The sequence below is a fragment of the Rhinoraja longicauda genome, chromosome 1 (genome assembly GCF_053455715.1).
Source record: "Rhinoraja longicauda isolate Sanriku21f chromosome 1, sRhiLon1.1, whole genome shotgun sequence".
Taxonomy (NCBI): Eukaryota; Metazoa; Chordata; class Chondrichthyes; order Rajiformes; family Arhynchobatidae; genus Rhinoraja; species Rhinoraja longicauda.
Window position 1 is genome coordinate 140,454,229 of NC_135953.1, and position 71,322 is coordinate 140,525,550.

General features: G+C 53.0%; 1 protein-coding gene across 1 annotated transcript; it reads right to left on the reverse strand.

Annotated features, from left to right (window-relative positions):
• Positions 1-25,296: 25,296 nt before the first annotated feature.
• btc (betacellulin, epidermal growth factor family member) lies at positions 25,297-54,025 on the reverse strand. Its single transcript, XM_078412904.1, has 6 exons — positions 53,935-54,025; positions 47,074-47,175; positions 38,223-38,346; positions 34,234-34,380; positions 33,566-33,680; positions 25,297-26,442 (listed from the first exon to the last, which is right to left on the reverse strand). Exons 1-5 carry the CDS (start codon positions 53,981-53,983, stop codon positions 33,566-33,568), a joined length of 537 nt encoding a protein of 178 aa, XP_078269030.1. The 5' UTR covers positions 53,984-54,025; the 3' UTR covers positions 25,297-26,442.
• Between the last annotated feature and the right edge of the window lie 17,297 nt (positions 54,026-71,322).

Consider the following 71,322-nt stretch of genomic DNA (forward strand, 5'->3'; position numbering starts at 1 on the left):
TTCTAAAAGACATTTGGACAGGCACATGAATAGGACAGGTTTAGAGGGATATGGGCCAACTGAGGGAAGGTGGGACCAGTGTAGATGGGGCATGTTGGCGGGGCTAGTGTAGATGGGGCATGTTGGTCGGTGTGGGCGGGTGGGGCTAGTGTAGATGGGGAATGTTGTTCGGTGTGGGCGGGTGGGGCTAGTGTAGATGGGGAATGTTGGTCGGTGTGGGCGGGTGGGGCTAGTGTAGATGGGGCATGTTGGTCGGTGTGGGCGGGTGGGACTAGTGTAGATGGGGCATGTTGGTCGGTGTGGGCAGGTGGGACCAGTGTAGATGGGGCATGTTGGTCAGTGTGGGCGGGTGGGACCAGTGTAGATGGGGCATGTTGGTCGGTGTAGGAAGGTGGGACTAGTCTAGATGGGGCATGTTGGTCGGTGTGGGCGGGTGGGACTAGTGAAGATGGGGCATGTTGGTCGGTGTGGGCACGGGTTATTGATTGTGGATGATCAGCCATGATCACAATGAATGGCGGTGCTGGCTCGAAGGGCCAAATGGCCTCCTCCTGCACCTATTTTCCATGTTTCTATGTTTCTAAAAGACATTTGGACAGGCACATGGATAGGACAGGTTTAGAGGGATATGGGCCAACTGCGGGCAGGTGGGACCAGTGTAGATGGGGCATGTTGGTCGGTGTGGGCAGGTGGGACCAGTGTAGATGGGGCATGTTGGTCGGTGTGGGCAGGTGGGACTAGTGTAGATGGGGCATGTTGGCGGGGCTAGTGTAGGTGGGGCATGTTGGTCGGTGTGGGCAGGTGGGACTAGTGTAGATGGGGCATGTTGGTCGGTGTGGGCAGGTGAGACTAGTGTAGATGGGGCATGTTGGTCGGTGTGGGCAGGTGGGACTAGTGTAGATGGGGCATGTTGGTCGGTGTGGGCAGGTGGGACTAGTGTAGATTGGGCATGTTGGTCGGCGTGGGCAGGTGGGACTAGTGTAGATGGGGCATGTTGGTCGGTGTGGGCAGGTGGGACTAGTGTAGATGGGGCATGTTGGTCGGCGTGGGCAGGTGGGGCTAGTGTAGATGGGGCATGTTTGTCGGTGTGGGCAGGTGGGACCAGTGTAGATGGGGCATGTTGGCGGGGCTAGTGTAGATGGGGCATGTTGGTCGGTGTGGGCAGGTGGGACTAGTGTAGATGGGGCATGTTGGTCGGTGTGGGCAGGTGGGACCAGTGTAGATGGCGCATGTTGGTCGGCATGGGCAGGTGGGGCTAGTGTAGATGGGGCATGTTGGTCGGTGTGGGCGGGTGGGACTAGTGAAGATCGGGCATGTTGGTCGGTGTAGGCACGGGTTATTGATTGTGGATGATCAGCCATGATCACAATGAATGTCGGTGCTGGCTCGAAGGGCCAAATGGCCTCCTCCTGCACCTATTTTCCATGTTTCTATGTTTCTAAAAGACATTTGGACAGGCACATGGATAGGACAGGTTTAGAGGGATATGGGCCAACTGCGGGCAGGTGGGACGAGTGTAGATGGGGCATGTTGGTCGGTGTGGGCAGGTGGGACTAGTGTAGATGGGGCATGTTGGTGGGGCTGGTGAAGATGGGGCATGTTGGTCGGTGTGGGCATGTGGGACTAGTGTAGATGGGGCATGTTGGTCGGTGTGGGCAGGTGGGACCAGTGTAGATGGGGCATGTTGGTTGGTGTGGGCAGGTGGGACTAGTCTAGATGGGGCATGTTGGTCGGTGTGGGCGGGTGGGACTAGTGTAGATGGGGCATGTTGGTCGGTGTGGGCAGGTGGGACTAGTGTAGATTGGGCATGTTGGTCGGCGTGGGCAGGTGGGGCTTGTCTAGATGGGGCATGTTGGTCGGCGTGGGCAGGTGGGACTAGTGTAGATGGGGCATGTTGGTCGGTGTGGGCAGGTGGGACTAGTGTAGATGGGGTATGTTGGTCGGTGTGGGCGGGTGGGACTAGTGAAGATGGGGCATGTTGGTCGGTGTAGGCACGGGTTATTGATTGTGGATGATCAGCCATGATCACAATGAATGGCGGTGCTGGCTCGAAGGGCTGAATGGCCTCCTCCTACACCTATTTTCCATGTTTCTATGTTTCTAAAAGACATTTGGACAGGCACATGAATAGGACAGGTTTAGAGGGATATGGGCCAACTGAGGGCAGGTGGGACCAGTGTAGATGGGGCATGTTGGTCGGTGTGGGTGGGTGGGGCTAGTGTAGATGGGGAATGTTGGTCGGTGTGGGCAGGTGGGACCAGTGTAGATGGGGCATGTTGGTCGGTGTGGGCAGGTGGGACTAGTGTAGATGGGGCATGTTTGCGGGGCTAGTGTAGATGGGGCATGTTGGTCGGTGTGGGCAGGTGGGACTAGTGTAGATGGGGCATGTTGGTCAGTGTGGGCAGGTGGGACTAGTGTAGATGGGGCATGTTGGTCGGCGTGGGAAGGTGGGGCAAGTGTAGATGGGGCATGTTGGTGGGTGTGGGCGGGTGGGACCAGTGTAGATGGGGCATGTTGGATGGTGTGGGCTGGTGGGACTAGTGTAGATGGGGCATGTTGGTCGGTGTGGGCGGGTGGGACTAGTGTAGATGGGGCATGTTGGTCGGTGTGGGCAGGTGGGACTAGTGTAGATGTGGCATGTTGGTCGGCGTGGGCAGGTGGGGCAAGTGTAGATGGGGCATGTTGGTCGGTGTGGGCAGGTGAGACTAGTGTAGATGGGGCATGTTGGTCGGTGTGGGCATGTGGCACTAGTGTAGATGGAGCATGTTGGTCGGTGTGGGCAGGTGGGACTAGTGTAGATGGGGCATGTTGGTCGGTGTTGGCAGGTGGGACTAGTGTAAATGGGGCATGTTGGTCGGAGTGGGCGGGTGGGACAAGTGAAGATGCGGCATGTTGGTCGGTGTGGGCGGGTGGGGCTAGTGTAGATGGGGAATGTTGGTCGGTGTGGGCGGGTGGGGCTAGTGTAGATGGGGCATGTTGGTCGGTGTGGGCACGGGTTATTGATTGTGGATGATCAGCCATGATAACAATGAATGGCGGTGCTGGCTCGAAGGGCCAAATGGCCTCCTCCTTCACCTATTTTCCACGTTTCAATGTTGCTAAAAGACATTTGGACAGGCACATGGATAGGACAGGTTTAGAGGGATATGGGCCAACTGCGGGCAGGTGGGACCAGTGTAGATGGGGCATGTTGGTCGGTGTGGGCAGGTGGGACCAGTGTAGATGGGGCATGTTGGTCGGTGTGGGCAGGTGGGACTAGTATAGATGGGGCATGTTGGCGGGGCTAGTGTAGATGGGGCATGTTGGTCGGTGTGGGCAGGAGGGACTAGTGTAGATGGGGCATGTTGGTTGGTGTGGGCAGGTGGGACTAGTGTAGATGGGGCATGTTGGTCGGCGTGGGCAGGTGGGGCAAGTGTAGATGGGGCATGTTGGTCGGTGTGGGCAGGTGAGACTAGTGTAGGATGGGGCATGTTGGTCGGTGTGGGCATGTGGGACTAGTGTAGATGGGGCATGTTGGTCGGTGTGGGCGGGTGGGACCTGGGTAGATGGGGCATGTTGGTTGGTGTGGGCAGGTGGGACTAGTGTAGATGGGGCATGTTGGTCGGTGTGGGCGGGTGGGACTAGTGTAGATGGGGCATGTTGGTCGGTGTGGGCAGGTGGGACTAGTGTAGATGGGGCATGTTGGTCGGCGTGGGCAGGTGGGGCTTGTCTAGATGGGGCATGTTGGTCGGCGTGGGCAGGTGGGACTAGTGTAGATGGGGCATGTTGGTCGGTGTGGGCAGGTGGGACTAGTGTAGATGGGGCATGTTGGTCGGTGTGGGCGGGTGGGACTAGTGAAGATGGGGCATGTTGGTCGGTGTAGGCACGGGTTATTGATTGTGGATGATCAGCCATGATCACAATGAATGGCGCTGCTGGCTCGAAGGGCTGAATGGCCTCCTCCTACACCTATTTTCCATGTTTCTATGTTTCTAAAAGACATTTGGACAGGCACATGAATAGGACAGGTTTAGAGGGATATGGGCCAACTGAGGGCAGGTGGGACCAGTGTAGATGGGGCATGTTGGCGGGGCTAGTGTAGAAGGGGCATGTTGGTCGGTGTGGGCGGGTGGGGCTAGTGTAGATGGAGAATGTTGGTCGGTGTGGGCAGGTGGGACCAGTGTAGATGGGGCATGTTGGTCGGTGTGGGCAGGTGGGACTAGTGTAGATGGGGCATGTTTGCGGGGCTAGTGTAGATGGGGCATGTTGGTCAGTGTGGGCAGGTGGGACTAGTGTAGATGGGGCATGTTGGTCGGTGTGGGCGGGTGGGACCAGTGTAGATGGGGCATGTTGGATGGTGTGGGCAGGTGGGACTAGTGTAGATGGGGCATGTTGGTCGGTGTGGGCGGGTGGGACTAGTGTAGATGGGGCATGTTGGTCGGTGTGGGCAGGTGGGACTAGTGTAGATGTGGCATGTTGGTCGGCGTGGGCAGGTGGGGCTTGTCTAGATGGGGCATGTTGTTCGGCGTGGGCAGGTGGGACTATTGTAGATGGGGCATGTTTGTCGGTGTGGGCAGGTGGGACTAGTGTAGATGGGGCATGTTGGCCGGTGTGGGCAGGTGGGACTAGTGAAGATGGGGCATGTTGGTCGGTGTAGGCACGGGTTATTGATTGTGGATGATCAGCCATGATCACAATGAATGGCGGTGCTGGCTCGAAGGGCTGAATGGCCTCCTACTACACCTATTTTCCATGTTTCTATGTTTCTAAAAGACATTTGGACAGGCACATGAATAGGACAGGTTTAGAGGGATATGGGCCAACTGAGCGCAGGTGGGACCAGTGTAGATGGGACATGTTGGTCGGTGTGGGCAGGTGGGACTAGTGTAGATGGGGCATGTTGGTCGGTGTGGTGCGGGTGGGACTAGTGTAGATGGGGCATGTTGGTCGGTGTGGGCAGGTGGGACCAGTGTAGATGGGGCATGTTGGTCGGTGTGGGTAGGTGGGGCTAGTGTAGATGGGGCATGTTGGTCGGTGTGGGCGGGTGGGACTAGTATAGATGGGGCATGTTGGTCGGTGTTGGCGGGTGGGGGACTAGTGTAGATTGGGCATGTTGGTCGGTGTGGGCAGGTGGGACTAGTGTAGATGGGGCATGTTGGTCGGTGTGGGCAGGTGGGATTTGTGTAGATGGGACATGTTGGTCGGTGTGGGCAGGTGGGACCAGTGTAGATGGGGCATGTTGGTCGGTGTGGGCAGGTGGGACTAGTGTAGATGGGGCATGTTTGCGGGGCTAGTGTAGATGGGGCATGTTGGTCAGTGTGGGCAGGGGGGACTAGTGTAGATGGGGCATGTTGGTCGGCGTGGGCAGGTGGGGCAAGTGTAGATGGTGCATGTTGGTCGGTGTGGGCGGGTGGGACCAGTGTAGATGGGGCATGTTGGATGGTGTGGGCAGGTGGGACTAGTGTAGATGGGGCATGTTGGTCGGTGTGGGCGGGTGGGACTAGTGTAGATGGGGCATGTTGGTCGGTGTGGGCAGGTGGGACTAGTGTAGATGTGGCATGTTGGTCGGCGTGGGCAGGTGGGGCTTGTCTAGATGGGGCATGTTGGTCGGCGTGGGCAGGTGGGACTAGTGTAGATGGGGCATGTTGGTCGGTGTGGGCAGGTGGGACTAGTGTAGATGGGGCATGTTGGTCGGTGTGGGCAGGTGGGACTTGTGTAGATGGGGCATGTTGGTCGGTGTGGGCGGGTGGGACTTGTGAAGATGGGGCATGTTGGTCGGTGTGGGCACGGGTTATTGATTGTGGATGATCAGCCATGATCACAATGAATGGCGGTGCTGGCTCGAAAGGCCAAATGGCCTCCTCCTGCGCCTATCTTCCATGTTTCTATGTTTCTAAAAGACATTTGGACAGGCACATGGATAGGACAGGTTTAGAGGGATATGGGCAAACTGCGGGCAGGTGGGACCAGAGTAGATGGGGCATGTTGGTCGGTGTGGGCAGGTGGGACCAGTGTAGATGGGGCATGTTGGTCGGTGTGGGCAGGTGGGACTAGTGTAGATGGGGCATGTTGGCGGGGCTAGTGTAGATGGGGCATGTTGGTCGGTGTGGGCAGATGGGACTAGTGTAGATGGGGCATGTTGGCCGGTGTGGGCAGGTGAGACTAGTGTAGATGGGGCATGTTGGTCGGTGTGGGCAGGTGGGACTAGTGTAGATTGGGCATGTTGGTCGGTGTGGGCAGGTGGGACTAATGTAGATGGGGCATGTTGGTCGGTGTGGGCAGGTGGGACTAATGTAGATGGGGCATGTTGGTCGGTGTGGGCAGGTGGGGCTAGTGTAGATGGGGCATGTTTGTCGGTGTGGGCAGGTGGGACCAGTGTAGATGGGGCATGTTGGCGGGGCTAGTGTAGATGGGGCATGTTGGTCGGTGTGGGCAGGTGGGACTAGTGTAGATGGGGCATGTTGGTCGGTGTGGGCAGGTGGGACTAGTGTAGATGGGGCATGTTGGTCGGTGTGGGCAGGTGGGACTAGTGTAGATGGGGCATGTTGGTCGGCGTGGGCAGGTGGGGCTAGTGTAGATGGGGCATGTTGGTCGGTGTGGGCGGGTGGGACTAGTGAAGAACGGGCATGTTGGTCAGTGTAGGCATGGGTTATTGATTGTGGATGATCAGCCATGATCACAATGAATGGCGGTGCTGGCTCGAAGGGCAAATGGCCTCCTCCTGCACCTATTTTCCATGTTTCTATGTTTCTAAAAGACATTTGGACAGGCACATGGATAGGACAGGTTTAGAGGGATATGGGCCAACTGCGGGCAGGTGGGACCAGTGTAGATGGGGCATGTTGGTCGGTGTGGGCAGGTGGGACCAGTGTAGATGGGGCATGTTGGTCGGTGTGGGCAGGTGGGACTAGTGTAGATGGGGCATGTTGGTTGGTGTGGGCAGGTGGGACTAGTGTAGATGGGGCATGTTGGTTGGTGTGGGCAGGTGGGACTAGTGTAGATGGGGCATGTTGGTCGGCGTGGGCAGGTGGGGCAAGTGTAGATGGGGCATGTTGGTCGGTGTGGGCAGGTGACACTAGTGTAGGATGGGGCATGTTGGTCGGTGTGGGCATGTGGGACTAGTGTAGATGGGGCATGTTGGTCGGTGTGGGCGGGTGGGACCTGTATAGATGGGGCATGTTGGCGGGGCTAGTGTAGATGGGGCATGTTGGTCGGTGTGGGCAGGTGGGACTAGTGTAGATGGGGCATGTTGGTCGGTGTGGGCAGGTGGGGCTAGTGTAGATGGGGCATGTTGGTCGGTGTGGGCGGATGGGACTAGTGAATATGGGGCATGTTGGTCAGTGTAGGCACGGGTTATTGATTGTGGATGATCAGCCATGATCACAATGAATGGCGGTGCTGGCTCGAAGGGCCAAATGGCCTCCTCCTGCACCTATTTTCCATGTTTCTATGTTTCTAAAAGACATTTGGACAGGCACATGGATAGGACAGGTTTAGAGGGTTATGGGCCAACTGCGGGCAGGTGGGACCAGTGTAGATGGGGCATGTTGGTTGGTGTGGGCAGGTGGGACTAGTGTAGATGGGGCATGTTGGCGGGGCTAGTGTAGATGGGGCATGTTGGTCGGTGTGGGCAGGTGGGACTAGTGTAGATGGGGCATGTTGGTCGGTGTGGGCAGGTGGGACCAGTGTAGATGGGGCATGTTGGTCGGTGTGTGCAGGTGGGGCTAGTGTAGTTGGGGCATGTTGGTCGGTGTGGGCGGGTGGGACTAGTGTAGATGGGGCATGTTGGTCGGTGTGGGCGGGTGGGACTAGTGTAGATGGGGCATGTTGGTCGGCGTGGGCAGGTGGGACTAGTGTAGATGGGGCATGTTGGTCGGTGTGGGCGGGTGGGACTAGTGTAGATGGGGCATGTTGGTCGGTGTGGGCAGGTGGGACTAGTGTAGATGTGGCATGTTGGTCGGCGTGGGCAGGTGGGGCTTGTCTAGATGGGGCATGTTGGTCGGCGTGGGCAGGTGGGACTAGTGTAGATGGGGCATGTTGGTCGGCGTAGGCAGGTGGGACTGGGGGTGGGGGGGGGGGGGACTTTTCTCTCCTTGCGGCTCGGCTGCGGGGCCTAACATCGCCCGGTGCGGCTCGGCCGCTGGACTTTACATCACCCGGTGCGGCTCGGCCGCTGGACTTTACATCACCCGGTGCGGCTTGGCCGCTGGACTTTACATCACCCGGTGCGGCTTGGCCGCTGGACTTTACATCCCGGTTTGGCTTGGCCGCTGGACTTTACATCCCGGTGCGGCTTGGCCGCTGGACTTAACAGTGCCCGGTGCAGCTCGGCCGCGGGGCTTAACATCGCCCGGTGCAGCTCGGCTGCGGGACTTTTCATCGCTGGTGCGGCTCGGCTGCGGACTTGACATCGCCCGGTGCAGCTCGACCACGGGACTTAGCTGCTCAAGGCTTGGTCGCGGGCCTTTCATCGCCCGGTTAGGCCGCAAGACGTTTCAGCGCCCGGTGCGGGGACTGTGTGGGTCGGTCGGGGACGAGCTGTCTGTCCGTGGGCGTGGGGAAGAGAGTGGAAGTTTTGTTGCCTCCATCACAGTGAGGGGGTGTTTGGAGTCACTGTGATGGACGTTTGTGTTGGGGTCATGTGTCTTGTGTTCTTTTTTGTGTGTGACTGCTATGTAGTTTCGTTCGGTACTTCGGTAGGGGCTAGTGTAGATGGGGCATGTTGGTCGGCGTGGGCAGGTGGGACTAGTGTAGATGGGGCATGTTGGTCGGTGTGGGCAGGTGGGACTAGTGTAGATGGGGCATGTTGGTCGGTGTGGGCGGGTGGGACTAGTGTAGATGGGGCATGTTGGTCGGTGTAGGCACGGGTTATTGATTGTGGATGATCAGCCATGATCACAATGAATGGCGGTGCTTGCTCGAATGGCTGAATGGCCTCCTCCTACACCTATTTTCCATGTTTCTATGTTTCTAAAAGACATTTGGACAGGCACATGGATAGGACAGGTTTAGAGGGATATGGGCCAACTGCGGGCAGGTGGGACCAGTGTAGATGGGGCATGTTGGTCGGTGTGGGCAGGTGGGACTAGTGTAGATGGGGCACGTTGGCGGGGCTAGTGTAGATGGGGCATGTTGGTCGGTGTGGGCAGGTGGGACTAGTGGAGATGGGGCATGTTGGTCGGTGTGGGCAGGTGGGACCAGTGTAGATGGGGCATGTTGGTCGGCGTGGGCAGGTGGGGCTAGTGTAGATGGGGCATGTTGGTCGGTGTGGGCGGGTGGGACTAGTGTAAATGGGGCATGTTGGTCGGTGTGGGCAGGTGGGGCTAGTGTAGATGGGGCATGTTGGTCGGCATGGGCAGGTGGGGCTAGTGTAGATGGGGCATGTTGGTCGATGTGGGCAGGTGGGACTAGTGTAGATGGGGCATGTTGGTCGGTGTGGGCAGGTGGGACTAGTGTAGATGGGGCATGTTGATCGGTGTGAGCGGGTGGGACTAGTGTAGATGGGGCATGTTGATCGGTGTGGGCGGGTGGGACTAGTGTAGATGGGGCATGTTGGTCGGCGTGGGCAGGTGGGACTAGTGTAGATGGGGCATGTTGGTGGGGCTAGTGTAGATGGGGCATGTTGGCCGGTGTGGGCAGGTGGGACTAGTGAAGATGGGGCATGTTGGTCGGTGTAGGCACGGGTTATTGATTGTGGATGATCAGCCATGATCACAATGAATGGCGGTGCTGGCTCGAAGGGCTGAATGGCCTCCTCCTACACCTATTTTCCATGTTTCTATGTTTCTAAAAGACATTTGGACAGGCACATGAATAGGACACGTTTAGAGGGATATGGGCCAACTGAGGGCAGGTGGGACCAGTGTAGATGGGGCATGTTGGCGGGGCAAGTGTAGATGGGGCATGTTGGTCGGTGTGGGCGGGTGGGGCTAGTGTAGATGGGGCATGTTGGTCGGTGTGGGCAGGAGGGGCTAGTGTAGATGGGGCATGTTGGTCGGTGTGGACGGGTGGGACTAGTGTAGATTGGGCATGTTGGTCGGTGTTGGCAGGTGGGGGACTAGTGTAGATGGGGCATGTTGGTCGGTGTGGGCAGGTGGGGCTAGTGTAGATGGGGCATGTTTGTCGGTGTGGGCAGGTGGGACCAGTGTAGATGGGGCATGTTGGCGGGGCTAGTGTAGATGGGGCATGTTGGTCGGTGTGGGCAGGTGGGACTAGTGTAGATGGGGCATGTTGGTCGGTGTGGGCAGGTGGGACTAGTGTAGATGGGGCATGTTGGTCGGTGTGGGCAGGTGGGACTAGTCTAGATGGGGCATGTTGGTCGGTGTGGGCAGGTGGGACTAGTGCAGATGGGGCATGTTGGTCGGTGTGGGCGGGTGGGACTAATGTAGATGGGGCATGTTGGTCGGTGTGGGCAGGTGGGACTAGTGTAGATGGGGCATTTAGGTCGGTGTGGGCAGGTGGGACTAGTGTAGATGGGGCATGTTGGTCGGTGTGGGCGGGTGGGACTAATGTAGATGGGGCATGTTGGTCGGTGTGGGCAGGTGGGACTAGTGTAGATGGGGCATGTTGGTCGGTGTGGGCGGGTGGGACTAGTGTAGATGGGGCATGTGGGCATGTGGGACTAGTGTAGATGGGGCATGTTGGTCGGCGTGGGCAGGTGGGACTAGTGTAGACGGGGCATGTTGGTCGGTGTGGGCGGGTGGGACTAATGTAGATGGGGCATTTTGGTCGGTGTGGGCAGGTGGGACTAGTGTAGATGGGGCATTTAGGTCGGTGTGGGCAGGTGGGACTAGTGTAGATGGGGCATGTCGGTCGGAGTGGGCGGGTGGGATTAGTGTAGATGGGGCATGTTGGTCGGTGTGGGCGGGTGGGACTAGTGTAGATGGGGCATGTTGGTCGGTGTGGGCACGGGTTATTGATTGTGGATGATCAGCCATGATCACAATGAATGGCGGTGCTGGCTCGAAGGGCTGAATGGCCTCCTCCTACACCTATTTTCCATGTTTCTATGTTTCTAAAAGACATTTGGACAGGCACATGGATAGGACAGTTTTAGAGGGATATGGGCCAACTGAGGGCAGTGGGACCAGTGTAGATGGGGCATGTTGGTCGGCATGGGCAGGTGGGGCATGTTGGTCGGTGTGGGCAGGTGGGGCTAGTGTAGATGGGGCATGTTTGTCGGTGTGGGCGGGTGGGGCTAGTGTAGATGGGGCATGTTGGTCGGTGTGGACGGGTGGGACTAGTGTAGATGGGGCATGTTGGTCGGTGTGGGCGGGTGGGACTAGTGTAAATGGGGCATGTTGGTCGGTGTGGGCGGGTGGGGCTAGTGTAGATGGGGCATGTTGGTCGGTGTGGGCTGGTGAGACTAGTGTAGATGGGGCATGTTGGTCGGTGTGGGCAGGTGGGACTAATGTAGATGGGGCATGTTGATCGGTGTGGGCGGGTGGGACTAGTGTAGATGGGGCATGTTGATCGGTGTGGGCAGGTGGGACTAGTGTAGATGGGGCATGTTGGTCGGCATGGGCAGGTGGGACTAGTGTAGATGGGGCATGTTGGTGGGGCTAGTGTAGATGGGGCATGTTGGCCGGTGTGGGCAGGTGAGACTAGTGTAGATGGGGCATGTTGGTCGGTGTGCGCAGGTGGGACTAGTGTAGATGGGGCATGTTGTTCGGCGTGGGCAGGTGGGACCAGTGTAGATAGGGCAGGTTGGTCGGTGTGGGCAGGTGGGGCTAGTGTAGATGGGGCATGTTTGTCGGCGTGGGCAGGTGGGACTAGTGTAGATGGGGCATGTTGGTTGGTGTGGGCGGGTGGGACTAGTGCAAATGGGGCATGTTGGTCGGTGTGGGCGGGTGGGGCTTGTGTAGATGGGGCATGTTGGTCGGTGTGGGCGGGTGGGGCTTGTGTAGATGGGGCATGTTGGTCGGTGTTGGCAGGTGGGACCAGTGTAGATAGGGCATGTTGGTCGGTGTGGGCAGGTGGGGCTAGTGTAGATGGGGCATGTTTGTCGGCGTGGGCAGGTGGGACTAGTGTAAATGGGGCATGTTGGTCGGTGTGGGCAGGTGGGGCTAGTGTAGATGGGGCATGTTGGTCGGCGTGGGCAGGTGGGACTAGTGTAGATGGGGCATGTTGGTCGGTGTGGGCAGGTGGGACTAGTGTAGATGGGGCATGTTGGTCGGTGTGGGCAGGTGGGGCTAGTGTAGATGGGGCATGTTGGTCGGTGTGGGCAGGCTTTGTCACTTTGTTTTTTGCTCAAGATTCCAGCGTTAACAGTCTCCTGTTTCACCTATATACTGTTTCACCGTCCAAACAGCTGACAACGGCCTGTTCCCTTTATCATCGTTACTTTTTTGCGTATCTTTCATTCATTGTTCTTTATCTCTCCACATCACTGTCTATATCCCTCGTTTCCCTTACCCCTGACCAGTCTGAAGATGGGTCTCGACCCGAAACGTCGCCCATTCCTTCTCTCCAGAGATGCTGCCTGACCCGCTGAGTTACTCCAGCTTTTTGTGTCTATCTCCTGTATACGAGTTCAGGTCAGTTTAGTTTATTGTCACGTGTACCGAGGTACAATGAAAAGCTTTTTGTTGCGTGCTAACCAGTCAGCGGAAAGACAATACACGATTACAGTCGAGCCGTTCACAGTGTACAGATACATCAAGTCATGTCAAGTGTATTTGTCACATACACTTCCACGATGTGCAGTGAAATGAAAGTGGCAATGCCTGCGGATTGTGCACAAAAAGAATTACAATTACAGCATATAAATAAAAATTAATACAGAAAAGAAAATGTAGTCCCTGGAGTTATAATAGTTGACAGTCCTGATGGCCTGTGGGAAGAAACTCCGTCTCATCCTCTCCGTTTTCACAGCGTGACAGCGGAGGCGTTTGCCTGACCGTAGCAGCTGGAACAGTCCGTTACTGGGGTGGCAGGGGTCCCTCATAATCTTGCTTGCTCTCGATCTGCACCTCCTGATGTATAGGTCCTGCAGGGGGGCGAGTGTAGTTCCCATGGTGCGTTCTGCCGAACGCACTACTCTCTGCAGAGCCATCCTGTCCTGGGCAGAGCTGTTCCCAAACCAGACTGTGATGTTGCCGGACAGGATGCTCTCTACAGCCCCAGAGTAGAAGCAATGAAGGATCCTCAGAGACACTCTGAATTTCCTCAGTTGTCTGAGGTGGTAAAGGCGCTGCCTTGCCTGACCCACCAGTGCGGCAATGTGTGTTGTCCATGTCAGATCCTCTGTGATGTGGACTCCCAGGTATTTAATGATAAGGGAATAACGTTCAATGCAAGGGAAAGCCAGTAATGTCTGATCAAAGATAGCCCGAGGGTCCCTGGCGAGGTAGATAGATAGTAGTTCAGGAATGCTCTGTAGTTGTGGTAGGATGATTCAGTTGCCTGGTAACAGCTGGGAAGTAACTGGGCAAGTTGGGCCGAAGGGCCTGTTTCCATGCTGTGTTTACTCTATGGCCTGTGATTGCAGTGTCTACCTGCGGGGGCAGTATACGGAGACTCCAGTGGCCCAGACCTTCCAACCGCGCTGCAGCACTGCCCCCTGGTGTCCTTCATCTGCACAAACCGCCGGGCTCAGTTTAGTGTAAGAAAATAACTGCAGATGCTGGTACAAATCGAAGGTATTTATTCACAAAATGCTGGAGTAACTCAGCAGGTCAGGCAGCATCTCAGGAGAGAAGGAATGGGTGACGTTTCGGGTCGAGACCCTTCTTCAGACTGATGTCAGGGGGGCGGGACAAAGGAAGGATATAGGTGGAGACAGGAAGATAGAGGGAGAACTGGGAAGGGGGAGGGGAAGAGAGGGGACAGAGGAACTATCTAAAGTTGGAGAAGTCAATGTTCATACCGCTGGGCTGCAAGCTGCCCAAGCGAAATATGAGGTGCTGTTCCTCCAATTTGCGGTGGGCCTCACTATGGCACTGGAGGAGGCCCATGACAGAAAGGTCAGACTGGGAGTGGGAGGGGGAGATCAGGTTGGTTAAAGCGGACTGAGCGCAGGTGTTGAGCGAAGCGATCGCCGAGCCCGCGTTTGGTTTCACCGATGTAAATAAGTTGACATCTGGAGCAGTGGATACAATAGATGAGGTTGGAGGAGGTGCAGGTGAACCTCTGTCTCACCTGGAAAGTCAGTTTGGGTCCTTGGATGGAGTTGAGGGGGGAGGTAAAGGGACAGGTGTTGCATCTCGTGCGGTTGCAGGGGAAAGTGCCCGGGGATGGGGTGGTTTGGGTAGGAAGGGACGAGTGGACCAGGGAGTTACGGAGGGAACGGTCTCTGCGGAACGCAGAAAGGGGAGGGGATGGGAAGATGTAAAATACTTTATTTTAGATCTTCGCTTTCCTCCCACACTCCAAAGACGTACATGTTTGTAGGTTAATTGGCTCGGTATAATTGTAAGCTGTCCCTCGTGTGTGTAGGATAGTGTTAGCGTGCGGGGATCGCTGGTCGGTGCGGAGTCGGTGGGCCGAAGGGCCTGTTTCTGCGCTGTATCTCTAAACTAAACGAAACATCACTGGTGGATGATTTGTTGGATCCGCTGGCTGGTGGGGTGGAAGGTGAGAACGAGGGGGATTCTGTCCTTGTTGCGAGTGGGGGGAGGGGGAGCAAGAGCGGAGCTGCGGGATGTAGAAGAGACCCTAGTGAGAGCCTCATCTATAATGGAAGAGGGGAAGCCCCGTTTCCTGAAGAATGAGGAAACACCTCATCCCGGGCGCAGATGCGGCGTAGACGGAGGAATTGGGAGTAGGGGATAGACTTTTTGCAGGAGACTGGGTGGGAAGAAGTGTAGTCCAGATAGCTGTGCGAGTCAGTGGGTTTATAGTAAATGTCCGTCACTAGTCTGTCTTCCGTGATGGAGATGGTGAGGTCCAGAAACGGGAGGGAGATGTCAGAGATAGTCCAGGTATATTTAAGGGCAGGATGGAAATTGGAAGTGAAGTGTATGAAGTCAGTGAGTTCTGCATGGGTGCAAGAGGTAGCACCAATGCAGTCATCGATGTAGCGGAGGTAGAGTTTGGGGATGGGGCCAGTGTACGTCTGGAACAGGGATTGTTTGACGTACCCGACAAAGAGGCAGTCGTAGCTAGGGCCGATGTGAGTGCCCATAGCTACGCATGGAGGAAGTGGGAGGAGTCAAAGGAGAAGTTGTTAAGGGAGGAGGAGAACAGTTTAGCCCAGTTTATCATTGTCACGTGCAGTGAAAAGCTTATGTTTGTGTTGATAACCAGCCAGAGACCTCACGTACATGATTGCAATCAGGCCGTCCACAGGGCACAGATAAAAGATAAAGAGTCCGACATTTTAGTGCAAGATAAGGTCCAATAAAAGGTAGTCCAAAGGTCTCCAACGAGGTAGATGGGAGGTCAGGACCACACTTGAGCTGGTGAGCGGACAGTTCAGTAGCTGGGAAGAAACTGTCCCTGAATCTAGAAGGGTGCGTTTTCACACTTCTGTGCCTCTTGCGTGATGGTCTGTGCTGCGTCCACAACTCTCTGCAGCTCCTTGATGGAGCTGTTCCCAAACCATGCTGTGATTTATCTCGATAAAATGCTTTCTGCGGCGCATCTGTAGAAGTTGGTGAGAGTTGTAGGTAGGGTTGCCAACTGTCCCGTGTTAGCCGAGACATCCCGTATTTTGGGCTAAATTGATTTGTCCCGTACAGGACCGCCCTTGTCCTGTATTAGGCCTGGGGGTGCTGTAGGCCAGGACGCTGTAGGCCCGGGGGCGCTGTAGGCCTGGACACTGTAGGCCCGGACACTGTAGGCCCGAGGGCGCTGTAGGCCCAGGGGTGCTGTAGGCCTGGACACTGTAGGCCCGGGGGCGCTGTAGGCCCGGGGGTGCTGTAGGCCTGGACACTGTAGGCCAGGACGCTGTAGGCCCGGGGGCGCTGTAGGCCTGGACACTGTAGGCCCGGACACTGTAGGCCCGGGGGCGCTGTAGGCCTAGGGGTGCTGTAGGCCTGGACACTGTAGGCCGGAGGGCGGAGTAGGCCTGGACACTGTAGGCCCGGACACTGTTGGCCCGGGGGCGCTGAAGGCCCAGGGGTGCTGTAGGCCTGGACACTGTAGGCCCGGGGGCGCTGTAGGCCCGGGGGTGGTGTAGGCCTGGACACTGTAGGCCGGAGGGCGGAGTAGGCCTGGACACTGTAGGCCTGGACACTGTAGGCCCGGGGGCGCTGTAGGCCCGGGGGTGCTGTAGGCCTGGACACTGTAGGCCCGGGGGCGCTGTAGGCCCGGGGGTGCTGTAGGCCCGGACACTGTAGGCCCGGGGGCACTGTAAGCCCGGGGGTGCTGTAGGCCTGGACGCTGTAGGCCGGAGGGTGCTGTAGGCCCGGACGCTGTAGGCCTGGACACTGTAGGCCCGGGGGTGCTGTAGGCCCAGACGCTGTAGGCCTGAGGGTGCTGTAGGCCCAGACGCTGTAGGCCCGGGGGCGCTGCAGGCCTGGACGCTGTAGGCCCGGACGCTGTAGGCCCGGGGGCGCTGTAGGCCTGGACAGTGTAGGCCCGGGGGCGCTGTAGGCCCAGGGGCGCAGTAGGCCCGGACGTTATTGGTCCCTAGCTGTAGGCCCCAACGCTGTACAGCTTAGGTCCCGACTCTCTAGGTTTCCAACATTTTAGCTCCGGACAGTGTAGGCCCGGATGCCCGGGCGCCGCCTAACGGAAGTTGCCTAGCAACCCACCTCCCGGCCCGGGCGGCCGCCATTGGTGGAGCGGGAGCACGTGGCCGCTGGCTGGGTGAGGTCAGATGGGGCGCGGGGCGGTGACATCACCTTGTCCCGTATTTGGGAGTGAGATAGTTGGCACCCCTAGTTGCAGGGAACATGCCGAACTTCCTAAGCCTTCTAAGGAAGTAGAGGCATTGGTGTGCTTTCTAGGCCATAGCTTTGGTGTGGTTGGTCCAGGAGAAGTTGTTGGTGATATTGACTCCTAGGAATTTGAAGTTTTTAACCATCTCAACTTCAGCTCCGTTAATGCAAACTGGGGTGTGTGGATAGCTTTGCTTCCTGAAATCGATCATAATGTCCTTACGTCTTGCTGACATGGAGGAAGACGCTGTTGTCCAAGGTGGGGCTGTGGATTCTTAAAGTCTTTGTTAGATTAGAATCATTATTCTGCGGAAAAAGCCCCAGCCTTCTGTTGCAACACGAGGGCAGTGTGTCGATACGTGACTGAAAAAAACAGTATAAAATCTCACAGACCCGATGGTGCTGGCCTGGTTTATAAGTTCTCTGAGGAGAATTAGGCCATTCGGCCCATCGAGTCTACTCAGCCATTCAAACATGGCTGATCTACCTTTCCCTCTCAACCCCATTCTCCTGCCTTCTCCCCATAACCTCTGAAACCCACACTAATCAAGAACCTATGTAGCTCTGCCTTAAAAATATCCATTGACTTGGCCTCCACAGCCTTCAATGACAATTAATTCCACAGATTCACCACCCTCTGACTAAAGAAATTCCTCCTTGTCTCCTTCCTAAAAGAATGTCCTTTTATTCTGAGAAGGTGCAAACATCCACATCCACATCCACTCTGTCCAGGCCATTCACTATTCTGTACGTTTCAATACGCCGCCCCTCATCGGTCTATACTCCAGCGAGTACAGGCCCAGTGCTGACAAACGCTCATCATATGTTAACCCACTCATTCCTGGGATGATTCTTGTAAACCTCCTCTGTTCCCTCTCCAGAGACAGCACATCCTTCCTCAGATATGGGGCCCAAAACTGCTCGCAACACTCCATATACAGTCTGACCAGAGCCTTATACAGCCTCAACATGAGCGCCAGAGACCTGGGTTCCATCCCGACCTCGGCCGCTGGTTGTGTGGAGTTTGCACGTTCTCCCCGTGACCGCGTGGGTTTTCTCCGGGTGCTCCGGTTTCCTCCCACACTCCACAGACGTGTCGATCTGTGGTATATGTAATTGGCTGTGGTGAATTGCCCCAAGCGTGGAGGACATAGGACTAGTTTACAGTGCGGCACTGTGCCTGCCACGTCCCGAAGACGTGCGGCTTTGTAGATAACCGTCCCTCTGTAAATCGCCCCTCGTGTACACGGGGTGGATGGGATAGCATAGATCTAGTGTGGACGGACGGTCGATGGTCTCTCTATGACAGCGTGGTTTCTTCCGGATGCTCCGGTTCCCACCCATATCCCAAAGACGTGTGGGTTTGTAGATTAACCTGACCCTAAATACCACCAAGACCAAGGAGTTCCTCTGTCCCTCTCTTCCCCTCCCCCTTCCCAGATCTCCCACTGTCTTCCTGTCTCCACCTATATCCTTCCTTTGTCCCGCCCCCCTAACATCAGTCTGAAGAAGGGTCTCGGCCCGAAATGTCGCCCATTCCTTCTCTCCTGGGATGCTGCCTGACCTGCTGAGTTACTCCAACATTTTGTGAATAAATACCTTCGATTTGTACCAGCATCTGCAGTTATTTTCTTACAAGACCAAGGAGTTGATCATCAACTTCCGTAGGTCACATAACGGGGAATATGCCCCGATCTTTATCAACGGGGACAGTGTGGAGAGTGTCCAGCTTCAGGTTTCTGGGCACTCACATTTCGGAGGACCTAACATGGTCCAATAACACTGCTGCGCTGGTCAAGAAGGCACAGCAACGACTGTTCTACCTGAGAACACTGAAGAAGTCTGGTCTACCCCAACAGCTGCTGACGACATTCTACCTCTGCACCATAGAGAGCATCCTAACGCATGGCATCCCTGTGTGGTACCTCAGCTGCACGAAGGCAGAGAGGAAAGCTCTTCAGCGGGTAGTCCATAGAGCTCAGAGGGCCATCGGAACACAGCTACCAGCCTTGGAGGGCATTTACAACACACGATGCCTCAGAAAAGCTACCAGCATCCACAAAGACTCCTCACACCCCTGCAACAGTCTGTTCGAACTTCTACCATCGGGCAGACGATACAAGGCCTTCTACGCCCGCACCTCCAGACTCAGGAACAGGTTCATCCCCAGGGCCATAGCTGCTATGAACCGGTCCTGCTGAGCCGGATGGTCACATCGCACAGTGAACCGGCACAGATCTACTTGCACTTTATTCTGTTTTAAAACTGTTACAATTTGTTTCATTGGGTTGTTGTTGTTTAAATTAATACTGACTAGCTAATTAATTTATTGCATCGTATGGGAGGCACATTCCCAATCTCATTGTACCCCTGTACAATGACAATAAAGATATATTGTATTGTATTGTATTGTCTGCAGATTAATGGTCCCTCTGTAAATCGCCCCTCGTGTACACGGGGTAGATGGGGAAAGTGGGATAGCATAGATCTAGCGTGTACGGACGATCGAAGATCAGCGCGGACACGGTGGGCATGAAGGGACTGTTCCGTGCGGTATCTCTGAATTAAACTGTGAACCGAACTCAACACGACGCCGGTTGTCATGGCAAGACATTCCATTCATCCCCCTTTGTGACTAATGTCGATAAAAGCGACGTTTACGACGGGGCTGTAGAAACTGGGATCTCCCTGTCACATCCAAGTGCATGGCAGTGAGTCAGCGTTGCCTCACGTGCGGCACTTTCACTGGGCACGGGTGGATCACTCCTTCAACACACAAACCCAGCAGTGCCTCATCACCGGGCGGGCGTCTGATCTGTGGAGTGCGAAGCCAAGCCCAGCCTACTCCCACCGTACCCACTGGGGAACCCACCCTGGTCACTCAAACACCTGTCTCAATTGCCCTTTGACTATTTGCTGTGTCATAGAACTGTACAGCCCACAATGTCCGTGCCAAACATGATGCCAAGTTACACTACTCCCCTCTACCTGTACATTATCCATATCCCGCTCTATCCATCTATCCATGTGCCTACCTTAGTTAAGTTTAGTTTAAAGATCCAGCGCGGAAACAGGCCCTTTGGCCCCACTGAGTCCATGCCGACCAGCAATCACCCGTAGACTAGTTCTATCCCACACACTAGGGGCCATTTACAGAAGCCAATTAACCTACAAACCCGCACATTCGTTGGGATGTGGGGGGAAACCGGAGCACCCGGAGAACAGCCACAAGGTCTCAGGGAGAACGTGCAAACTCCGTACAGACAGCGGGCTCGGTCAGGATGGAAGCCGGGCCTCTGGCGCTGGTAAAGCAGCAACTCTACCGCTGCGCCACCGTGCCGCCATTCTTGGCTGCGTTCCTGTCCCGTGGGTTGGTGCTGTTTGTAACCGGGCACACGAGGGGAATTTGCCAGCCAACACCACTGTGCACACATTACCTTGATCACAACGGAAGATTGACCTACAGTGGCCCTCGGGCCTACATTGTCCAGGCCTACAGCGTCCGGGCCTACAGCGTCCGGGCCTACAGCATGGTGGCACTGCAGGGTAGAGCCGCCATCTCACGGCGCCAGAGACTCGGGTTCCATCCCGACCTCGGGTCCTGTCTGTGTGGACTTAGTACGCTCTCCATGTGACCGTGTGGGTTCTCTCCGGGTGCTCCGGTTTCCTCCCACACTCCAAAGACATGAAAGGTTTGTAGATTGATCGTCCCTCGGTAAATTGCCCCTTATTGGGTCGACTGGGCTTGTATTCACTGGAATTTAGAAGGATGAGATGGAACATATAACATTCTTAAGGGGTTGGACAGGCTAGATGCAGAAAAAAATATTCCCCATGTTGGGGGAGTCCAGAACCAGGGGCCACAGTTTAAAAATAAAGAGGAGGCTATTTCGGACAGAGATGAGGAAAAACTTTTTCACCCAGAGAGTTGTGAATTTGTGGAATTCTCTGCCTCAGAAGGCAGTGGAGGCCGATTCACTGGATGTTTTCAAGAGAGAGTTAAATAGAGCTCTTGGGGATAACAGAATCAAGGGATATGGGGGAAAAGCAGGAACGGGGTACTGATTGTGAATGATCAGCCATGATCATATTGAATGGCGGTGCTGGCTCGAAGGGCCGAATGGCCTCCTCCAGCACGTGTTTTTTCTAGGTTTCTAAACTCTCTCGACTCTTGTTCCTTTAAACTGAACACGATGACAAGTTGAACTAATCCCTGCCAGCACGTGATCTGCCTCCCTTCTTTCCCAGCATGTCCATGTGCCACTGTGAAAGCCTCTTAAACATCACTATTGTATCTGCGTCCTCCACCACCATCCCAGGTAGCATGTGTCAGGCACCCACCACCCTCTGTGTAACCCGCCCCACACATCTCCTTTAAACTTTCCCACCTTCACCTTAAAGCTATGCCCTCTCGTCTTTGTTATTCCCACCTAGGGGTGCCAACTATCTCACTCTCAAATAAGGGACAAGGTGACGTCACCGCCCCGCGCCCCACGTGACCTCACCCAGCCAGCGGCCACGTGCTCCCGCTCCACCAATGGCGGCCGCCCGGGCCGGGAGGCGGGTTGCTACGCAACCTCCGTCAGGCGGTGCCCGGGCCTCCGGACCTACACTGTCCGGACCTACAGCGGCCTGCCGGGCCTACAGCGTCCGGGCCTACAGCGTCCAGGCCTACAGCGTCCCCCGGGCCTACAGCGTCCCCCGGGCCTAATATGGGACAAGGGCGGTCCTGTACGGGACAAACCAATTTAGCCCAAAATACGGGATGTCCCGGCTAATACGGGACAGTTGGCAACCCTAATGTCTACCCTATGTCTCATAATTTTATACACTTCCATCAGGTCTCCCTTCAGCTTCCGATGATCCAGAGAAAACAATCCAAGTGTGTCCAACCTCCCCTTGTAGCTAACACACCCTAATCAACGTATCATTCTGGTAAACCTGCAGAAAGGAACTGCAGATGCTGCATTACAACAAAGATAGACACAAAGTGCTGAAGTAACTCAGTGGGACAGGCAGACATAAAGCAAAGAGTGTGGATAAATGGGTCCCTTTCAGAATGGCAGGCAGTAACTAGTGGGGTACCGCAAAGCTCGGTGCTGGGACCGCAGCTATTTACAATATACATTTATGACTTGGATGAAGGGGTTAAAAGTACCATTAGCAAATTTGCAGATGATACAAAGCTAGGTGGTAGTGTGAACTGTGAGGAAGATGCTATGAGGTTGCAGGGTGACTTGGACAGGTTGTGTGAGTGGGTGGATGCATGGCAGATGCAGTTTAATGTGGATAAATGTGAGGTTATCCACTTTGGTGGTAAGAATAGGAAGGCAGAGTATTATCTGAATGGTTCAAGTTAGGAAAAGGGGACGTACAATGAGATCTGGGTGTCCTAGTGCATCAGTCACTGAAAGGAAGCATGCAGGTACAGCAGGCAGTGAAGAAAGCCAATGGAATGTTGGCCTTCATAACAAGAGGAGTTGAGTATAGGAGCAAAGAGGTCCTTCTGCAGTTGTACAGGGCCCTAGTGAGACTGCACCTGGGGTACTGTGTGCAGTTTTGGTCTCCAAATTTGTGGAAGGATATTCTTGCTATTGAGGGCGTGCAGCATAGGTTCACTAGGTTAATTCCCTGAATGGCAGGACTGTCGTATGTTGAAAGGCTGCAGTGACTAGGCTTGTATACACTGGAATTTAGAAGGATGAGAGGGGATCTTATTGAAACATATAAGATTATTAAGGGGTTGGACACGTTAGAGGCAGGAAACATGTTCCCAATGTTGGGGGAGTCCAGAACCAGGGGCCAGTTTAAGAATAAGGGGTAGGCATTTTAGAACGGAGATGAGGAAAAACTTTTTCAGTCAGAGAGTTGTGAATCTGTGGAATTCTCTGCCTCAGAAGGCAGTGGAGGCCAATTCTCTGAATGCTTTCAAGATAGAAGATAGAAGCTAGATAGATCTCTTAAAGATAGCAGAGGTATTTATTCACAAAATGCTGGAGTAACTCAGCAGGTCAGGCAGCATCTCGGGAGAGAAGGAATGGGTGACGTTTCGGGTCGAGACCCTTCTTCAGACTGAAGAAGATAGCGGACTCAGGGGAGAAAGCAGGAACGGGGTACTGATTGAGAATGATCAGCCATGATCACATTGAATGGTGGTGCTGGCTCGAAGGGCCGAATGGCCTATTCCTGCACCTATTGTCTATTGTCATCTGTGGAAAGAAGGAATGGGTGATGTTTCGGGTCTAGGCCCTTCTTCAGACCCGGCAGCATCTCTGGAGGGAAGGGAGTCTGAAGAAGGGTCTCAACCCGAAACGTCATCCATTCCTTTTCTCCAGATGCTGCCTGACCCGCTGAGTTACTCCAGTATTTTGTGTCTATAATCTGGTAAACCTCCTCTGAACCCTCTCCAAAAATGCCAAAACACACGGTCTTATTTTCCCATATAAAAAGGACAAATTTATTGTAACATGCTTTGGGACAATGAGTTTCCTGTCATGTGTACCGGAGTTGTGCGTGCTATCTAGTCAGCAGAAAGACTAGACATGATTACAATCAAGCTGTCCACAGTGTAGAGATACTGGATAAAGTTTAATGCAAGGTAAAGTCCAATGTAACGTCCAATTAAAGAGAGTCCGACTGTCTCCAATGAGGTAGATGGGAGGTCAGGACCGCTCTCTTGTTGGTGATAGGACGGTTCAGTTGCCTGATAACAGCTGGGAAGAAACTGTCCCTGAATCTGGAGGTGTGCGTTTCCACACTTCTGTACCTCTTGCCCGATGGGAGAGGGGAGAAGAGGGAGTGACCGGGGGTGAGACTGGCCCTTGATGATGCTGCTGGCCTTGCCGAGGGATCTTCAGATGGAGTCAATGGAAGGGAGGTTGGTTTGCGTGATGGTCTGGGCTACATCCAGAGTTTTGTAGGAGATGATAATGAAATAGTGATAGTCAAATAGTGAGCGGCCTGGATATAGTGGATGTGGAGAGGATGTTTCCACGAGTGGGAGAGTCTAGGACCAGAGGGCACAGCCTCAGAATTAAAGGACGTTCCTTTAGGAAGGAGATGAGGAGGAATTTCTTTAGTCAAAGGGCGGTGAATCTGTGGAATTCATTGCCACAGACGGCTGCGAAGGCCATCAATGGACATTTTTAAAGTAGAGATGGAAAGGTTCTTGATTAGTACGGGTGTCAGTGGTTATGGGGAGAAGGCAGGAGAATGAGGTTGAGAGGGAGAGGTAGATCAGCCATGACTGAATGGCGGAGTGGACTTGTTGGACCGAGTGGCCTAATTCTGTTCGTATCACTTATGAACCTGAACTTATGGTGGGTAAATGCTTTTCGGTCCTCTCCCCTTCAAAGGTAGGGTTGCCAACTGTTCCATATTAGCCGGGACATCCCGTATTTTGGGCTAAATTGGGTTGTCCCGTCGGGACCGCCCTTGTCCCGTATTAGGCCCGGGGGGGGGGGGCGCTGTAGGCCCGGACGCTGGAGGCCCAGACGCTGGAGGCCCGAGGGCCACGGTAGGCCCAGACACAGTAGGCTAATGGAGTGTGTTCGCCTAAAAGAGGGTGTGCGGCAACCCGCCTCCAGGCCCGGGCGGCAGCCAGTGGTGGAGCGGGAGCACGAGGTCGCTGGCTGGGTGAGGTCACATGGGGCATGGGACGGTGACATCACCTTTTGTCCCGTATTTGGGAGTGAGGAAGTTGGCAACCCCTATTCAAACGGAATGGAAGGCTTTGTGGCCGAGTTTGCAGATGATGCAAAGATAGGTGGAGGGGCAGGCATTGTAGAGGAAACGGGAACTCTGCAGAAGGGCTTGGACCGGGTAGGAGAGTGGCCAGAGAAGTGCCGTTGGCATACGCCATTTTGACAAAGTGAAAAATGTGGAGAACATGCAAAAAGCGCGGAAAATAGATTTTTAAAACGTGGAAAACCGCGGAAAATTCACATGCCTGGGACAATGTACAATTTACCCAAAGCCAATTAACCTACATACCTGTACGTCTTTGGAGTGTGGGAGGAAACCGAAGATCTCGGAGAAAACCCATGCGGTCACGGGGAGAACGTACAAACTCCGTACAGACGGCGCCCATAGTCAGGATGGAACCCGTGTCTCTGCCGCTGTGAGGCAGCAACTCTACCGTTGCGCCACCGTGCCACACTTGCCTCTGTATTTCAGCCAGTTATAAACACAGCAATCGATCTCCAAATGAAGAAAGTTTATTAAATAGTAATTTCAATCCCCACTCGTCTTCTGCAAAATCCATGGGTTAATGCACACGCAAACTTTGTATCGGCAGAGGAGAACAAGGTCACCCTTCAGAGTCCCGTCCATTGGCAGGTCCCAGTTTAGTTTAGTTTAGAGATACAGCGCGGAAACAGGCCTTTCGGCCCACCGAGTCTGCGCTGACCAGCGATCCCCGCACATTAACACTATCCTACACCCACTAGGGACAATTTTTTACATTTACCAAGCCAATTAACCTACAAACCTGCACGCCTTTGGAGTGTGGGAGGAAACCGAAGATCTCGGAGAAAACCCACGCGGGTCACGGGGAGAACGTACAAACTCCGTACAGAAGGTGCTGTCTGTACGTAGTCGGGATGGAACCCGGGTCTCCGGCGCTGCATTCGCTGTAAGGCGGCAACTCTACCGCTGCGCCACCGTGCCGCCATTTACGTGTACGAACTTGTGCAGAGCGGGCAAGAGTTGCCTCACCAGTCACACAGTCATCGCGGTTCACAGACCTGCAGCTCACGACCATATCTTTATTAAAACAGTGATATATATATATTGATTACAAAATGGCACCATTTCAGAATTTTCTCCCCACAACCACACCCAATCTTTGTTCCGTACAACATGCAGTGTCAGAGTCACAACTTGCTCCAAGCATCGGCGCCGAGACTGGGCCCAAAACTCTTCATCGCAAAGACATCAAGTAGACGTCCACGGACTTTTGAAAACCAGCTTCATTCTCGCCTGCATTTGGCCAAGATAATCTCCTCGTGACTCCCCGAACCTTTAAGTGTCCCTGTCTTTGTTGTAAGAAGGAACTGCAGGTGCCGGTTTAAACCGAAGGCAGGCTCAAAAAAGTTGGAGTAACTCAGCGGGATGGGCAGCATCTCCGGAGAGAAGGAACGGGTGACGTTTCGGGTCAAGGCCGCAGATGATGCCTGACCCGCTGAGTTACTCCAGCATTTTGTCTCCAGCATCTTCTGTCTTTGTTGTATGCAACCTCTCCCCAACCCAAAGGCAGTGAGTTCGCTGGGCCAGACTTCACGGTCTCTGGCCCAGAGTGCGTCCAACGTCCCGAACAAAACCGTTCACTCATTCCCGTGCCAGTGTTCTCAGTGCCAACGTTCCTTTTGCAAAAAAAACCCCCATCCTTCTGGATATCGCAGCTCCCTTTCACAAACACAGTGTGAGGTGACAATGGTGGAAAACCCACGGTGTTGCTCAGTCCCTTCTCCGCTCGGGTGCTCGTCACACGTCTTTCCCCTTTACCACCAAATTTAATCTTCACGTCTCCAAATCTGACCGTGCACCTTGTTTGGGGGGGGCCAGGCTGGTCAGAGCTTGGCACAGATCCTGGGGTACAACACGTCCCATGAAGAGCGTACAGCTGGAGGCTAACCCCGTCCTGTGGTGGAGAGAGGGCCACGGTTATAATAGAGCAGTGAAGGCAGATTCATCTAGATGCTAAAACTCTCGTTTGTTTGTTTGTTTGTTTGTTTGTTCCTGATCTACTGGCAAAACGGTACATGACAGGGTGACAATTTTAGGCCCATCTTACTCACCGTCGTCCCTTTGGCGAGGAGGGGGGGGTGAGGAGAGGGGGGGGGAGAGGAGGGGGGGGAGGAGGGGGGAGGAGGGGGGAGAGATGGGGGGAGAGGAGGGGGGAGAGGAGGGGGGAGGAGGGGGGGGAGGAAGGGGGAGAGGAGGGGGAGGAAGGGGGAGGAAGGGGGAGAGGAGGGGGGAGGAAGGGGGAGAGGAGGGGGGAGAGGAGGGGGGAGAGGAGGGGGGAGAGGAGGGGGGAGAGGAGGGGGGAGAGGAGGGGCGAGAGGAGGGGGGAGAGGAGGGGGGAGAGGAGGGGGGAGAGGAGGGGGGAGAGGAGGGGGGAGAGGAGGGGGGAGAGGAGGGGGAGAGGAGGGGGGGAGAGGAGGGGGGAGAGGAGGGAGAGGAGGGGGGAGAGGAGGGGGGAGAGGAGGGGGGGGGGAGGAAGGGGAGAGGAGGGGGTGCTGCACCAATGCAGGAGATGTTTGGCCCGACAGGTCCAGTTGGTCTAGTAGAACATAGAACAGTACAGTACAGGGAGAGGCCCTTTGGCCCTTGGTGTTTGTGTCAAACACGATGCCTGCAAGGGCTCCATATCCCTCCATTCTCTGCACTTGCCGACCCAAAAGCCTCTTAACATAAAAACATAGAAAATAGGTGTGGGAGGAGGCCATTTGGCCCATCGAGCCAGCACTGCCATTCATTGTGATCATGGCTGATCCCTTTTCCTGATCTCACAGTCTCCATCACAGGCAATAGACTAGTGACTGACATCTATTACAAATCCACTGACTCAGAGAGTTGTGAATCTGTGGAATTCCTTGCCTCAGAGGGCAGTGGAGGCCAATTCTCTGAATGCATTTTAGAGAGAGCTAGATAGAGCTCTTAAGGATAGCGGAGTCAGGGGGTATGGGGAGAAGGCAGGAACGGGGTACTGATTGAGAATGATCAGCCATGATCACATTGAATGGTGGTGCTGGCTCGAAGGGCCGAATGGCCTCCTCCTGCACCTATTGTCCACTTCCACAACTATCTCGACTACACTTCTTCCCACCCTGCTTCCTGCAAGGACTCTCTCCCCCACTCCCAATTCCTCCGTCTATGCCGCATCTGCGCCCGAGATGAGATGTTCCATACATGGACATCCGAGATGTCCTCATTCTTTAGGGAACGGGGGTTCCCCTCTCCCATCATAGATGAGGCCCTCACTCGTGTCTCCTCGGTACCCCGCAGCCCCGCCCTTGCTCCCCCTCCCCCTAGTCACAACACAGACAGAGTCCCCCTAGTCCTCACCCACCCCATCAGCCGTCGCCAACAGCACATAATCCTCAGACATTTCCACCACCTCCAACGGGATCCCACCACTGGCCACATCTTCCCATCTCCACCCCTTTCCGCCTTCCGCAGAGACCGTTCCCTCCGCAACTCCCTGGTCCACTCGTCCCTTCCCACCCAAACCACCCCCCTCCCCAGGTACCTTTCCCTGCAACCGCAGGAGATGCAACACCTGTCCCTATACCTCCCCCCTCGACTCTGTCCAGGGACCCCGACAGTCCTTTCAGGTGAGGCAGAGGTTCACTTGCACCTCCTCCAACCTTATCTACTGTATCCGTTGTTCAAGATGTGGACTCTTACACATCGGCGAGACCAAACGCAGACTGGGCCATCGTATCACGGAACACCTTCACTCAGCCCGCCTGAAACAACCTGATCTCCCAGTTGCTGGACACTTTAATTCTCCTTCCCATTCCCACACTGACCTTTCTGTCCTGGGCCTCCTCCATTGTCAGAGTGAGGCCAAACGCAAATTGGAGGAACAGCAACAACACCTGGGTTTTCTCCGGGCGCTCCGGTTTCCTCCCACATTCCAAAGACAATAGACAATGGACAATAGGTGCAGGAGGAGGCCATTCGGCCCTTCGAGCCTGTACGCACCGCCATTCAATGTGATCATGGCTGATCATTCTTAATCAGTACCCCGTTCCTGCCTTCTCCCCATACCCCCTGACTCTGCTATCCTTAAGAGCTCTATCTAGCTCTCTCTTGAATGCATTCAGAGAATTGGCCTCCACTGTGTTCTGAGGCAGAGAATTCCACAGATTCACAATTCTCTGACTGAAAAGGTTTTTCCTCATCTCCGTTCTAAATGGCCTACCCCTTATTCTTAAACTGTGGCCCTTGGTTCTGGACTCCCCCAACATTGGGAACATGTTTCCTGCCTCTAACGTGTCCAACCCCTTAATAATCTTATATGTTTCAATAAGATATCCCTCTCATCCTTCTAAATTCCAGTGTATACAAGCCTAGTCGCTCCAGTCTTTCAACATATGACAGTCCGTGCAGGTTTGTAGGTTAATTGTCTTCTGTAAATTGTAGATAGTGTAGGATAGTGCTTGTATGAGGGGTGATCGCTGGTCATTGCGGAGTCGGCTGGCCGAAGGGCCCATTTCCACCTTGTATCTGTAAAGTCTAAAGATTCGGTGCATTCACCCTATTTAGTCCTCTGATGATTTTGTACACTCCAACCTGTCCAGTATCTCCCCGCAACTCATGCCCTCCTGCCCAGGTAAATCACCTCCGCACCCTTCCCAACGTAATGACATCCTTCCTGTAGCTGGCTGACCAGAATTACCGAAAGTGCTCCAAGTGTGGTCTCCCGAACCACTTGTCCTGTTGCAAAATGACTCTTTGGATGAAGCAACACTTACTTTTAGTTTAAGAAGATAACTGCAGATGCTGGTACAAATCGAAGGTATTTATTCACAAAATGCTGGAGTAACTCAGCAGGTCAGGCAGCATCTCAGGAGAGAAGGAATGGGTGACGTTTCGGGTCGAGACCCTTCTTTACTTTTAGTTTTTTGTTTTGGAGATACAGCGCGGAAACAGGCCCCTTCGGCCCACCGGGTCCGCGCCGACCAGCGATCCCCGCACAATAACACTATCCTACACCCACTAGGGACAAATGTTACACTTACCAAGCCAATTAACCTACAAACCTGCACGTCTTTGGAGTGTGGGAGGAAACCGAAGAGCTCGGAGAAAACCCACGCAGGTCACGGGGAGAACGTACAAACTCCGGGGAGAAGGCAGCACCCGTGGTCAGGATGGAACCCGGGTCTCCGGCGCTGCATTCGCTGTGAGGCAGCAACTCCACCACTGCGCCACCGTGACCACCCACACTTCAATGATATCCCCAGGCCCACCCTGCAAAACCTGCCGTGTATCACAACTGATGCACAGTAGGAGGTATCACAAAACACTGGAGTAACTCAGCAGGTCAGGCAGCATCTCAGGAGAGAAGGAATGGGTGATGTTTCGGGTCCAGACCCTTCTTCAGACTGATGTCAGGGGAGGGGGCGGGACAAAGATAGGATGTAGTGGGAGACAGGAAGACAGTAGGAAAACTGGGAAGGGGGAGGGGAAGAGAGGGACAGAGGAACTATCTAAAGTTGGAGAAGTCAATGTTCATACCGCTGGGCTGCAAGCTGCCCAAGTGAAATAATGAGGTGCTGTTCCTCCAATTTCCGGTGGGCCTCACTATGGCACTGGAGGAGGCCCATGACAGGAAGGTCAGACTGGGAGTGGGAGGGGGAGTTGAAGTGCTCAGCCACCGGGAGATCAGGTTGGTTAAGGCGGACTGAGCGAAGGTGTTGAGCGAAACGATCGCCGAGCCTGCGTTTGGTCTCGCCGATGTAGAGAAGTTGACACCTGGAACAGCGGATACAATCGATGAGGTTGGAGGAGGTGCAGGTGAACCTCTGCCTCACCTGGAAAGACAGTTTGGGTCCTTGGATGGAGTTGATGGGGGGAGGTAAAGGGACAGGTGTTGCATCTCCTGCGGTTGCAGGGGAAAGTAGCATCTGCGGTTATTTTCCTACACAGGTAGGAGGTGGGTTGCTTGAGAAAGGCTTGCGGGAGAAAGTTGTCACAGCAGGGCGTGGTGTGGAGTAACCACCGACATCCTGCACGAGGGCTGGTTTGTGTGAAGCCAACTTCTGTTTCAACCCCAAACAATGAGAGCAATTAGACTGAGGTAACCAAACCCAACTCAGCCTTGCCCAACGTTTGAAAGGCTGGAGAGAGTGGGTGTGGAGAGGATGTTTCCACTAGTGGCCAGTAGAAGGCAGTAGAGTGCAGTGGAGAGGGAGAGATAGATCAGCCATGATTGAATGGCGGAGTAGACGTGATGGGCCGAATGGCCTGGTTCTGCTCCCATAGCCCTTGAACGCGTGGGAGAGTCTAGGACCAGAGGGTCTAGGCCTGAGAATAAAAGGGCGTTCCTTTAGGAAGGAATTTATTCACAAAATGCTGGAGTAACTCAACAGGTCAGGCAGCATCTCGGGAGAGAAGGAATGGGCGACGTTTCGGGTCGAGACCCCTCTTCAGACCCGACCCGAAACGTCACCCATTCCTTCTCTCCTGAGATGCTGCCAGACCCGCTGAGTTACTCCAGCATTTTGTGAATAAATACCTTCGATTTGTACCAGCATCAGCAGTTATTCTCTTATACTTCCTTTAGGAAGGAGATGAGGAGGAATTTCTTTAGTCAGAGGGTGGTGAATCTGTGGAATTCATTGCCACAGACGGCTGTGAAGGTCAAGTCAATGGATATTTTAAAGCGGAGGTTCTTGATTAGTAAGGATGTCGGGGGTTATGGGGAGAAGGCATTCATAACGAGAGGAGTTGAGTATAGGAGCAAAGAGGTCCTTCTGCAGTTGTACAGGGCCTTAGTGAGACCGCACCTGGAGTACTGTGTACAGTTTTGGTTTCCAAATTTGAGGAAGGATATTCTTGCTATTGAGGGCGTGCAGCGTAGGTTTACTAGGTTAATTCCCGGAATGGCGGGACTGTCATATGTTCAAAGACTAGAGCGACTAGGTTTGTATACACTGGAATTTAGAAGGATGAGAGGGGATCTTATCGAAACGTATAAGATTATTAAGGGGTTGGACATGTTAGAGGCAGGAAACATGTTCCCAATGTTGGGGGAGTCCAGAACCAGGGGCCACAGTTTAAGAATAAGGGGTAGGCCATTTAGAACAGAGATGAGGAAAAACTTTTTTAGTCAGAGAGTTGTGAATCTGTGGAATTCTCTGCCTCAAAAGGCAGTGGAGGCCAATTCCCTGAATGCATTCAAGAGAGAGTTAGATAGAGCTCTTAAGGATAGCGGAGTCAGGGGGTATGGGGAGAAGGCAGGAACGGGGTACTGATTGAGAATGATCAGCCATGATCACATTGAATGGCGGTGCTGGCTCGAAGGGCCGAATGCCCTCCTCCTGCACCTATTGTCTATTGTCTAAGGCAGGAGAATGGGGTTGAGAGGGAGAGATAGATCAGCCATGATTGAATGGCAGAGTAGACTTGATGGGCCGAATAGCCTCATTCCACTCCTCTGTCTTATGATCCTATGATTGCACGGGTTCCATTCATTTAGTTTCGTTTAGAAATCCAGCGTGGAAACAGGCCTTTTGGCCCACCGAGTCCGTGCCGACCACCGGCTACCTGTACACCAGCTCTTCTCCGTGGATTGTCACCTTGTGGTGGTGGAGAAGCTTGTGTGGTCCTGAGATCCTGAGAGCGATGCCGTCTGGAGCCACGCTCCTGGTAGGGTCACCCATGGCGGTAAGGTCGAGGGGGGGGGGTCCCTGACAAAGAGCAATCCAACCAAGACCTCAACGGTGGAACAGGCTGAGGGACGATGACGGCGTGTGGCGGTGCGTAACGGCTGCGGCTCGCTGGCAGTCTGTTCGTCTTTTTTTCCTTTTTTTTTTGTTGGGATGGTTTTTGTTTTTGTTTTTTGGCTGTGTATGTGTGGGGGGTGTGGGGGATGTGGGGGGGGGTGGGGTGGGGGAAACTTTTCTTTTTTAGGTCTCTTCCTCACGGCGCCGGGTGTGGCTCGGCCGTGGGGCCTTCCATCACCCGTGGGGCCTTCCATCGCCCGGTGCGGCTCGGCCGTGGGACTTTACATCGCCCGGCGTGGCTCGGCCGCGGGACCTAACATCGCCCGGCGCGGCTCGGCCGCGGGACTTAGCAGCGCACGGTACGGCCGCGGGGCCTTCCATCGCCCGGCTCGGCCACGGGACGTTTCAGCACCCGGTGCGGCTCGGCCGTGGGGCCTTCCATCGCCCGGCTCGGCCACGGGACGTTTCAGCACCCGGCCCGGCTCGGCCGCGGGGCCTTCAATCCCCTTGCGGGGACTGTGCGGGTCGGTCGGGGACGAGCTGTCTGTCCGTGGGCGTGGGGAAGAGAGTGGAAGTTTTGTTGCCTCCATCACAGTGAAGGGGTGTTTGGTGTTTGGAGTCACTGTGATGGACGTTTGTGTTGGGGTCATGTGTCTTGTGTTCTTTTTTTTTGTGTGACTGCTAATGTAATTTCGTTCGGTACCTTGGTACCGAATGACAGATAAAGCTCTGTATTCTGCATTCTGACTTTAGTGGAGCGTCACAACGGCTGGGAAGGCGGATGGATGAAGGCTGCGGCAGAAAAGGGTCCCCGGTCGTCTTGGACTCCACGCCACTGGATCCTGACCCAGATCTGTCAAGGACCGTGTGGTGGCTGTCTGTGCACCAGTCTCCCCACGTTAAACAAAGTCACGCACAGGCGTCCCACCCTATGGAGAGGACAGTCACACTCGCTTCCAGTGACTGCCGATGGTGAGTTCTATGTTATCCCAGTTTCGCATCCTGCACATGAGGGACAATTTTACAGAAGCCAATTAACCTACAAACTTAAGGGGTGTGGGAGAAAAACAGAGCACTCGGTGAAAACCCACGCAGGTCACGGGGAAAATGTACAAACGCCGGACTGACGGCACCCGGGGTCAGGATGGAACCCGGGTCTCCGGCGCTGTGAGGCAGCAACTCTACCGCTGCGCCACCGTGCTGCGCCTTCTTCCTACAGCGGAGGTGGAGAGGATGTGCCGGGAGGGCCACAGGTCAAGGCATAGTTCCCCCCCCCCAGTTACGGACCAGTCCCGCGCCACCACTCACTTAGGCCAAGGTAGTCATTGCCGTATCTCCATCCGCGCCCAGCGCTGTCTGTGCGTCCACTGCCGCCACGCCCGGCCGCCACTTCCTCCTCCCTTTGCACTTCGTGCGGTAACGACTACAGAGACACAAATTGGGAGAAAGGGGGAAGTTCGAAAAAAATATCCCTCATCAGCTCACTCACACTAGTCAACCTCTAATGGTCACTGTTTGTTCTCCAATAAGCTCAGGGTCGACGTTAGTTTAGAGATACAGCGCGGAAACAGGCCCTTTCGGCCCACCGGGTCCGCGCCGCCCAGCGATCCCCGCACATTAACACTATCCTACACCCACAAGGGACAATTTTTACATTTACCAAGTCAATTAACCTACAAACCTGCACGTCTTTGGAGTGTGGGAGGAAACCGAAGATCTCGGAGAAAACCCACGCAGTTCACGGGGAGAACGTACAAACTCCGTACAGACAGCACCCGTAGTCGGGATCGAACCCGGGTCTCCGGCGCTGCATTCGCTGTAAGGCAGCAACTCTACCGCTGGGCCACCGCGTCTATATCTGATATGGGGCCAAAACCTGCTCACAACACTCCAAATGTGGTGTGACCAATGCCTCAGAAAGCCTCAGCCCCTTCGACGATGAAATAAACGACACTAAACGTGGGCTCATACTTAACTGTACACAGATGCAGATGATAATTATGAGTACTATCAGCACCACCATGGCCAATACTAGCCCCATGATGACGTATTGGTCTCGCACTCCAGTGATATACAGCATGTCCACCATTTCACACCGAGATCCAGTGTAGCTCAATTTACATCTGTTGGAAAAAGACATCAAAGTGTTGGAGAATATCTTCCCCAGATCGAGGGGACTTGCTTGCACCCAGTTTTGGTGAGCCAAGACGCTTTTAGACTGTGGACTTTAGAGACACAACGTGGAAACAGGCCCTTTGGCCCACTGAGTCCACGCCGACCAGCGATCACCCTGTACACTGGCACCATCTGACACAACTAGGGACCATTTACAATTGACAGATGCCAATTAACCTACAAACCTGCAGGTTAATTGGCTTCTGTCAACTTGCATATGAGGAAAGACTGGATAGACTGGGCTTGTACTCGCTGGAATTTAGAAGACTGAGGGGGGATCTTATAGAAACATATAAAATTCTTAAGGGGTTGGAGAGGCTAGATGCGGGAAGATTGTTCCCGATGTTGGGGAAGTCCAGAACCAGAGGTCACAGCTTAAGGATAAGGGGGAAGTCTTTTAGGACCGAGATGAGAAAACATTTCTTCACACAGAGAGTGGTGAATCTGTGGAATTCTCTGCCACAGAAGGTAGTTGAGGCCAGTTCATTGGCTATATTTAAGAGGGAGTTAGATGTGGCCCTTTTTGCTAAAGGGGTCAGGGGGTATGGAGAGAAGGCAGGTACGGGTTACTGAGCTGGATGATCACCCATGATCATATTGAATGGCGGTGCAGGCTTGAAGGGCCGAATGGCCTACTCCTGCACCTATTTTCTATGTTTCTATGTCGCTGGTCTTTGGAACGCGAGACGAAACCGGAACGCCCGGAGAAAACCCACGTGGTCACAGGGAAAACGTACAGAGTCCGTACAGACAGCATCCCGTAGTCAGAATCCAACCTGGGTCTCTGGCGCTGTAAGGCAGCAATTCTACCGCTGTGCCACTGTGACGCCCAAGTGCATACAGAAAGTTGGGCAAAAGGGGTCACAGGGGTAACGAAAAGCAGGACCTCCAGGGTAGTGATCTCCAGATAACTCCAGGTACCATGTGCCCGTGAGGGCAGGAACAGAAAGGACAGGTGCATGTGTGGCTGAGGGGTTGGTGCAGGTGACTGGGGGGGTCACAGTTTTGGACCATTGAGATCTCATCTGGAGCAGAGGTAGTTTATGAAAATAACTGCAGATGCTGGTACAAATCGAAGGTATTTATTCACAAAATGCTGGAGTAACTCAGCAGGTCAGGCAGCATCTCAGGAGAGAAGGAATGGGTGACGTTTCGGGTCGAGACCCTTCTTCAGGGGGGCGGGACAAAGGAAGGATATAGGTGGAGACAGGAAGATAGAGGGAGATCTGGGAAGGGGGAGGGGGAGAGAGGGTCAGAGGAACTATCTAAAGTTGGAGAAGTCAATGTTCATACCACTGGGCTGCAAGCTGCCCAGGCGAAATATGAGGTGCTGTTCCTCCAATTTCCGGTGGGCCTCACTGTGGCACTGGAGGAGGCCCATGACAGAAAGGTCAGACTGGGAATGAGAGGGGGAGTTGAAGTGCTCAGCCACCGGGAGATCAGTTTGGTCAATGCGGACCGAGCGCTGGTGTTGAGCGAAGCGATCGCCGAGCCTGCGCTTGGTTTCTCCGATGTAAGCAAGACAGATTGGTTGCTCCTTAACTGGACGGGAACCTATATCTTTTTTTTAAATCAAAAATATTTATTCGAACGTTGAAGTAATATATCCAATACAATAAAATCCAAAACATAATCCACCACCATAATACAAGACAAACAATAAACAATTATACAACTATCTTACACTCCTTGTCGAGGATGTATTCAACCCCCAGCGGTCCCGTAAATCCCCCAGGGTGCCCGTGGACAGCGCGCGGTCCCTCTCCAACACCTCCCGGGCGCGGATGGACGTAATCCCGGAAAAGGGGCGTGCAGCCGGCTCGGGCAGAGCCCTCTCCCGCCTGGCACCGTGACTCGTGGATGGCCAGCCTGACCAGGCCCAGGAGCAACCCAACCAGGACATCCTCAGCCCCCCACCCTCTCCCCTATGCACACGGGTGTCCAGAGATGAGGATGGTGGGTGGTAACCAATATCCTGGCAGGCAGGTTGGCTGGTGCCAACCACAAGTGGGTTTAAAACTAGATAGGCAGGGAGACAGCATTTGATGCCGTTTGATTTAAGAATAAGGGGTAGGCCATTTAGAACGGAGATGAGGAAAAACGTTTTCAGTCAGAGAGTTGTAAATCTGTGGAATTCTCTGCCTCAGAAGGCAGTGGAGGCCAATTCTCTGGATGCATTCAAGAGAGAGCTAGATAGAGCTCTTAAAGATAGCGGAGTCAGGGGGTATGGGGAGAAGGCAGGAACGGGGTACTGATTGAGAATGATCAGCCATGATCACATTGAATGGCGGTGCAGGCTTGAAGGGCCGAATGGCCTCCTCCTGCACCTATTGTCTATTGTCTATTGAGGCAGGTGAGACGCTGAAGTCAGTATGGAGGGTGAAGAATGAAAGTTCAGTGGATAGAATAGGCAGGGGAATGGCAGGGAGCGAGGAAGGACTGTTGGATTGAATTGCATTGAAGTTAATGCTGGAAACCTGAAGGGGAAGGAGAATGAACTCAGGACATGGACAGGTACGAGCGACTGGGACGTTGTATTCATTACCGAAACTTGGTTAAGGGAGGGGCAGCTCAATCATCTGGAGTACAAGACTTTCAGGAGTAGGGTGGCACCCTGGGATGGTGGGACTGTCATACGAGGAAAGATTGAAAAGACTGGGCTTGTATTCACTGGAGTTTAGAAGGATGAGAGGGGATCTTATCGAAACGTATAAAATTATAAAAAGGACTGGACAAGCTAGATGCAGGAAAAATGTTCCCAATGTTGGGGGAGTCCAGAAGCAGGGGCCACAGTGTAAGAATAAAGGGGGAGGCCATTTAAAATTGAGGTGAGAAGGAACTTTTTCACCCAGAGAGTTGTAAATTTGTGGAATTCTCTGCTACAGAGGGCAGTGGAGGCCAAATCACTGGATGGATTTAAGAGAGAGTTAGATAAAGCTCTAGGGGCTAGCGGAATCATGGGATATGGGGAGAAGGCAGGCACGGGTTATTGATTGTGGATGATCAGCCATGATCACAATGAATGGCGGTGCTGGCTCGAAGGGCCAAATGGCCTCCTACTGCACCTATTGTCTATGTTTCTATATAACTGTCCCGTATTAGCCGGGGCATACCGTATTTTGGGCTAAATTGGTTTGACCCGTTCGGGACCGCCCTTGACCCGTATTAGTCCCGTATTAGGCCCAGACGGCGCTGTACGCCCAGATACTGTAGGCCTGGGGGCCTCTGTGGGCCCGGGGAGCGCTGTAGGCCCGGGGAGAGCTGTAGGCCCGGGAAGCGCTGTAGGCCCGGGAGCGCTGCAGGCCCGGGGAGCGCTGCAGGCCCGGGGAGCGCTGCAGGCCCGGGGAGCGCTGCAGGCCCGGGGAGCGCTGCAGGCCCGGGGAGCGCTGCAGGCCCGGGGAGCGCTGCAAGCCCGGGGAGCGCTGCAGGCCCGGGGAGCGCTGCAGGCCCGGGGAGCGCTGCAGGCCCGGGGAGCGCTGCAGGCCCGGGGAGCGCTGCAGGCCCGGGGAGCGCTGCAGGCCCGGGGAGCGCTGCAGGCCCGGGGAGCGCTGCAGGCCCGGGGAGCGCTGCAGGCCCGGGGAGCGCTGCAGGCCCGGGGAGCGCTGCAGGCCCGGGAAACGCTGCAGGCCCGGGAAGCGCTGTAGGCCCGGGAAGCGCTGTAGGCCCGGGAAGCGCTGTAGGCCCGGGAAGCGCTGTAGGCCCGGGAAGCGCTGTAGGCCCAGGAAGCGCTGTAGGCCCCGACAGTTTAGGCCCAGGCAGTGTAGGCCTGTGGACAGTAACCATGACTTACATACAAGATGGCTGCTGTTCAGACGTCATGAAGCGGCACTGGCCCTGGATGCAATAGCCCTCGAACCTTGGAGGACACGGGCTGAAGTGCTCCGACTGTGGTGGAGCTGTTGAAGGAGGAGCATCTGAACAGACAAGACATTTTAGTCAGATCCCAACAAGACAAGTGCTGGCGTAACTCAGCAAGTCAGGCAGCATCTCTGAAGAACATGGACACACAGCGTGTTAATAGTGTTAATGTGCGGGGATCGCTGGTCGGCGCAGACCCGGTGATCCGAAAGGGCCTGTATCTCAAAAAGGCCAGTATCTCTAAACTAAACAGCGTGGAAACAGGCCCTTCTGCCCATCTTGCCCATGCCAACCAACATGCCCCATCCGCACCAGTAATTTGTGTCCACCTTCGACTTAAACCAGCGTCTGCTGTTCTCTCCGACACATTTTGTTCATACAGTTGGGTTTAGTTTAGTTTAGAGATACAGCTTGGAAACATGGTCCCACTGAACCCACGCCAATCAAAGATCACCCATCCATTAGTTCTGCCCTACTGATTAGAGACAATTTATAGAAGTCAATTGGCCTACAAACACGCACGTCTTTGGAGTGTGGGAGGAAACCAGAGCACTCTGGGAGAAAATCCACGCGGTCACGGGGAGAAGGTACGGGGAGAAGCACCTGTTGTCAAGATTGGACCCGGGTCTCTGGCGCTGTAAGGCAGCAACTATACCGCTGTGCCTATGTGCCCAAGAGGTGCAGTTCCTCCAGTTGAATGACGTAGCACCCATTGCACTGCACGGACATGGTTTATTCCCCAGTTGTGTTTTGTACTAAAGTCTTTGACTGTCCTGCAGAATGTTAAAGTCATACAACACGGAAACAGGCTCTTCGGCCCTACATGCCCATTCGAACCAAGATGCCAACACTAGTCCTACTGGCTGGCAATTAACCTACGTCGAGGGTTGCCAACTGTCCCGTATTAGCCGGGACATCCCGTATATTGGGCTAAATTGGTTTGTCCCGTACGGAACCACCATTGTCCCGTATTAGGCCCGGGGAGGCACTGTAGGCCCTCCCCCACACCGGGCCCCCGCTGCTCTCCTCCCTCCCCCACACTAGCCCCCGCCACCCTCCCCAATTGTAGGCCCGGACACTGTAGGGCCGGGGGCTGCGGTAGGCCCGGACAGTGTATAGACAATAGACAATAGGTGCAGGAGGAGGTCATTCGGCCCTTCGAGCCAGCACCGCCATTCAATGTGATCATGGCTGATCATTCTCTATCAGTACCCCGTTCCTGCCTTCTCCCCATACCCCCTGACTCCGCTATCCTTAAGAGCTCTATCTAGCTCTCTCTTGAATGTATTCAGAGAATTGGCCTCCACTGCCCTCTGAGGCAGAGAATTCCACAGATTCACAACTCTCTGACTGAAAACGTTTTTCCTCATCTCTGTTCTAAATGGCCTACCCCTTATTCGTAAACTGTGGCCCCTGGTTCTGGACCCCAACATTGGGAACATGTTTCCTGCCTCTAATGTGTCCAACCCCTTAATAATCTTATACGTTTTGATAAGATCCCCTCTCATCCTTCTAAATTCCAATGTGTACAAGCCTAGTCCCTCCAGTCTTTCAACATATGACAGTCCCGCCATTCCGGGAATTAACCTAGTAAACCTACGCTGCACGCCCTCAATAGCAAGAATATCCTTCCTCAAATTTGGAGACCAAAACTGCACACAGTACTCCAGGTGCGGTCTCACTAGGGCCCTGTACAACTGCAGAAGGACCTCTTTGCTCCTATACTCAACTCCTCTTGTTATGAAGGCCAACATTCCATTGGCTTTCTTCACTGCCTGCTGTACCTGCATGCTGCCTTTCAGTGACTGATGCACTAGGACACCCAGATCTCGTTGTATGTCCCCTTTTCCTAACTTGACACCATTCAGATAATACTCTGCCTTCCTATTCTTACCACCAAAGTGGATAACCTCACACTTATCCACATTAAACTGCATCTGCCATGCATCCGCCCACTCACACAACCTGTGCAAGTCACCCTGCAACCTCATAGCATCTTCCTCGCAGTTCACACTGCCACCCAGCTTTGTATCATCTGCAAATTTGATAATGGCACTTTTAATCCCTTCATCTAAGGGCGCCGCCTACTGGAGGTTGCATAGCAACCCGCCTCCTGGCCCGGGCGGCCGCCATTGTTGGAGCGGGTGCACATGGCCGCTGGCTGGGTGAGGTCACATTGGGCGCAGGGAGGTAACGTCACCTTTTGCCCCTTATTTGGGAGTGAGAAAGTTGGCACCCCTACCTACATCCCTCTACACCATTAATCAATGTCTGTGTAACCTTTTACCTTTGTCTTCCCCCAGAACTATCACTAACCCCACGCTTTCTGTTACCTTGAAAATCTCTCTCCCAGAGACACCACAGATGTCAACCTAAACAGCGAACTGTGAACAACTAATCCCCCTCAACAGATAAGGGAGTCTCTGGAGAGAAGGATTAGGTGACCACAGCCATCCCGCCCCCCCCCCCACACCGGCCCCCCGCTGCTCTTCCCCCTCCCCCACACTGGGTCCTCCCCCACGCCAGGGTCCCGCTGCTCTCCCCCTCCCCCACACCGGCCCCCCCGCTGCTCTCCCCCCCCCTACACCGGCCCCCGCTGCTCTTCCCCCTCCCCCACACTGGGTCCCCTCCCCCACACTGGGTCCCCCCCCACGCCAGGGTCCCGCTGCTCTTCCCCCTCCCCCACACTGGGTCCCCCCCCCACGCCAGGGTCCCGCTGCTCTCCCCCTCCCCCACAACGGCCCCCGCTGCTCTTCCCCCTCCCCCACACTGGGTCCTCCTTTGTTCCTTCCCCCAGCTGCAGCATGCCCACTTCCACGTGGTCCGTCCTCATCCGTCGGTCGGCGCCGTACCGACCTCTCCACTATCACCGCCGGGTCCTCTCCGGATGCCTCCGCGGCCCCAGCTGCGGGCTCTGTCAACCCGGGGGCCGTTGGCCACGGGCTCTGTCAAACCAGGGGCCAATGCCCACAGGCTCCGTCAAACCAGGGGCCAATGCCCACAGGCTCTGTCAAATCAGGGGCCAATGGCCACGGGCTCTGAACCGCGAGGCTCCAGCCTTGGCTTACCCGCGGCCTGCTGGGAGGGCAAACGCCAAAGGAGGGCAAATGCGACTCGTGTGGACGTGCTGTATGACTCGATGACCAATGAGGCATGTACAAGGCCTTTGGCCCAACGTGCCAAATAACCAGTTTCAAAATGGGTGGCGCGGCGGTAGAGTTGCCGCCTTACAACGAATGCAGCGCCGGTGACCCGGGTTCCATCCCGACTACGGGTACTGTCTGTACAGAGTTTGTACGTTCTCCCCGTGACCTGCGTGGGTTTTCTCCGAGATCTTCGGTTTCCTCCCACACTCCAAAGACGTGCAGGTTAATTGGCTTGGTGTATGTGTAAATTGTCCCTAGTGGGTGTAGGATAGTGTTAATGTGCGGGGATTGCTGGTCGGCGCGGACCCGGTGGGCCGAAGGGGCCTGTTTCCACGTTGTATCTCTACGCTAAAAAAATTCCCAACAGGTGGAATTCCTGAACACACTATGTTTGTTGTGCTGCATTTTTTAAATGGCGATAGGGCACCTGGCAAAAGGAAAACTGACTGAGCACTGCAGGCTGCTGTTAGTCACGCTGTTGGCGTGGCGACAGGTTGACAATCGGAGGGAGGGGGCCCTTGTCTTAGTGCCAACGAAGCTCGTTAGCCAAATGACCTTAGTTTCCACCACACCCAGAACCACAGGTTCTCTTAAATGTCACCCACATTTCATGGGCATTGCATCACACATTAAAAAAGGCACCGATTCTACTTTCTTTCTCCAAACACATCAAACAAATGCATCAACCTTCAAACAAACAGATAAATCTTTCAGGTGCACTAAAAATAAAAAAACCAGGCGGAGCAAAACCAAAACTGCGTTTAACAGCGCTGCATTCAAAAGAATGTTAACTATTGCACTCCACCTCGCTGGGAGTGCAGCAGGTGTTTGGTTCCCTGCGTGTGGTGTGTCAGGAGGACCAGGGTGGTGAGGAGGGGGTTGCCAACTATCTCACTCCCAAATAAGGGACACGCTGACGTCACCGCCCCGCATGACCTCACCCAGCCAGCGGCCACGTGCTCCTGCTCCGCCAATGGCGGCCGCCCGGGCCGGGTGGCGGGTTGCTAGGCACCCGGGCCTACACTGTCCGGGCCTACAGCGCCTCTGGGCCTACAGTTTCCAGGCCTACACTGTCTGGACCGACACTGTCCGGGCCTACAGCATCCGGGCCTACAGTTTCCGGGCCTACAGTTTCCGGGCCTACACTGTCTGGACAGACACTGTCGGGCCTACAGCGTTCAGGCCTACAGAGCCCCCCAGGCCTAATGCGGAACAAGGGCCCATACGGGACAAACCAATTTAGCCCAAAATACAGGATGTCCCGGCCTATATGGGACAGTTGGCAACCCTAGTGGTAAGGGGGGCGTTTGGCACGCTGGTCTTCATTGGGAAGGGTGCCAAGCACAAAGCTGGGACGCCATGATGGAGCTGTAAATGTTATTGGCAAGACCACACTTTACACCTTAGAGATACAGTGTGGAAACAGGCCCTTCGGCCCATCGACTCCACGCCGACCATCAATGCTTAAACATCAAATCAATGCTGCATCAGCAACACACGGTCTTGAGCCAATCTGTAGCAACCATCACGATGGGTGATTTGTACTGATTTTTTCATTTTTAATTTAGAGATACGGTAGAAACAGGCCCTTCAGCCCACCAAGTCCGCTCCGACCCGTACAGTAGCACTATCCTGCACACTAGGGACAATTTACAATTTGTACCAAAGCCAATTAACCTACAAACCTGTATGCATTTGGAGTGTGGTAGGAAACCAGAGCACCCGGAGAAAACCCACGCGGTCACGGGGACAACATAGTCGGGATGGAACCCGGGTCTCCGGCGCTGTATTCGCTGTAAGGCGGCAACTCTACCACTGCGCCACCGTGACCGCCCTGTACAGGGCAAGTCCAGGCCAGAGGCAGTGGGCTTTGGGGTCTGGCGTGCCGAGGGAGACAATCACACAGAGGCAGATGGATGGTCCCAATGTCAGTCACAAGATGTGGTTGGAAGCTGGCCTCCGGGGCATTCAGTTAACAACGACTGGTAATGCCCTCACCAAGCTTGGTGGCCACGGTGGCGCAGCGGTAGAGTTGCTGCCTTACAGCGCTTGCAGCGCCGGAGACCCGGGTTCCATCCCGACTACGGGTGCTGTCTGTACGGAATTTGTACGTTCTGAAGAAGGGTCTCGACCCGAAACGTCACCCATTCCTTCCCTCCCGAGATGCTGCCTGACCTGCTGAGTTACTCCAGCATTTTGTGAATAAATACCTTCGATTTGTACCAGCATCTGCAGTTATTTTCTTATACTTATTGTACGTTCTCCCCGTGACCTGCGTGGGTTTTCTCCGAGATCTTCGGTTTCCTCCCACACTCCAAAGACGTGCAGGTTTGTAGGTTAATTGGCTTGGTAAACGTAAAAATTGTCCCTAGTGTGTGTAGGATAGTGTTAATGTGCGGGGATCGCTGGTCGGCGCGGACACGGTGGGCCGAAGGGCCTGTTTCTGCGCTGTATCTCTAAGCTTGGCGATCACCATAGCAACAGGACATTCACCGCCAGATAATGGCCGCCGGTCTCCCAGTGAGGTTGAGGAGAGTGCAGGGTAGAGTTCTTGAGTTAGTCCCTTACTACATTATTATTGCGCAAGTTCATTCGTAAGTTCATGTCAGAGGAGCAGAATGAGGCCATTCGGCCCATCTAGCCCACTCTGCCATTGAATCATGACTGATCTAACTTCCCCTTTCAATCCCATTCACCTGCCTTCTCCCCATAACCCCTGACATCTGCACAAATCAACAACCTGTCGATCCCCACCTTAAAAATACCCACTGACTCGGCCTCCACGGCCGTCTGTGGCAATGAATTCCACAGATTCACCACCCTTTGACTAAAGAAATTCCTCCTCATCTCCTTTTTAAAAAGGTATGTGTACTGAGGTACAGTGAAAAGCTTTTACTTGCGTGCTATCCAGTCGGCGGAAAGACTGTACATGATTACAATCAGGCCGTCCACAGTTTACAGATAGATTGAGATTTAGAGATACAGCGTGGAAACAGGCCCTTCGGCCCACCGGGTCCGCGCCGACCAGCGACCCCCGCACATTAACACTATCCTACACACACTAGGGACAATTTTTACATTTGCCCAACCAATTAACCTACAAACCTGCACGTCTTTGGAGTGATACAAAATAAAGGGAATAACGTGTAGTGCAAGATAAAGTCCAGTAAAGTCAAATTAAAGATAGTCCGAGGGTCTCCAATGAGGTAGAGGGGAGGTCAGGACCGCTCTCTAGTTGGTGATAGGACGGTTCAGTTGCCTGATAACAGCCGGGAAGAAACTGTCCCTGAATCTGGAGATGTGCGTTTCCACACTTCTGTACCTCTTGCCTGATGGGAGAGGGGAGAAGAGGGAGTGACCGGGGTGTGACTGGTCCTTGATTGTGCTGCTGGCCTTGCAGAGGCAGTAATGGGAGTGGGGGAGAAGGCGGAGTGGCCAGGGCAAACAACCTGTCACCCATCGAAGAGCTGGGCTCACCCACAAAGCAACAACAGGGCAGGTGAACAGCAGTTAATACAGTAATATATTAATAGAAGCCTTGGAATGTCAAGCATTTGGCAGGCGAGATCAGATAACACAGCAAACAGTGGAACAAGCCTATCAGTGTGCTTCCCTGGTGTATAATTAGCTTCTAAACCCCAAGCCAACACTGCAATCATGAAACCATCCTCTTCCGTCAGTGGTTATTTGAGCAGCAGCTCAAATGTGGGACATGGAATAAGACCACAAGCATTTCTGGAGGCACGAGAGACTGCAGACGCTGGAGTACTGAGGAAAAAAAACACAAAGTGCTGGAGGAACTCAGCGGGTCAGGCAGCATCCGTGGAGGGAACGGACAGGCGACGTTGCTGGTCGACATCCTTCTTTAGTTTAGTTTAGGGATACAGCGCGGAAACAGGCCCTTCGGCCCACCGAGTCCGCGCCGCCCAGCGATCCCCGCACACTAACACGACCCTACACCCACACACACAAACACACTTTACAATTTACAATTATACCGAAGCCAATTAACCTACAAACCTGTATGTCTTTGGAGTGTGGGAGGAAACCGGAGATCGCGGAGAAAACCCACGCAGGTCGGGGGGAGAACGTACAAACTCCGTACAGACAGCACCCGTAGGCAGGATCAAACCCGGGTCTCCGGCGCTGTAAGTCGTCAACTCAACCGCTGCTCCACTGTGTCACTCCATCTCATCTTCAGATTGATGGAGCGGGAAAATGGTCGATTGGCAGATGGGACTCTTTCTCACTTCCAGTTTAGTTTAGTTTATTGTCATGGGTAATGAGGTACAGGGAAAAGCTTTTATGTTTTCGTCCTATCCAGTCAGCGGAAAGACTACGCATCACTTACTCCACCCGCTCGCCAAGTACCCCCACCCCCACCCCCCCCCCCCCCCCCCCTCCCCACCTGTGTCCACCTATCACAGACACAGGGGACTATAGATGCTGGCTTTAAAACAGGCACGGTGGCGCAGCGGTAGAGTTGCCGCCTTACAGCGAATGCGGCGCCGGAGACCCGGGTTCCATCCCGACTACGGGTGCTGTCTGTACGGAGTTTGTACGTTCTCCCCATGACCTGCGTGGGTTTTCTCAAAGATCTTCAGTTTCCTCCCACACTCCAAAGACGTACAGGTTTGTAGGTTAATTAGCTTGGCAAATGTAAAAATTGTCCCTCGTGGGTGTAGGATAGTGTTAATGTGCGGGGATTGCTGGTCGGCACGGACCCGGTGGGCCGAAGGGCCTGTTTCCAGCGCTTTAACTTTAAACTAAACATGGACACAGAGTGCTGGAGTAACTCAGCGGGTCAGGCAGCATCTCTGGAGAACATGGACACAGAGTGTTGGAGTAACTCAGCGGGTCAGGCAGCATCTCTGGAGAACATGGACACAGAGTGCTGGAGTAACTCAGCGGGTCAGGCAGCATCTCTGGAGAACATGCATAGGAGACGTTTCAGGTCGGGACCCTTCTTCAGACTGATTGTATTAGGGGGAGTAAGTGGAGAGGGAGATGGGGAGGACAAAGTAAGGCAAGTGATTTGGATGAGGGGTAGATCACTTGCCAGGCTATGCCCCACGTTCACCTCTCTGAACTTTCTTCCCCCTCCCACCCACCCCCACCCATTCCATCTGAATTTAAGGCAGAGATAGATAGATTCTTGATTAATACGGGTGTCAGGGGTTATGGGGAGGTCGGGTCGGCAACTGTCCCGTATTAGCCGGGACATCACGTATTTTGGGCTAAATTGGATTGTCCCGTACGGGACACTGGGGGCCCGGGACACTGGGGGCCCGGGACACTGTGGGCCCGGGCAGTGTAGGCCCGGGCGCCGCCTAACAGAGGTTTCGTAGCAACCCGCCTCCCGGCCCGGGCGGCCGCCATTGGTGGAGCGGGAGCACGTAGCCGCTGGCTGGGTGAGGCCACGTGGGGCGCGGAGCGGTGACGTCACCCTTTGTCCCTTATTTGGGAGTGAGGAAGTTGGCAACCCCTATGGGGAGCGCAGGAGAATGGGGTTAGATAGATCGGCCATGATTGAATGGTGGAGTAGACTTGACAGGCCAAATGGCCTAATTCTGCTCCTATCACTGATGATCACATGAACATGCTGGAATTATTCTACAGGTGGTCTGTGGTACTTACCTGTACAATTTACCTGCCGCACCTGGTTACATAAATAGTTATCGTCACGCATTGTACTGGTGGAGTTCATAGCAGCGGTGGATTGATTACACCAGGCAAAACCTAGACAGAGGAAAGATCTTTTAATTTACAAATCAGAAAAAAAGTGTACTGGATTTCAGTTGGAGTATCACGTGCAGTTCCGGGTCGCCCCGTTAGTTTTTAGTTTCAGCGCGGAAACAGGCCCCTCGGCCCACCGGGTCCGCGCCGACCAGCGATCCCCGCACACTAACAATATCCTACACCCACTAGGGACAATTTTTACATTTACCCAGCCAATTAACCTACAAACCTGCACGTCTTTGGAGTGTGGGAGGAAACCGAAGATCTCGGAGAAAACCCACGCAGGTCATGGGGAAAACGTACAAACTCCGTACAGACGGCGCCCGTAGTCGGGATGGAACCCGGGTCTCCGGCGCTGCATTCGCTGTAAGGCAGCAACTCTACCACTGCACCCCAAATTACAGGATGGATGTGGAGGCTTTATGGAAGGTGCAGAAAAAGTCTAAAGGGCGCAGTGATAGAGTTGCTGCCTCACAGCGCCAGAGACCCAGGTTCCATCCCGACTACGGTGCTGCCTGTATGGGGTTTGCATGTTCTCCCTGTGATCGTGTGGGCTTGCTCCGGGTGCTCCGGTTTCGTCCCACCTTCCAAAGACGTGCAGGTTTGTTGGGTAATCGGCTTCAGTAAAATTGTAAATTGTCCCTAATGTGTGTAGGATAGTGCTTATTGTATGGGGTGGATCGCTGGTCGGCGCGGACTCGGTGGGCCGAGGGGGCTGCTTCTCTAAAGTAAAAGTCTAGCAGGATGCTGCCTGGATTAGAGGGTGTGAGCTCAAGAGAGAGGTCGGACAAATTTGGACTGATTTCTCCAGCAGGTAAAATGTTCCAAATGTTGGTGTCAAGTTAGGAAAAGGGGACGTACAACGAGATCTGGGTGTCCTAGTGCATCAGTCACTGAAAGGAGCATGCAGGTACAGCAGGCAGTGAAGAAAGCCAATGGAATGTTGGCCTTCATAACAAGAGGAGTTGAGTATAGGAGCAAAGAGGTCCTTCTGCAGTTGTACAGGGCCCTAGTGAGACCGCACCTGGAGTACTGTGTGCAGTTGTACAGGGCCCTAGTGAGACCGCACCTGGAGTACTGTGTGCAGTTTTGGTCTCCACATTTGAGGAAGGATATTCTTGCTATTGAGGGCGTGCAGCGTAGGTTCACTAGGTTAATTCCCGGAATGGCGGGACTGTCGTATGTTGAAAGACTGGAGTGGCTAGGCTTGTATACACTGGAATTTAGAAGGATGAGAGGGGATCTTATCGAAACATATAGGATTATTAAGGGATTTATTCACAAAATGCTGGAGTAACTCAGCAGGTCAGGCAGCATCTCGGGAGAGAAGGAATAGGTGACGTTTCGGGTCGAGACCCTTCTTGTCTGAAGAAGGGTCTCGACCCGAAACGTCACCCATTCCTTCTCTCCCGAGATGCTGCCTGACCTGCTGAGTTACTCCAGCATTTTGTGAATAAATCGATTTGTACCAGCATCTGCAGTTATTTTCTTATACAGATTATTATGGGGTTGGACACGTTAGAGGCAGGAAACATGTTCCCAATGTTGGGGGAGTCCAGAACCAGGGGCCACAGTTTAAGAATAAGGGGTAGGCCATTTAGAACGGAGATGAGGAAAAACTTTTTCAGTCAGAGAGTTGTAAATCTGTGGAATTCTCTGTCTCAGAAGGCAGTGGAAGCCAATTTTCTGAATGCATTCAAGAGAGAGTTAGATAGCTCTTAAAGATAGCGGAGTCAGGGGGTATGGGGAGAAGGCAGGAACGGGTGACTGAGTGCGGATGATCAGCCATGATCACTATGAATGGTGGTGCTGGCTAGAAGGGCCGAACGGCCTCCTCCTGCACCTATTTTCTATGTCTAAGGCCAGAGTTTGAGTGGGATAGGTATGTAAAATTTATGAGGGCCCATAGATAGGGGTAGACATTTATTCCTAGTGGGGAAAATTGAGAGTTGAGGGCCACGTTCCCTGCATACCTGTTAAAGTTTGGACAGGTACAGGGATAGAGAAGGTTTGGAGGGATATGGGCCAAATGCGGGCAGGTTTGAGGTGACACAATGGCGCAGCGGGTAGAGCTGTTGCCTTGCAGCACCAGAGATGTGGGCAGGTGGGGCGAGAGTAGATGGGGCATGTTGGTGCAGCGGTAGAGTTGCCGCCTTACAACGAATGCAGCGCCGGAGACCCGGGTTCGATCCCGACTACGGGCGCTGTCTGTACGGAGTTTGTACCTTCTCCCCGTGTCCTGCATGGGTTTTCTCCGAGATCTTCGGTTTCCTCCCACACTCCAAAGACGTGCAGGTTTGTAGGTTAATTGACTGTAAAAATTGTCCCTAGTGTGTGTAGGATGGTGTTAATGTGCGGGGATCGCTGGGCGGCACGGACTCGGTGGGCCGAAGGGCCTGTTTCCGCGCTGTATCTCTAAATCTAAATCTAAAAGATCTAAAATGTTGTTCGGCAAGGCCAATTTGGGTCGAAGGGCCTTTATCCATGTGAGTACAGGTGGGAGACAGGGAAAGAGGGAAAGGGGGGGGTGAAAAAGGGTGTGAGGTGTGGTGGCTGACAAACTAATGGTAAAGACGTTGAATTCTCCAACATTGGGTGACTAACCTACAAACCCCCACCACCCCCCCCTGCTTTTTATTTCCTCACTATCATCCAGCCTTCTGACTACGGCGGAACAATTTGTAGAGTCATAGAGTGATACAGTGTGGAAACAGGCCCTTCGGCCCAACTTGCCCACACCGGCCAACATGTCCCAGCTACACTAGAGTCATAGAGTGACACAGTGTGGAAACAGGCCCTTCAGCCCAACTCACCCACACTGGCCAACAATGTCCCAGCTACACTAGTCCCACTTGCCTGCGCTTGGTCCACATCCCTCCAAACCTGTCCTATCCATGTACCTGTCCAACTGTTTCTTAAACAATGGGATAGTCCCAGCCTCAACTACCTCCTCTGGCAGCTTGTTCCATACACCCACCACCCTCTGTGTGAAAAACTTACCCCTCGGATTCCTATTAAATCTTTTCCCCTTCACCTTGAACCTATGTCCTCTGGTCCTCGATTTCCCTACTCTGGGTAAAAGTCTCTGTGCATCTACCCGATCTATTCCTCTCATGATTTTGTATACCTCTATAAGATCTCCCCTCATCGCCCTGCGCTCCATGTATGATGTTGAACAGAGTAAACTAAGCCAAGACACGTGACGTAGAGCTCCAGTGGCTGAGAGGAGAGAAATATATGTAGAGATGGAACACCAGTACAAGGCAGCACAATGACCGGAGGCAAATCATCAGTGATAGAGCCAAGAACACTGGACTTTGGACTTCATAGGTACAGCGTGGCAGCACGCCCACTCTGACCAACGATCGCCTCACACACTAGGGAACAGTTTACAATCTACAGAAGCCAATTTACGTACGACCCCGCACGTCTTTGGAGTGTGGGGGCGCCCGGACAAAACCCACGCAGGTCACGGGGAGAAGGTACAAACTCCGCACAGAGAGCGCCCGTGCTCAGGATGGAACCCGGGTCTCTGGCACTGTGAGGCAGCAGCTCTACCGCTGCGGTCTCTAGTGAGAGCGAGAGCTCAAAATCAGAGGTTAAAGGGAGTCAAAGTGGGGTTGGAAAGGAAGGGGGGGGGGGGGTGTGATCATATTGAATGGCTCGAAGGGCCGAATGGCCTACTCCTGCAACTGTTTTTCTGTTTCTAGGTTTCTATCAATAAACTCAATTAAGTTAGTAAGACACAACCAGCTTCAGTGGCCTGTTTCCTTTATCATCGTTACTTTTGTTGCATATCTTTCATTCATTTGTTCCATATCTCTCCACATCACAGTCTATATCTCTCATTTCCCTTTGCCCCGACTCTCAGTCTGAAGAAGGGTCTCGACCCGAAACGTCACCTATTCCTTGTCTCCAGAGATGCTGCCTGACCCGCTGAGTTACTCCAGCACTCTGTGTCCATGTTCTCCAGAGATGCTGCCTGACCCGCTGAGTTACTCCAGCACTCTGTGTCCATGTTCTCCAGAGATGCTGCCTGACCCGCTGAGTTACTCCAGCACTCTGTGTCCATGTTCTCCAGAAATGCTGCCTGACCTGCTGAGTTACTCCAGCACTCTGTGTCCATGTTCTCCAGAGATGCTGCCTGAGCCGCTGAGTTACTCCAGCATTATGTGTCTGTCTTCGTAAACAAAGCCATGCTGACTGTCCCTAATTAACCCATTCGTTACCAAATGGAAGTAAACCCTGTCCTGTAGAATCCTCTCCAATAGTTTCCCTACCACTAATGCGAGGCTCAACTGCAGTTGTACAGGGCCCTGGTGAGACCACGTCTGGAGTATTGTGTGCAGTTTTGGTCTCTCAATTTGAGGAAGGACATCCTTGCTGTTGAGGCCGTGCAGCGTAGATGAGAAAAAAACTTTTTCACCCAGAGAGTTGTGAATTTGTGGAATTCTCTGCCATGGAAGGCAGTGGAGGCCAATTCACTGGATGAATTTAAAAGAGAGTTAGATAGAGCTCTAGGGGCTAGCGGAATCAAGGGGTATGGGGAGAAGGCAGGCACGGGTTACTGATTGTAGATGATCAGCCATGATCACAATGAATGGCGGTGCGTACAGGCTCGAAGGGCCGAATGGCCTCCTCCTGCACCTGTTGTCTATGTTTCTACATTAACATTTGTTATGTCACACATTCCTTCTCTCCAAAGATGCTGCCTGTCCAACTGAGTTACTCCAGCATTTTGTGTCTACCTAACTTTCTTAAATGTTGGGATAGTCCCTGCCTCAACTACCTCCTCTGGCAGCTTGTTCCATACGCCCACCACCCTGTGTGTGAAAAAGGCACCCCTCAGATTTTTAAAAGTTACCCTTCAGATTCACCTTAATACTCTGGTCCTCAATTCACCTACTATGGGCAAGAGACTCTGTGTATCTACCCCATTTATTCCTCTCATGATTTTATACACTTCAATACCATCACCCTCCAAAGAATAGAGTCCCAACCTCTCCCTGTAGCTCAGACCCTCAAGTCCTGGCAATATCCTTGTAGATCTTCTCTGAACCCTTTCCAGCTTGACAACATCTTTCCTATAACACGGTGCCCAGAACTGAACACTATACTCTAAATGCGGCCTCACCAACATCTTATACAACTGCAACATGACCTTCCAACCTCTATACTCGATACTCTGACTGATGAAGGCCAATGTGCCAAACACCTTTTTGACCACCCGATCTACCTGCGACTCCACCTTCAAGGAACCATGCACCTGCACTCCTAGATCCCTCTGCTCTAAAACACTCCCCAGAGGCCTGCCATTCACTGTGTGGGTCCTGCCCATGTTAGACTTTTCAAAAATGCAGCACCTCACATTTCTCGGTATTAAATTCCATCAACCATTCCTCCGCCCACCTGGCCAATTGATCCAGATCCTGCTGCAATCGTTCACAACCATCTTCACTATCTGCAAAACCGCCCACTTTTGTATCATCTACAAACTTGCTAATTTTGCCGTGTGTGTTCTCATCCAAATCATTAATATCATTGATCATTGATATGGAATGGGCAACATCCACAACTCTCTGCTATTTTTTGCAGTCTTGGAGTAAAATTGGACAGTGCCCTGGCGTATGGATGCCTGATAACAGCTTTAGTTTAGTTTAGAGATACAGCGCGGAAACAGGCCCTTCGGCCCACCGGGTCCATGCCGACCAGCGATCCCCGCATGTTAACACCATTCTACACCCACTGGGGACAATTTTTACATTTACCAAGCCAATTAACCTACAAATCTGCACGTCATTGGAGTGTGGGAGGAAACCGAAGATCTTGGAGGAATCCCACGCAGGTCACGGGGAGAACGTACAAACTCCGTACAGACAGCGCCCGTAGTCGGGATGGAACCCGGGTCTCCGGCGCTGCGTTCGCTGTAAGGCGGCAACTCTATCGCTGCACCACCGTGCCGACCTAATTGCAGCCCAGACTCAGTACCAAAGGCGAGGCCACAGACCCTTTAATGACCAGCGCCCACTCTCATTGACCTCTGACGCCAAGCACACCACTCACCCATTACCCCACTCCCTCACCTGTGCCCTCCTCACGAGCTGCTCACACCACCCCCCCTCCCCACCCTCACCTACCACCATCTCCTCCCCATTCCTCACCTCCCCCACCCCGCCCCCTCTCCCCTCACCTGCCCCCTCACCTGTCCTGCCCCCTCACCTGTCCTGCCCCTCTCCTCCCGTCACCCCCTCCCTCTCCCCAGAACCCTTCATCTTCATCAGCCCTCCTCTCCCTCCAACCACACCTGCCCACAACTCCCCCCCTCACTGCCCTCCCCTCCCACTCCATCACCTGTCCACCCCCCTCCCCTCACCTTTCCCGAATTCCCCCCTCTCTCCCATGTCCACCCCCCTCTCTCCCCCTCCATCACCCACAGCCCTCCCTCCTCCATCTCTACCCTCAACTGCCTCCCCCCTCCTCCCCTGTCGTCCCCCCTGTCCTCTCCCACGCCCTCTCTCCATCTGTCCTGCCCCAACATGTCCTTCCCCTCTCACCTGCCCTGCCCTCACCTGTCTACACCTCGCACCTGCCCTGCCCTCCCCTCATCTCCCTCCCTTCCCCCTCCCCTCACACCTTCCTCTCCTCTTCTCCTCACCTCCCCTCCACCCCTCTCCTCCCACTCTCTCCCCCCACCTCTCTCCCCTCCCCACTTTCTCCCACTCTTCTCCTCTCTCTCTCTCTCTTCCCCCAGGCTCTCACCTGTGGCCAGCACTAGGCTGAGGGCGCGGCTCCAGGGTCGGTTGTCCATGGTGGTCCTGTGTGTGTGTGTGTGGGGGGCTCCGGCCCTGCTGGTCTGCGGGAGGTTGGTGTCGGTGCGGCCGCAACCTGCACACCTGTAGCGCCGCCTGCACACCTGTAGCGCCGGTCCAATGACCAACCTGCACACCTGGAGCGCCTGCTCCAACCTGCACACCTGGAGCGCCGGCCCAACCTGCACACCTGGAGCGCCGGCCCAACCTGCACACCTGGAGCGCCGGCTCCAACCTGCACACCTGGAGCGCCGGCCCAACCTGCACACCTGGAGCGCCTGCTCCAACCTGCACACCTGGAGCGCCTGCTCCAACCTGCACACCTGGAGCGCCGCCTGCACACCTGTAGCGCCGGTCCAATGACCAACCTGCACACCTGTAGCGCCGCCTGCACACCTGTAGCGCTGCCGTGCCCAGCCAGTGCAGGGAGCTCCACTCTCTAAACCCCGGCCCCGAGAGCAGAGCAGAGCAGAGCCGGCGGGCTGAGCAGCGCTGTGTTGTCTTTGTAACAGAGGCTACACTGCACTGCCTCTCTCTGCATTTGTCGGCTCTGCAAGGTGCTGGAGCTGGGCTGGGCTTCAAGCAGCAATTCCAAGCATAGCCCTCTCCCCCCCCGCCGGGAGGTGAAAGTGCAACCTGCCTCGTTGCAAGTGTCCAGTCCATTGTCATGTGCACCGAGTTACAGTGAGAAGGTCTAGGAGCTCATCACAGTGTCCACACCGACCACAATTAGGGGAGTAGGGAGAGAGGAGGGGAGGTTTAAACCAGCATCAGCGCACAGATACCCTGACAAGGAGTATGTGGCAAGGAACTGCAGGTAGACATAAAGTGCTGGAGTAACTCAGCGGCTCAGGCAGCATCTCTGGAGAACATGGACACAGAGTGCTGGAGTAACTCAGCGGGTCAGGCAGCATCTCTGGAGAACATGGACACAGAGTGCTGGAGTAACTCAGTGGGTCAGGCAGCATCTGTGGAGAACATGGACACAGAGTGCTGGAGTAACTCAGTGGGTCAGGCAGCATCTCTGGAGAGAAGGGATGGGTGACGTTTCAGGTCATGACCCTTCTTCACGAACTGCAGATGCTGGTTTATACCGAAGATACACACAAAGAAGAGCCTGAAGAAGGTCTCAACCCAAAACGACATCCGCTCTTGTTCTCCAGAGATGCTGCCCGACCCGCTGAGTTACTCCAGCACTCTGTGTCCATGTTCTCCAGAGATGCTGCCTGACCCGCTGAGTTACTCCAGCACTCTGTGTCCATGTTCTCCAGAGATGCTGCCTGACCCGCTGAGTTACTCCAGCACTCTGTGTCCATGTTCTCCAGAGATGCTGCCCGACCCGCTGAGTTACTCCAGCACTCTGTGTCCATGTTCTCCAGAGATGCTGCCTGACCCGCTGAGTTACTCCAGCACTCTGTGTCCATGTTCTCCAGAGATGCTGCCTGACCCGCTGAGTTACTCCAGCACTCTGTGTCCATGTTCTCCAGAGATGCTGCCTGACCCGCTGAGTTACTCCAGCACTCTGTGTCCATGTTCTCCAGAGATGCTGCCTGACCCGCTGAGTTACTCCAGCACTCTGTGTCCATGTTCTCCAGAGATGCTGCCTGACCCGCTGAGTTACTCCAGCACTCTGTGTCCATGTTCTCCAGAGATGCTGCCTGACCCGCTGAGTTACTCCAGCACTCTGTGTCTACCTGCAGAATGTTGGCCTTCATAACAAGAGGAGTTGAGTATAGGAGCAAAGAGGTCCTTCTGCAGTTGTACAGGGTCCTAGTGAGACCGCACCTGGAGTACTGTGTGCAGTTTTGGTCTCCAAATTTACGGAAGGATATTCTTGCCATTGAGGGCGTGCAGCGTAGGTTTACTAGGTTAATTCCCGGAATAGTGGGACTGTCCTATGTTGAAAGACTGGAGCGACTAGGCTTGTATACACTGGAATTTAGAAGGATGAGAGGGGATCTTATCGAAACGTATAAGATTATTAAGAGGTTGGACATGTTAGAGGCAGGAAACATGTTCCCAATGTTGGGGGAGTCCAGAACCAGGGGCCACAGTTTAAGAATAAGGGGTAGGCCATTTAGAACAGAGATGAGAAAAAACTTTTTTAGTCAGAGAGTTGTGAATCTGTGGAATTCTCTGCCTCAGAAGGCAGTGGAGGCCAATTCTGAATACATTCAAGAGAGAGCTAGATAGAGCTCTTAAGGATAGCAGAGTCAGGGGGTATGGGGAGAAGGCAGGAACGGGGTACTGATTGAGAATGATCAGCCATGATCACATTGAATGGTGGTGCTGGCTTGAAGGGCCGAATGGCCTACTCCTGCACCTATTGTCTATTGTCTATTGACCCGCTGAGTTACTCCAGCACTCTGTGTCCATGTTCTCCAGAGATGCTGCCTGAGCCGCTGAGTTACTCCAGCACTCTGTGTCCATGTTCTCCAGAGATGCTGCCTGACCTGCTGAGTTATTCCAGCATTTTGTGAATAATACCTTCGATTTGTACCAGCATCTGCAGTTATTTTCTTACAGAATTAATACCCTTCTCAATATCACTTCCTCTGAATAATGTTAACATTTTTTGCCTTGTGGAAACTTCTTTTCAGGTTAAAAAGCATTATGTGACCACACTTTACTGCCATCCGAACCTTTCATTTCACTTTGTGTAAGAAAATAACTGCAGATGCTGGTACAAATCTGTACTTCTTCAGTCTGAAGAAGGGTCTCGACACGAAACGTCACCCATTCCTTCTCTCCTGAGATGCTGCCTGACCCGCTGAGTTACTCCAGCATTTTGTGAAATAAATACCTTCATTTCACTTCCATCAACTCCAGGTAGTGTAAGAAAATAACTGCAGTTGCTGGTACAAATCGAAGGTATTTATTTCACAAAATGCTGGAGTAACTCAGCGGGTCAGGCAGCATTAATGACAGAGGGGGAGCAGTGAGAGAGCATGTCGCAAAACTCTCGTCGAAGACAGGAGGAGAACTTCTTCAAAGTAGACATACCTTACATCAACTCCAGGGGTTGCCAACTGTCCCGTGTTAGCCGGGACATCCCGTATTTTGGGCTAAATTTGTTTGTCCCGTACGGGACCGCCCTTGTCCCGTATTAGGCCTGCTTCAACTACCTCTTCCAGCAGTTCATCCTGTATACCCAGCACCCTTTGTGTAAAAATGTTACCCCTCATTCCCTGTTAAATCTTTCCCCCCTCACCTTTAACCTATGTCCTCTGGTTCTTGATTCCCCTATACTGGACAAAAGGCTCTGTATTCATCCGATCTATTCCTCTCACGATTTTGTACACCTCTATAAGGTCACCCCTCATCCTCCTGGGAATAAAGTCCCAGCCTGCTCGACCTCTCCCTGTAGCTCAGTCCCTCACGTTCTGGCAAATCTTTGCTGCACCCTTTCGAACTTGACAACATCTTTCCTATAACTGGTGTGACCAAAACTCAAGGCAAAGGGTCTTGACCCGAAAAACGTCACCCACTCCTTCTCTCTAGAGATGCTGCCTGTCCTGCTGAGTTACTCCAGCGTTTTGTGTCTATCTTCACTCTAAATGTGGCCTCAGCAAGGTTTAGTTTAGTGATACAGCGTGGAAACAGGCCCTTCGGCCCCTGCACATTAACACCATCCTACACCCACTAGGGACAATTATATTTTACATTTATACCAAGCCAATTAGCCTACAAACCTGTAGGTCTTTGGAGTGTGGGAGGAAACCGACAATCTCGGAGAGAACCCACGCAGGTCACGGGGAGAACGTACAAACTCCGTACAGACAGCACCCGTAGTCGGGATGGAACCCGGGTCTCCGGCGCTGCATTCGCTGTAAGGCGGCAACTCTACCGCTGCGCCACCGTGACCGGTCACGGTCTTGCACAATGCTACGCTATGCTGAATGCTGCTTTGGTCGTTAGGTAGGCGAGCTTTTGCCAGGAACTCAGGAGCAAGACCTTTAAGGAGAGAGGAACGAGAGTCTGACAGAGGCTTGGAACTATGCGTGGCCGATGCATCTGTTTATCTTACAGAGTGATCGTATTTACAGCTCAGGGCGATGGAATCGTTACCTAATAGGGAGCACAAGCAGAGAGTGAAGATGAGCAGCAGAGCCTCGCTGTCCAATTAACCTCAGAAGTACACTTCGTCACGCGTACACTTCCATGTCCTAGGAATAAACTGCACCTGAACTTGGACAGGGCACCTTTTAAACCTCCGATAAATCCTGAGAACACAGAGTTGTGATGGGAACTCATTGTTCTATCTGGGACATATGGCAATTAAACACTCTTGACTCTGACACACGCACACATATATATGTTGTATATATATATATATATATATATATATATATATATATGTTATATATACATATATTAAACACTCTTGACTCTGACACACGCACACATATATATGTTATATATATATATATATATATATATATATATATAACATATAGATGTGTCCAGTGTAGGGAAATCAAGAACCAGAGGACTTAGGTTTAAGGTGAGGGGGGAAAGATTTAACAGGAAAAAATATAAATTTATTATTTATATATATATAAATAAATATAGATGTGTTTATATATATATATAAATACATCTATATACTAAAACTCTCGTTTGTTTGTTTGTTTGTTTGTTCCTGAACTACAGCCAAAACTGTACACGATAGCGTGACAATTTTAGGCCCACCTTACTCACCGTCGTCCCTTTGGTGCTAATGGAAGAAGTTTCACTGAAATCGGCGTTATATTTTTAAAGTTATTCACATTTTAAAGTTTAAATCTATCTCCTAGGGAGGGAGGGGGGAGGATAAGGGGGGTTGAGGGGGGGGGGGAGGGGAGGAAGGGGAGAGGGGGTGAGATGGGGAGAGAGGGGGAGAGAGAGAGAGAGAGAGGGGAGGAGGGGGGGAGAGAGAGTGGTGAGGAGAGGAGAGGGGGAAGGGGAGGGTAGGAGGGAGGGGGAGGGGAGGGGGAGGGGAGGGAGGGGGAGGGGAGGGGGAGGAGAGGGTGCTGCACCAATGCTGGAGAGGTTTGGGCCCAACGGGTCCACTTGGTCTAGTGCATACATGTTGTTGTTTATTATGTGTTTTACAGAGTTCTATGTTTACATATCTGTTGTGCTGCTGCACGTAAGAATTTCAGTATCTGTTTCGGGATATATAACAATAAAACACTCTTGACTTGTCTTGAACGCTGTCTTCTGACTGAAGGGCGATCAGCTCTCCCACACGGCAGTTTTACAAGTTTTCACTTCATTAACGATATCATATAATTATTCTGACAGTCGGCGATCTCCCAGCAGCCCATCTGGCCACCATCGTTCTTGGTATTTATTCACAAAATGCTGGAGTAACTCAGCAGGTCAGGCAGCATCTCAGGAGAGAAGGAATGGGTGCCGTTTCATCGCCCATCCCTTCTCTCCAGAGATGCTGCCTGACCTGCTGAGTTACTCCAACATTTTGTGAATAAATACCTTCGATTTGTACCAGCATCTGCAGTTATTTTCTTACAGAATTAATACCCTTCTCAATGTCACTTCCTCTGAATAATGTTAACATTTTTTGCCTGGTGGAAACTTATTTCCAGGTTAAAAAGCATTATGTGACCACACTTTACTACCCTCCGAACCTTTCATTTCACTTTGTGTAAGAAAATAACTGCAGATGCTGGTACAAATCTGTACTTCTTCAGTCTGAAGAAGGGTCTCGACACGAAACGTCGCCCATTCCTTCTCTCCCTGAGATGCTGCCTGACCTGCTGAGTTACTCCAGCATTTTGTGAATAAATACCTTCGATTTGTACCTGTATCTGCAGTTATTTTCTTACACCATCGTTCTTGGACTTTCTTTTCAGAGATACAGTGTGGAGACAGGCCCCTCGGCCCACCGAGTCAGCACAAAAACATGGTGAAAATATGGGGGGCTTAGGGGGCAAAAAAGAGCATTAGTTTAGAGCAGGGGTCTCCAAACCGTTCAGCATGAGGGCCACATTATATATTTGGCACGTTTTTTTTGCGGGCCGTAGGAAAAAATAAAGAAATGTCAGTTTTATAAATTTAATATGGCAACAAATATATAATATTCTTTTTTTAAAAAAAGAGCTTGAAATATTAGAAACATAGAAAATAGACGTACAGGTATGTAGGTTAATTGACTGGGTAAATGTAAAAATTGTGTAGGATAGTGTTAATGTGCGGGGATCGCTGGTCGGCGCGGACTCAGTGGGCCGAAGGGCCTGTTTCCGCACTGTATCTCTAAATCTAAAATCTAGATGCAGGAGGAGGCCATTTGGCCCTTCGAGCCAGCACCGCCATTCATTGTGATCATGGCTGATCATCCACAATCAGTAACACGTGCCTGCCTTGTAATATATATATATATACCGTTGGTACACAATTATTTATAAAACAGAAAAAATGCAGTGAGCACCAGTGGGCATGCAGACAGCATAGAGATATCTATAATGGCGGAGTGATCACATGTGTGTCACCATCGCAGTGACTCACGGGTGCGCACTCCGCTAAGAAATCATTACAATTTAAAATTATTATTAAGTCGGCAGCTGGTTACAAGCCCTCAACTTGACAGCCTACCTGACGTGCAGGATCGAAAACTGCCGAGATCGGCCCTCAAGACCGGAGAACCGAACAGTCACTGAAAGGAAGCATGCAGGTACAGCAGGCAGTGAAGAAAGCCAATGGAATGTTGGCCTTCGTAACAAGAGGAGTTGAGTACAGGAGCAAAGAGGTCCTTCTGCAGTTGTACAGGGCCCTAGTGAGACCGCACCTGGAGTACTGTGTGCAGTTTTGGTCTCCAAATTTGAGGAAGGACATTCTTGCTATGGAGGGCGTGCAGCGTAGGTTCACGAGGTTAATTCCCGGAATGGCGGGACTGTCGTATATTGAAAGACTGGAGCGACTAGGCTTGTATACGCTGGAATTTAGAAGGATGAGAGGAGATCTTATCGAAACGTATAAGATTATTAAAGGGTTGGACACGTTAGAGGCAGGAAACATGTTCCCAATGTTGGGGGAGTCCAGAACCAGGGGCCACAGTTTAAGAATAAGGGGTAGGCCATTTAGGACTGAGATGAGGAAAAACGTTTTCAGTCAGAGAGTTGTGAATCTGTGGAATTCTCTGCCTCAGAAGGCAGTGGAGGCCAATTCTCTGAATGCATTCAAGAGTGAGCTAGATAGAGCTCTTAAGGATAGCGGAGTCAGGGGGTATGGGGAGAAGGTAGGAACGGGGTACTGATTGAGAATGATCAGCCATGATCACATTGAATGGCGGTGCTGGCTCGAAGGGCCGAATGGCCTCCTCCTGCACCTATTGTCTGTTGTCTATTGAGGAGGGGGCCGCAGGAGATGGCGGACACGGTGACTGGGCCGGTAGGAGAGGGGTAAGGCCTCCAGCACCTGTAAGGTCGGCTGCCGAAGGCGTATCCCCCCGGGACACATGGACGGTCGGTCGGTCGGGCGAGGAGAGGGATGTCGATCGACGGGCCGAGCCAGTCGAGGGCGACGGAGGAGGAGGAGGCCCTGCAGCAGCCTGGGGCTCGCCTGGATCGGGAACCCATCCAGCACATCCAGCGTGCGGACGGACGGACCCGACTTTGGACTTTTTGTAAACGGCGCCAAAATATGGTGGTGACTCGTGCACGTGTGATCGGCGCTAAACTAATTCCACCGTGCAGTGCACACGTGACAATAAACCACCATTCACATAGGCCGCTAAATCAAGTTCCCACGCTACCACAGAACCCGCAGTGCTTGCTGCGGGCCGGATATAATCTCGTGGCGGGCCGGATGTGGCCCGTGGGCCACAGTTTGGAGACCACTGGTTTAGAGCACGGAAACGGGCCTTTCAGCCCACTGAGTCCACGCCGACCAGCGATCAGGCCAAGTAACCTACACAACCGCATGTCTTTGGGATGGAACGCTCATCCTATGTTAACCCACTCATTCCTTGGATCATTCTCGTAAACCTCCTCTCAACCCTCTCCAACACCAGCACATCCCTCCTCAGGTATGGGGCCCAAATCTGTTCACAATCATTGCTGTGGGAATTGCCGGCAAAAAATGGCATGAATTAGTTTACTTTACTTTACTTTAGTTTATTGTCAGAGGTACAGCGAAAAGCTTTTTCGTTGAGTGCTATCCAGTCAGTGGAAAGACCATACATGATTACAATCGAGCCGTCCACAGTGTTCAGATACAGGATAAAGGGAATAAAGTTTAGTGCAAGATAAAGCCAGTAAAATCCGATTAAAGATAGTCCGAGGGTCTCCAATGAGGTAGATGGGAGGTCAGGACCGCTCTCTAGTTGGTGATAGGACAGTTCAGTTGCCTGATAACAGCCGGGAACAAACTGTCCCTGAATCTGGAGGTGTGCGTTTTCTGTACCTCTTGCCCTGATGGGAGAGGGGAGAAGAGGGAGTGACCGGGGTGAGACTGGTCCTTGATTGTGCTGCTGGCCTTGCCGAGGCAGTGTGAGGTGTAGATGGAGTCAATGGGAGGGAGGTTGGTTTGTGTGATGGTCTGGGCTGCTCACAAACACAAAAATACAATACATTACAATATGCAATATATCTTTGTTGTCATTGTACAGGGGTACAACGAGATTGGGAATGCGACTTCCATTCGATGCAATAAATTAATTAGCTAATCAACAGAAATTTAGACAACCCAGAGAAACAAAATTAGAAACAGTTAAAACAGAATAAAGTGCAAGTAGATCTGTGCCGGATCACTGTGATGTGACCATCCGGCTCAGCAGGACCGGTTCATAGCAGCTATGGCCCTGGGGATGAAGCTGTTCCTGAGTCTGGAGGTGCGGGCGTAGAAGGCCTTGTATCGTCTGCCCGATGGTAGAAGTTCGAACAGACTGTTGCAGGGGTGTGAAGAGTCTTTGTGGATGCTGGTGGCTTTTCTGAGGCATCGTGTGTTGTAGATGCCCTCCAAGGCTGGTAGCTGTGTTCCGATGGCCCTCTGAGCTCTATGGACTACCCGCTGAAGAGCTTTCCTTTCTGCCTCCGTGCAGCTGAGGTACCACACAGGGATGCCATGCGTTAGGATGCTCTCTATGGTGCAGCGGTAGAATGTCGTCAGCAGCTGTTGGGGTAGACCAGACTTCTTCAGTGTTCTTAGGTAGAACAGTCGTTGCTGTGTCTTCTTGACCAGCGCAGCAGTGTTATTGGACCATGTTAGGTCCTCCGAAATGTGAGTGCCCAGAAACCTGAAGCTGGACACTCTCTCCACACTGTCCACAAAACAAATTTAAACACAATTAACAGAGCCAAGCACAGCAGAAACAGGGATCTGCAGATGCTGGTTGACACGAGAGTAACTCAGCGGGTCAGGCAGCATCTCTGGAGAACATGGACACAGAGTGCTGGAGTAACTCAGTGGGTCAGGCAGCATCTCTGGAGAACATGGACACAGAGTGCTGGAGTAACTCAGCGGGTCAGGCAGCATCTCTGGAGAACATGGACACAGAGTGCTGGAGTAACTCAGCGGGTCAGGCAGCATCTCTGGAGAACATGGACACAGAGTGCTGGAGTAACTCAGCGGGTCAGGCAGCATCTCTGGAGAACATGGACACAGAGTGCTGGAGTAACTCAGCGGGTCAGGCAGCATCTCTGGAGAACATGGACACAGAGTGCTGGAGTAACTCAGCGGGTCAGGCAGCATCTCTGGAGAACATGGACATGATGTTTCCACTAGTGGGAGAGTCTAGGACCAGAGGTCCTTTTTCCAAGATGACTGAATTTGCAGGGATTTCCCTTCGATTCTCCGGCAGCAGATGGCAGCAGAGACCTGCTTATTCGTTTGGCAGAGCGACTGGTGGGAATATTGGTGAATGGAGAGATTTAGACTTTACACTCTCGGCTTTAGGGACGCAGCGCGGAAACAGGCCCTTCAGCCCACCAAGTCCTCACCGACCAGCGATCCCCCACTCACTAGCACTATCCTACACACCAGAAAACCCACTGGGAGAACGTACAAACTCCGGACAGACAGCACCCGTAGTCAAGATCGAACCTGGGCCTCTGGTGCTGTGAGGCAGCAACTCTACCGCTGCAACACTGACTACGGCTGCTGTCTGTGTGGAGTTTGCATGCTCTCCCTGTGACCGCGTGGGTTTCCTCCGGGTGCTCTGGTTTCCTCCTATATCCCAAAGACGTGCGTTTTTGTTGGATAACTGACCCTCTGTAAATCACCCTGCTAGTGTGTAGGGAGTGGATGTGAAAGTGGGATAACATACAACTAGTGTGAACAGGTGGTCGATGGTCGGTGTGGACTAGTTGGGCCGAAGGGCCTGTTTCCGTGCTGTATCTTCCAATCAATCCTAGCACCAGACTATATGGACAAGTTGGGCCGAAGGGCCTGTTTTCGTACTGGATGCCTCTGCAGCTCTATGACTGTAACACTGTGTAGAAACAATCCCAGGAGCAGGGGAACATTCGTGTACAGGCCACAGCAGAGGCCTTTCAGCCCTTCAGGTTCACGAAAGCTCAGCGTCTACATAGTTTAGAGGGATATGGGATATGAGAGCTCAGAAATGTTTAGAAGGATAGGTTTACGTTTATTCTTGTCACGTGTACCCAGGCACCGTGAGAAAACATTGTTTTGAATGCTATCCAAACAGATAAAAGGTTCACCAGGTTAATCCCCGGGATGGCGGGACTGTCATATGAGGAAAGATTGGAAAGACTGGGCTTGTGTTCACTGGAGTTTCGAAGGATGAGAGGGGATCTTATAGAGACGTATAAAATTATAAAAGGACTGGACAAACTAGATGCAGGAAAAATGTTCCCAATGTTGGGGGAGTCCAGAACCAGGGGCCACAGTCTAAGAATAAAGGGGAGGCCATTTAACATTGAGGTGAGAAAAAACTTTTTCACCCAGAAATTGTGAATTTGTGGAATTCTCTGCCACAGAAGGCAGTGGAGGCCAATTCACTGGATGAATTTAAAAGAGAGTTAGATAGAGCTCTAGGGGCTAGTAGAATCAATGGATATGGGGAGAAGGCAGGCACGGGTTACTGATTGTGGATGATCAGGCATGATCACAATGAATGGCGGTGCTGGCTCGAAGGGCCAAATGGCCTCCTCTTTACTATGTTTCTGTTTCTATGTTTCTAAATACAATCACGCCAAATTCCAGTACAATAGGTAGAGCAAAGGGGAAGATACAGAATGCTGAATATAAGGTATCACAAAAAGCTGGAGTAACTCAGCGGGTCAGGCAGCATCTCAGGAGAGAGGGAATGGGTGACGTTTCGGGTCGAGACCATTCTTCAGTGTAGAATATAGTTCAGCATTGTAGCGCATCAATTCCAGAGCTGCAGGTATGAGCCCAACATGATTGATGGGATTAGACGTGTCGGAAGGAACCTCAGACGATGGTTTACACCGAAGATAGACACAAGATGCTGGAGTAACTCAGCAGGACAGGCAGCATCTCTGGAGAACATGGACACAGAGTGCTGGAGTAACTCAGCGGGTCAGGCAGCATCTCTGGAGAACATGGACACAGAGTGCTGGAGTAACTCAGCGGGTCAGGCAGCATCTATGGAGAACATGGACACAGAGTGCTGGAGTAACTCAGCGGGTCAGGCAGCATCTATGGAGAGAAGGAATGGATGACGTTTCAGATCGAGACCCTTCTTCAGACGTGTCGAGACGTCACCCATTCCTTCTCTCAGGGAGGTGCTGTCTGTCTATCTTCTACTGTGTGAGTCTAGGCCAGTACGAACGAGTTGGGCCAAAGGGCCTGTTTTCAGGACTCTCTCCTTGATGCTGCCTGACCTGCTGAGTTACTCCAGCATTTTGTAATACATAACTGACCAAGATGCCCATCTCAGCTAGTCTAACATCCCACATCCCACTAAACCTTTCCTCTCCATGTACTAGTCCAAGTGTCTTTCAATGTTGCGACTACAATAACTATCTCCGCCACCACTCCACTGCCATTTTTGTCTTCGTGGCCTGAACTTTCCAGGGTAGACACAGAGTGCTGGAGTAACTCAGCGGGATAGACAGCATCTCGGGAGAGAAGGAATGGGTGACGTTTCAGTCTGAAGAAGGTCTCGACCCGAAATGTCACCCATTCCTTCTGCACTCCAGCATTGTGTGTCTACCTTCAATTTTAACCAGCATCTGCAGTTCTTTTTCTTGAACTTTCCCTAGTTCCCTGTGGAACTAGCCCTGGTTTGTCCTGGTCCTTTCCCCCCTCCAGTTCCACCACCCCCCCCCCCCCCCCCCCCCCCCCCCCCCCCCCACTACTTTCAGTCTGAAAAAGGGTCCCATCCCAAGACATTACCCATCATCCTTTTTCTCCACAGATGCTACCTAACCCGCTGAGTTACTCCAGCACTTGGTGTCGATCTTTGAAAATTCCCGATGGATCTGCCCACCGTTCCCTCTCCTCCCGCACCCCAGCCCCCCCCCCCACCCCTTCACACACACCCCCTGCCCTGCCCCCACCTTTCCAGACAGAACATTCCGGACCCCAGCGACACTCTGTAACAGCTTCCAACAAGTGGTAGTGCGTGCCAAACTCTGGAGGACAGACCACTGGGTTGATCGTAGCTGAGGACATGCCTTTAATAGACGTTAACAAAAGGCCCACCCGTCCACTCGTGAAAACACCAGCGATCGCAGGGAATTAGTTTAGAGATACAGAGCGGGAACAGGCCCTTCGGCCCACCGGGTCCATACCGACCAGCGATCCCCGCACATTAACACTATCCTACACCCACTAGGGACAATTTTTACATTTACCAAACCAATTAACCTACAAACCTGCACGTCTTTGGAGTGTGGGAGGAAACCGAAGATCTCGGAGAAAACCCACGCCGGTCACGGGGAGAACGTACAAACTCCGTACAGACAGCACCCGTAGTCGGGATGGAACCCGGGTCTCCGGCGCTGCATTCGCTGTAAGGCGGCAACTCTACCTTGCTTCTGAAGATGACTGGGACTGGGACTGTTATCTTTTGTAGCGTAGGGGGCCGAGGGGTGACCTTGTTGAGGTGTACAAGATCACGAGGGGCACGGATAAAGTGAACACTCACTGTCTTTTTCCCGCAGGATAGAGGATTCTAAAACTAGAGGGCACGGGGTTAAGGTGAGAAAGGGAGAGATTTAAGAGGGGACCTCAGTCAGGAGCAACGTTATCACTCAGACGCTAGTCCGTACCTGGAACGAGCTGCCAGAGGAGGCTACAGAAGCGGATGCAATCACGAGTTTGGGCCGGTAGGGATGGGAAGGGAGATATCCAGGAACAATGTGACTAGCCTAGTGTGTCAACGTGGTCGGCATGGAGTGGCCATTTTTAATCTCAATGGGTACTTTTAAAGCGGAGATTAACAGATTCTTGATTGGTGCGGGTGTCAAGGGTTATGGGAACGGCAGGAGAATGGGGTTGAGAGCAAAGGTACTAGAGGAGCAAGAAGGACCACTCTGTGGAAATCGCGTACACTGAAGTGTAGTATGCAACAGAGCGGAACGGCGCCATTTTAGTAAGCAAAACCCGCCGTCCGCCCTGCCTCTCGCAGTGTAATCAGTGTTGTGGGGGAACAAGTGTGTGTGATGATACCATTAACATGCAGAATATATCTCATCTATCAACTCACAGAGTTTTGTTATTTTTCTTATTAAATGTTTCGGCAAGTTTCTGCCTACTAAAATGGCGCCGTGACGCACTACGGTGTTTAGGGTCGAGTGGTCGATCTGGCGTAAGAAAATCTGAAGAAGGGTCCCGACCCGAAACGTCACCCATTCCTTCTCTCCTGAGATGCTGCCTGACCCGCTGAGTTACTCCAGCACTCTGTGTCCATGTTCTCCAGAGATGCTGCCTGACCCGCTGAGTTACTCCAGCACTCTGTGTCCATGTTCTCCAGAGATGCTGCCTGACCCGCTGAGTTACTCCAGCACTCTGTGTCCATGTTCTCCTGAGATGCTGCCTGAGCCGCTGAGTTACTCCAGCACTCTGTGTCCATGTTCTCCAGAGATGCTGCCTGACCCGCTGAGTTACTCCAGCACTCTGTGTCCATGTTCTCCTGAGATGCTGCCTGAGCCGCTGAGTTACTCCAGCACTCTGTGTCCATGTTCTCCAGAGATGCTGCCTGACCTGCTGAGTTACTCCGGCACTCTGTGTCCATGTTCTCCAGAGATGCTGCCTGACCCGCTGAGTTACTCCGGCACTCTGTGTCCATGTTCTCCAGAGATGCTGCCTGACCCGCTGAGTTACTCCAGTACTCTGTGAATAAATTGCTCCTCTAGTATCTTTGGTTGAGAGGGAAAGATGGATCAGCTATGATTGAATGGCAGAGTAGACTGGATGGGCCGAATGGCCTATTTCTGCTACTAATGAACATTATGTGGTGGGTCTTAGGGCCTGTTTCCCTGCCTTATGACTCTATGACTCTTTAAGTGAAACTAATTTCAGTTCACAGAGGCATGTGTTGCAGCAATGTCTCAAGGCAGAACTTCCAGTGCAGGAAGTTGATGAACAAAATGTTTCTTCTAGTCAATCAACGTTCCATACCTGACCTTTCCCAAGGGTGTGGCTCCAGCCCAAGTTAAAGCTGGTCTAAAGATAGCACAGGCCCGGGTTGAATGTACACGCACTCCTTCAATACTCAGGCGTAAAGGCATTCTACGCCTGTACATCCTCAATTAAAACACACCCTGATCCTTGCACCTTGCACCTAGACTTCACTGAGGCACGGTGGCGCAGCGGTAGAGTTGCTGCCTCACAGCGCCAGAGACCCGGGTTCCATCCCGACTACGGGCGCCGTCTGTGCGGAGTTTGTACCTTCTCCCCGTGACCTGCGTGGGTTTTCTCCGGGTGCTCCGGTTTCCTCCCACACTCCAAAGACGTGCAGGTTGTAGGTTAATTGGCTTCTGTAAATCGTCCCTTAGTGTGTCGGATAGTGCTGGTGTACAATGTGATCGCTGGTCAGCATGGACCCGGTGGGCCGAAGGGCCTGCTTCCACGCTGTATCTCTAAAACTAAATTAAATTAAAACAACTGCCACCAAATGAAAATCATTAACAGGGGCTGATCTTACAGAGGTGTGCAAAATTGTGAGAGGAATAGATCAGGTAGATGCACACAGTCTCTTGCCCAGAGTAAGGGAATCGAGAACCAGAGGGCATAGGTTTAAGGTGAGGGGGGAAATATTTAATAGGAACCTGAAGGGTAACTTTTTTGCACAAAGGGTGGTGGGTGTATGGAACGAGCTGCCAGAGGAGGAGAACTGAAGAAGGGTCTCGACCCGAAACGTCACCCATTCCTTCTCTCCTGAGATGCTGCCTGTCCCGCTGAGTTACTCCAGCATTTTGTGAAATAAAGAGCTGCCAGAGGAGGTAGTTGTGGCAGGTAGTATCATAGGGTTGCTGCCTTACAGCGAATGCAGCGCCGGAGACCCGGGTTCCATCCTGACTACGGGCGCTGTCTGTACGGAGTTTGTATGTTCTCCCCGTGATCTGCGTGGGTTTTCTCCGAGATCTTCGGTTTCCTCCCACACTCCAAAGACGTGCAGGTATGTAGGTTAATTGTCTTGGTAAATGTAAAAATTGTCTCTAATGGGTGTAGGATAGTGTTAATGCGCGGGGATCGCTGGTCGGCGCGGACCCGGTGGGCCGAAGGGCCTGTTTCCGCGCTGTATCTCTAAAGCTAAAATGTTTAAGAAACATTTAGACAGGTACATGTATAGGATGGATAGGTTTAGAGGGTTAAGGGCAAAATGCGGGCAGGTGGGACTAGTGTAGATGGAGCACCTTGGTCAGCATGGGCAAGTTGGGCCAATAACTCTATTTCCACACTGTACGACTGTACGACTCTATGACTTTAACATGACCAGAAGCTGCAAGTAAGAATGTAATTGTTCTGTTTCAAGACATAGGACTACAAAACACTGTCGGCTCTTGGCACCTGGTCCCAATCCTTGTTTAGTTTAGTTTAGTTTAGAGATACAGCGCGGAAACAGGCCCCTTCGGCCCACCGGGTCCGCGCCGACCAGCGATCCCCGCACATTAACACTATCCTACCAAGCCAATTAACCTCCAAACCTGCACGTCTCTTGAGTGTGGGAGCAATCCGAAGATCTCGGAGAAAACCCACGCAGGTCACGGGGAGAACGTACAAACTCCGTACAGACAGCACCCGTAGTCGGGATGGAACCCGGGTCTCCGGCGCTGCATTCGCTGTAAGGCAGCAACTCTACCGCCGCGCCACCGTGATGCAGATTGTGAGGTGGTACAAGTTGCCACGGTTCTGTCGGTTCTGAAGGTAGGTCCTTAACCTGAAACACTCTCTCTCTCTCTCCAGAAGATGCTGCCTTGTCAGCTGAGTGCTACCAGCATTGCCTGATTTTGTTCCCCGAAACGTCCAATCTTTTCAAGGGTCAAGAATGCTCATTTGTCCTGTCTACCGACAATGGAGCGATGAAATTCGTACTTGCTGCAGCTTAATGGGCCTGTAGATTGAAGAACACAACAAGTAGATATATAACAATCAATAATATACAAAATTAAGAAATTTCTAATCAGCAATACCAATAATGGTTTCAAGTCAGGAAAAGGGGACGTACAATGAGATCTGGGTGTCCTAGTGCATCAGTCACTGAAAGGAAGCATGCAGGTACAGCAGGCAGTGAAGAAAGCCAATGGAATGTTGGCCTTCATAATAAGAGCAGTTGAGTATAGGAGCAACGAGGTCCTTCTGCAGTTGTACAGGGCCCTAGTGAGACCACACCTGGAGTACTGTGTGCAGTTTTGGCCTTCCTGACCAGCTTGTCCCACTTTCTAAATGGTAGAGTTGCTGCCTCGCAGCGCCGGAGACACGGGTTCGACCCGGAACACGGGTGCTGTCCGTACAGAGTTTGCACGTTCTCCCTGTGACCACGTGGGTTTTCTCCGGGTGCTCCGGTTTCCTCCCACATCCCAAAGACGTGCGGGTTTGTGGGTTGATCGAACCCTCTGTAAATTGCCCCTGGTGTGTGGGGAGTGGATGAGCAAGTGGGATAGCATGGAACTAGAGTGAACAGGTGATCGGTGTGGACTCGGTGGGCCGAAGGGATTGCCATATCAGTAAACTAATAGAGGCTAAAAAATATAACAGTGCAAAACTGATGTCGGCAGTGCGATCACAACAAACTCCATAGTTTATCTTAGTTTAGACTAGTTCTACGTTATGCCACTCTCTCATCCATTGCCTACACACACTAGGGGCAAATTACAGAGGGCCAATTAACCAACACGTCTTCTGTACGTGGGAGGAGGCCGGAACACCCGGAGAAAACCCACGAGGTCCCAGGGAGAACGTG

Excerpts from the sequence above, each read along its gene's own strand:
- btc (XM_078412904.1), bottom strand. The coding sequence starts at position 53,983 with ATGGACAACCGACCCTGGAGCCGCGCCCTCAGCCTAGTGCTGGCCACA. Across the intron at positions 38,347-47,073 it reads GCGGCAGGTAAATTGTACAG|ATGCTCCTCCTTCAACAGCT; the intron begins GTAAGTACCACA and ends TTGTCTGTTCAG. Across the intron at positions 34,381-38,222 it reads GAACAGCAGCCATCTTGTAT|ATGTAAATTGAGCTACACTG; the intron begins GTAAGTCATGGT and ends TTTTTCCAACAG.